Source organism: Hirundo rustica, chromosome 6 (genome assembly GCF_015227805.2).
Source record: "Hirundo rustica isolate bHirRus1 chromosome 6, bHirRus1.pri.v3, whole genome shotgun sequence".
Classification (NCBI taxonomy): Eukaryota; Metazoa; Chordata; class Aves; order Passeriformes; family Hirundinidae; genus Hirundo; species Hirundo rustica.
The window spans coordinates 9,562,276-9,634,194 of NC_053455.1; the positions used below are offsets into that span (position 1 = coordinate 9,562,276).

Below are 71,919 nucleotides of genomic sequence, written 5' to 3' on the forward strand. Positions count from 1 at the left end.
ACGTTTCAGTAATGTTGTGACACTCCCCAGTTTTAGCAATGGACTACAATGAAACATCAGTTTGTGTAAGCAGTCAGGAGAGGTTTGTCTTGACATGGACAACTCAGCACAAGACATTCAGATCTTGTCTTTGTGTAAGCACAACCTCCCCAAAGGTTTGCGTGATTAACAATACACTTAAAAAACCAACACTCTTTCCTTAGCACCTATCAAACAAGTTTCTTCCAAACTTTTTCATGGCACATTGCACTCAGACACAGGAAAAAAAGAACTTGAATCGTTTTGAGCCATACTAAGAAGAGCAAAGAGGATTCCCTCAGAACAGGAAATTCTACTTTGTACAGCTAGTTTTCCTGCTGAAGCCAGTGGACAACTTGGATAGAGCCAGCTGAGAGGATCAGACTTATCAACTGCAGATAGGCAGGAGAGAAAAAAACACTGTGTCGAATTCCAGCAGTGTAAATCAGCGTAACTCCACGGAAGTTAAGAGGGCTGTGCCGATTCAAGCCAGCTGTGGATCTAACTCACAGTGTGTTTTGCAAGTCTATTTTCAACTCTTCAGGGCTCTGCTCTGTTTAAACATCCACAACACCCACTGAAATTAATGAGAACTGTGTGTTCAGAACACTAGTATTACTTTTTAACTGTTTGGGAGGTGCTCAGACACTGTGATAATGAGCACCATATATTAGAACCCAGAGAGTGGTATTGAATCATCAGACCCTTAAGTGGGACAGGTCGTTAATCTTTTCCTTGGGAGAGCATTTCAATTTTTGCCTTGGCAAATGAGGATTCATCATTAATAGATGTGGGGGTTCTACATTTGCCAAGTCCCAGACAAAGTGTGTTTTTCCATTTGCCTTGGGCTTGTGTAAGCTTGCCTAAGGAGGCCAGCCTTGCAGTTTGAGAAACACTGCTAGCAGCCACCATACCCTCATTCCCAGCTAAATTAAACCCTATTATGCTGTAATTAACCTTGCCTAACTTGTTCTGAGTTACAGCAGCAGGTAAAAATCATGCTTTTCCTAGGCTGTACCCAAGAAACATTTTTACGTATCAGACTTGCCTACTCTTCAAATATTTCCAGCTACTCTGGGAAGCTCTTCTCCTGAAGATCGCAGCTCAACTGCAGACATCAGAACTCTTCTTGACTTCAGTGAGGGCAGAATCCCCTGCAAATTTACTCGTGCACCTCATGTTCATGCCAGATGGCACATTTTTGGAGCAAACAGAATTCCACAGAACCGATGGTGAGAGTACACGTATACAAATTGTTAAGTTTAAAGGTTTAAAACATACACATAGGCAGGCCACTAAGTTTTCTTGGTCAATTTTAAAGCAGTAAAATTCAAATTTATCAATTACTCTATTGCCTTTTTTATTTAAACGCAAGTTAAGAAAAATAAAAAGAAAGCTATTACATTTCTAGTTTCAATTTGATACTTGGGATATGGGTCAGAAGAATGAGCACAAGGTAGGAAAAACCTCTCATTTACAAAGCTACACTTCTATAAGAAAAATAATTTTTTGGCAAAATTGCAGTTTTCAGACTTTTTTTCCTCTTTTAAAAATACCAAAATTCTTCAGCTGCATTTTGAAAGATCCAGGATTTTCACTAATGTCCATTTGATCATGTCCACAGACCTTCAAGCCAAGCCATCACTGCCACAGTCCTAAAAGCAGACACCTTCTGAAGTAATTCAACCAAGTTAGGACAGAAAGTCCAGATGTCCTTCAGCTGCCTGCAGGAAGTGTACGCATGGAAAATACAGTATAAAACAGCACAAGACAAAGGTTACACTGCCCTAAGTAAAAAGGCACTCAAAGACAAAAGAAATGCCATCACTGAATACATCTTGCATATTATTACCCGTGGAAAAGTGGGAAGCCTCTGGAGAACGCAGCCTAGAGAGTCATCTGAATTTTTTTTTTTTTTTTTTTTTTTTTTTTTTTTTTTTTTTTTAATCTGTGCATCTGAGTGTATGGTGTGGATAAAGGAGAGAACAGATGGTTTCGCAGTAAGTTTATCAGCCTGCTTCTAGCACAGCCAGATGACAGAAGCTGCAGCTGCAGCAGCAGCAGCAGGATTTACCCTACCTGTTCAAGTTATTAAACTCCTCGGTTCCCGCAGGTCACGCAATAACTTTTTTTTTTTTTTTTCCTTTTTTTTTTCTTTTAAGCACTTGCACTGTCTTTGCTCCTCCCGCCCTCCTCGGAGCGGGACCCGCGGCCGGCGGCGGGCGCTGGGCCCGGCCCTCCCTCGCCGGGCCGCCCGTCCCAGGGGCTGCGGGGCCGGGCCGCTGCCGCCGGCCCCCGGCTCTGGCTCCGGCTCCTCCTCCCGGGGCCGGCCCGGCGGCTCTCCCGCTCCAGCTCGCTCCGCCGCGGGCGCTGCAGGTCTCCGCCGCTGCCGGCCGATGCCCGGGCCTCGCTGGTCAAGTGGTCCTAAACATTTCACAATTATGCTAGAGAACTGTTGAACTGTTAAGAACCACTGCACCAAGGAGGCTGAGGGTCCGCGGGGAGCGCAGCGGGGCGGGAGCGCGCTTTCCGCCCGCTCCTGCCCCGGGCTTGGCTCTTCCTTTCGCCGCGACGGACCTGGGGACGAGACAGAACACACGGGACTGGCGGGCGGGCGGCGACAGCGCCCGGGGACAGCGCCCGGCCCGGCCCCGCACGCCCGCCCCGCACTCCTCGCTCAGCGCCGCCACTTACTGATGGTCCCGCGAGCATCCCCGGCCTTGCGCTGGGGCTGGGAGCGCTTGACGGCAACACGCTCTCTTTACAAAGCGGAAAGAAAAAAAAAAAACCCAAAAACAAACCAACCAACCAACCAAAAAAAAAAAAAAAGTTTAAAAAGAACAAACGAAACAAAACCAGCCGTTCTCCTGAGGGGCCGCAGCTCGGCGGCAGCCCGGGCCGGGCGCCCGCGGTCGCTCCCCTCCACCCTTGTGCCGCGGCCGCCCCTCTGCCGCGCCTGGCCGTGCGGGGCCCTTTTATACCCGCGCGGTACCTCGCGGTGATGAGCCATCCCCTGCGCGGCGGCCAGGAATGCTGCCCTCGCCCCTCACACGACCAGTTTTTCCAGGCTGCCTTCGCACTGACGGGGCGGTTTTGTTTCCAGCCATCATCTGGGGCGGCCGAACGTCAGCAGGTAGAGAAGGACAAACCTGTTCCGAGGCGGCGCGTTTCCTCCCTCCCTCTCTCCTCCCGCCGCCCTCCTTGCCCTCCGCCCTGCCACCGGGGGAAACTGCTCGACAGGTTTCGCCGAAGCTGGAGGTGGCTCCGGGGGGTGAGTAAGAGACTCCACCCTGCGCCCTCCCGACAGGCGCTGCCGCTGACGGGCCGCCTGCCCTCGCACCCTTGCCGGCCCCCCTCGCCTGGCTGGCAGCCCTGAAAAACAAAACAACAAAACAAAACAAAACAAAAAAGCCTTAAATCGGCACGTCACGTTCTCCGGGGGATTTCACCGCCGCAGCGTGAACGCCCGGCCTGGCCCGGGATCCGTGCTTGTGGCGTCGCGCCTGGCAAGCATGGCCGCTGCCCGCCCGGCAGGCCTCGGGTCTGCTCTCCTGCCTGCCCTCCGCGGGATTCTGGGCTGGGATGCTCCTCTTTCCCCACCGGCCAGTATTCTGTGAGATGGAAAGACGATCTGTAAAAGCCCTCTGACATCCCTGGGTGAGCTGGCAGCGTTGCCATGTGCTGCTCATCCCTCCTGAAGGTACCCATCTCTAATCATTGTCAGATTGACTCTCTTGAGTGTAGTTTCAGGGTGTTTTTTTTGTAAATTACACAAGAAACCTGCTATGCATGAGTGACTGGGTTTGCCCTGTCTTCCCCCAGTATCCTCACAGTACTGCTGCTGTTAACTCAGGTGCCCTGGGAAAGCCCCAGACTTTTCTGGAGGTCGCTTTCTGCTCCTGAATGTTCCCGACCTTGGTTTCGGAAAGGGAGGACTAAGAAGCCAGAACTGAAAAACGCAAAGAAGGTTCTGATGATCAGAGGTGTTGGACATCTAAGGGGAGGGAAGACACCCTGGACTTTGCCAGTCTAGCCGTGAGATCTGATTCATGGAGGTTTCCGAGCCGTGTTGTTGGGGTGAGCTGCAAGGTCCTCACGCCCTGTAACCTTAGGGTGGGGATTATGGTAACCCCACAGTCGGCTTCCCCGTGGTGGCAGTGGGGATGCTGGTTGTTGGTGGTGCCAGGCTGCCTGCACTGCCTGACCACACGCTGCTCTCGCCAGCCAGCCCAGGAGACACCATTTCAAAAAGATGTGGATGGTAAACCTTGCTCTGCCAGTGACTCAGCCTCCGGCTTCAGCCAAGTCGCTTTACCACACCTTGAGAGGGAGATAATGCTTACCTACCTCATCTTATGAGGCTTCACTAATGTTTATATAGTGCTTTGAATGTTTAAGGAACTAAGTGCTGTTTATGCATTTGGATGTTCCAGATCTATGATCTTTGGCCCTTTAAAAATATATGGGAGACCCAAGTGGTCCCAGAGGAAATGCCCATACAGGAGGCATCCCAGAGCAGCAGAGCAGGGACAAGGCCTTGTGGCTGTGCACGGCTCGTGTGAACATGGTGCTGCACCAAAAGCTGGAGTGCTGGAACCAGAACAGGTTGCTCTGGGAGCCTATGCAAACCTCATGCTGAGGAAGCTCCCTGGATCTAGGCTGGAGGCGTTTCGGTCTGCTTTGGTAAAGACAGCTCCTGCTCTTCTGCTCTGCCCTCTCACACTCAAACCCAGAGCTTAATTTTGTGCCTCCTTCCAGATAGCCCAAGCCATTGGGGGGTTTCTAGATCTTCTCATTCTCCCAAAAGGATATTTGCTTGCCTTGGATAGAGAGGAGGGGTGCACTGTTTGTGAGTTCACCCAAAGGACACCTCTGTCCTTGGCATCCTTGGAAATCTGTGGAAGCAAGACTGCTCTTTATGCCCTGTAAGAAGGGGCATTTGTGCTACGACACTTTGTTCTAGGTCATCCACTGCTGCCTGTGATGTGTACAGCATGTGCAGCATGACTGCATGGGCTGTATTTTATATATAATCCTTCGCTGACTACACTGGCAGCTCTCACCTGTCTCTGACAAACACAAACTCACACCCACAGCTCCACAATACCACCCAGCTAAATAATAACCTGACTGTCCATACTAACTGGGTTCACGAGTCCTTTCCAGCCAAACCAGTCAGAACCTGCTGCTGCACTGGTGAGATCCCATTGCTGTTCTGGTCCTGGGTCAGACACACATGGCAGATGGCCCCTAAACGACTCTGAACTCTAAGGGGGACCTGCCTAAGGCAGCCAGGGTTCTCTGAGGTACCAGAACCTGTATGGTGTTAGGCAGGATAAACCATCTCCTGCTTTGGACTTCTTTTTAATAAGTGTCAGTGGTTTTACAGTGAATGGGTAAACATACCTTTCATTTAATTATATAAGTATTTAGTAGGTTCAGTTTCTCACCCATGTACCGTCAATTATGAAAGTAAGAAAGTTAACATCCTGTTTCCTCCCTTCACTAGGCAGAGTCTCAAGAGAACAGGCTAAAGGCTTTGAAAGGTGGAAGAGCAGAGGTGCCCAAAAGTGGAAATGGACAGGCAGCACTAGCCAAGGGATGAGCAATGCATTGTCCTTCCTCTGTGAAAGTGTGAAAGTATGAAAGGTGATTGAAGCATTAATATAATAGAATTGGTTCTGAAATTATATAGGGGGAGAAAATGAGTAGTATTAGAAGGAATAGTAATTAGTTCATTGTTTCTGTTGATGGTTAAACTAAGGTTTAATGGTATAAACCATTGTTTATATCAGCAGGACCCAAATGAAAAAGACTGTGGTATCCCCCAGAATGGCCTCGCCATGCTGGATGCTGCGAGCTCTCTGACTGCACCAGCACTCCTGAAACCTGGAGGAGCAGCACACTGTAACCTGGAACATAATGGCTTGAGCCCGTTGTACAGCAGGCAGAGTTTTCTTGGACGGGGAAAGCAAATGCCAGTCGCCTGATAGTGTCAAACAAAGACGGCAGCACAAAAGGAGACATAACGCCAGGGGTGGTTGTAGGAGACAAAGAGCTGGTCTGGGAGGAAGTGAAGATGAAGGGTAAGCTTGTGGGAGGACATAAAAGGCTGTGCTGTTTGCATGGCAGAATATGGAAGATTGTGAGTGCTTGGTAATGAGAGGAGGATTATATTTCAGGGAGGTTCTGCTTTGAAAAAATGAAGTTATGGAAAATAACTGGGAGGTGCTATTATTATTACCAATCAATATCCCCACGCTTCTTTAGCAAAAGCTCCCAATATTTTCCTGCTAGTTCCTTACTCAACAGGTGGCATTATGGGAGGGCATAGGGCAACTAAAAGTACTATTCCTTGTATGACATGGTTTATCTGACAATTTTGGAGTTAAATCCAGCACTCAAACTAAGCATGGACAGGGAACTTACCATTTCTCTGCTTATAGTTCTACATTCCTCATTTTTTCCCTACTGATTTCCTACTCTTGCTCATTAATGCTCACCTAAAATTCGGCTGGAAGTTTCTTAAAGAAAGACCCAGAATCTGACATGTCCTGTAAAGTACTTTTTTTGGGTCTGGTAAACATAAAATAAAATAATAATAATAAAAAAAAATCTCTGCAAGTAGATTTTCTACCTCCCTGGAAAATCAGCATTCCATATGTTCATAGCAAACAGTGATGGGGCAACTTCATGTTTACTTTAGTTGGTTTAAACTCATTTGTCAATACAGCAGCCCACTATGTGTCACATGTGAGCATAATAACAGCTTGATACTAACTTCATTTGCAGTAATCAACACCCTGAGAGATGGCCTAATATTTTCTCATATAAATGGGAAGCCTTTTGAGATTACTGCCTAAATAACAGCAAGTGATTTATAGATAAATGGATGAGGTGGGATGTTTTTCCAACCAAGAACTTTTAGAAAGATTGTGGGTTTGCCATGCAGTAGGTAGATCAGTAAAAAAGTGCTAGAAATTAAAATACGGCTAGCAGCTTCTTATGAAGCCAAGAATTCACATTTTATTGGAAATGCTACTGTTGTGTGCATAAAATTTTGATTAAATCCAAAATTATCAATTTAGCAGGACAGAGATTTGTATCTCAAAGGCTTTATCTAAGCATACAGTTCCATGTCCCTGAGCACTACAGAGTTTACATACCAATTTAATGCGTAATACTGCTTTTCACCCTTTTCCTTGTTCTGACTTAACATCTTGTTCATTCCAGAAGCTAACTGTGTAAATTACATTATACAAATTGATGTAGTTTTTCCCTTTTGGGGAGAATTTTTCAAGCCAAGCTCTCTCTCTATTCAGTAGCACAATAGCAAGCAGCAGATTACAAATTTTCTGGGTTTTATTTCAGATTTTCAGTTTAAGTGTCATACATGTTATTTCTTGCAATAACAAGTCTAGAATAAGGAGACATCAAGGCTTTGCACACTTCCAGGCTGGTTCAGTGGGTACAATTTCCTGTGCAGGAGCAGCTATGAAAGGAAAAATGTGTGAAGAGCAATGCTTGTGCTGCAGAGATGGGTGTGTGAGCTGTCAAGCCGATCCATCCGTCCACCCATCCATCCATCCATCCATCCATCCATCCATCCATCCATCCATCCATCCATCCCTTCATTGAGACCCTGATAGTAAGGAGAAGCTTCAACTCTGGCCTTAGAAAACGTTAGGAGAAGCACACTGCAAACAGCAAGGAGGTACTTCTCCAGCCCTGATGTAGATTTTACTTTGCCATGACTTTCCACTGTAAGTTCAGGAGTCCCAGCAGTGTGTTGAGGTGACAGCTGGAGATCACATAATCACAGAATAGTCAGGGTTGGAAGGGACATCTGGAGATCATCCAGTCCAACCCCCTGCCAAGGTGGGGTCACCTGGAGCAGGTGACCGAGGTACATATCCAGGTGGGTTTGGAATGTCTCCAGAGAGGAAGACCTCTCTGAGCAGCTGTTCCAGTGCTCTGCCACCCTCAAAGTTCTTCCTTGTGTTGAGGTGAAACTTGGTGTTTTAGTTTCTGGCCTTTGCTCCTGTTGCTGGGTCCCACTGAAGAGAGTCTGGCACCATCTTCTGACACCCACCTTTGGGACACTGGTATGGATTAATGAGATCTCTGAGTTTTCTCTAGACTAAACAGCTTCCTCAGTCTCCTCATAAAAGAGATGCTCCAGTCTTCTGATGTGGCCTCTGCTGGACTCTGCGGTACCTCCATGTCTGTCTTGTACTGTGGAGTCCAGAACAGGACAGAGAGATGTGTGCATGAGAAGTGAATCCACTGTGTCCTCCTTTGCAATCAACTCTCCATGTAGTATTTCAAATTTCAGGAAAGCCTGGTCTCATGGTTACTTTTTTGTCTCCTCACAATCAATTCTCCTTTCTCTCTCTCTTGCTCTTTTTCTTTATAATTTGAAATAAAAATAGAAATTAAATAGCCAGTGAACACAATTCTTACATGACCAGTTCTGAATGCCTCACTTCCCAGATGCCTGACCATAGACCATAAGAAGAGCTGACTTTCATTAAATGCCAGCCACCTTTTATTATTTCATGGAGTTTCATGCTAAACCCTGGAAGCTAACACTTGAAATCACTCACTTTTTCTGAACATTTCAGCCAAGCAATTCATATTTAAGTTTAGCTGCTATGCATTAAGTCTGCTTCAATAACTTTATGATTGATTGCAATGCTTAATTGTGATAGCCATCACAAACCTTGTAGCAACTTGATTTTTCATGTTCACCAACCAGCTGCTTTTTCAGAGTTGGCAGGATTACGTGTCCTGTCCCATAAAACCATGAGAAAGGAAATAATTACTAATTAATTTTACCATCTATCAAGATTTCCTAGGCTTTTGCTGGTTCAAGCTGTTGAACATACAGAGTCAGAGTGTGACTTTGCATGACGTAGCATGGTAATTTTTAGCAACATCTCATATTTCTGGTTTTCTGTCCTTGGAATATAGAACTTTCCAAACAACAGTGGGGAATGGTGACATAGTTGTGGGCAGAGATCTTGGTCAAAGTGGTCCAAGTAAATAAACTGACTTATTTCACATCACACTCCTGTCAGACAGTAGAGATAACAGGCCAGTTGTCTTTGCCCTGAAGCCCTGGAGCTCTACAAGATTCAACAAAGATCTGTGCTGGTTGCCTCAAGGGTGCTGGAATCGTGTCATCCCAATCTGACCCTTCAGTAGGAATAAGAAATTCAAATGTGCCACAGAAAGTATTTGATGCATTGAAATCCCAACTTTACTGGGCCCTCCACAAAGATCCACAGCAAAACACACCCAGGAAGGAAGTCACATCCCCTGGAAGATGCAAGTGTAATTATTCATGCACAGACAATCAGCATCAAAGAATCTCCCCAGCACAGCAGCTTCTTGCATGTGACAGGATTAATTGACAACTGTCTGTTCTAATTGTGATAACTTAATATGTCTCAGTAAATGATTGCCATTAAGATTCCTTTTTTTCTCACCCTGAAATTCTTTTCTTTCTACTGAATTGCCAGGATTGTCATTTGCCTTCTATGCTAATAATTAATCATTTCATGTAGAAATAATCAGCTAGTGTAAACAAATATAATTGTCATTCTCTTGCCCCTTTCTTAGCACCTTTTACCGTGTGGATTCTCATCTAATTTCACTTTTAAGCCCTTAAAACCAGGATTTAGGACTGTCGAACACCAAGTATAAGAGCCTAATGGGATCTACAACAGTGGCACTAGAGGACAAACACATTAATTGTGCACATGAACATGTAATAATGAGGCTTATCTGTACTCAGAAGTGCTGCGGAGGATACTTAGCAGGCAGCTTTGGCCAGGCAATATCTCCCCTGGCCACCGTTCTTCTGATCCCGTGTGGAAGCTGAGGAGATGTGAAGGAATACTGTGGCTTGAGAGAGTGGTTACTTGTTGCTGTGGTATTTACTGCTGCTGCAATGATAGGGAATGATATGTCAGCCTTTTCCTGCCTCGTTGTGCAACGTGCCATGCATCAGGTCGCACAATGCCGAGGCCTGGCAGGGCCTGCATACGGAGGAGGCTGCGGAGCAGAGCTGCAGGATGTTGTTGGTTGGCACCTTCCCATGGATTCCCTGTGATGTGCAGCATCTTGGAGTGGGAGGGAGGTGCTGGTGTAAAGCTCAGAACGCCAGTGGGAGTGCGCGAGATATGCAGCGGCTGAGCGTGTCCCAACAGGAGAGCCCTGGCAGGGCAGGCTGAGGGGGAAGGGGGCACAGCCTCTGCCCTGCCAGCCTGTGAGGAGCCTGGGCCCCACTTGGTATAACCTCCTGCTACATCAGTGGTAGATTTGGACGTCAAGGACCAAATCTTTTGACCCTGAGGTTTGAATCAGCTCTTCCCAAATGGAGCCACGTTAAGTTGTGCTCTTCAGTGTGGTTCACGCTAGACATTTTGCTGCCATGATTCAGGATTCTTGTCTTGGCTACACTTTTGAGACACAGGCTGCTGCCTCTTCCTGTTCAGCTGATCACAGGTAAACAAATGTACGTATAATGAAGTCTCTAAAGTAATTTTCAGATAGACACTTTGCAAAATAATAAATCTGGTAGTATGAGATTTTATTCTGACTCATGGACTATCTAAGATGGCAACATTTGAGTCCCACAGATTCATTTGTATGGTTCAGCAGATTACTTTACATATCTTATAAGCTTTCTGTATTAGTAGCTTTTCTAAAAGAGTCACTAAAATTAAAGCGCTGTTAGAAACATGCAATCAAGCACTACATAAAACATTGTTAAAGAATCATGGGAAGACTAGTTTTACTAGTCTAGAAGATGATTATACTGCTGATAGAGTCCACTTGGAAGAGACACAAACATATTAGCTCCTGATAATATATGCTGTGCACATTTGATCAGTTCTTTATAAATTTCTTGTTTTCACCCACCATGCAATTACTTCAGGTTTATCTCAGTGATCTAACAAATTGTGTTGCTGGGAACTAAAAGGGTTTTGTTTCTTAACTGCTGAGCATTGGTATCTGGAGATGGGGATTATCCCTATGGCTGCATTTGATCACTCTTTGGGTCCTTAGTGCTTTGTGTAAGCCAAACTGGGCTCACTTTGTCTTCTATGCACCAGGGACACATTTCCTCCCTACTCATCTCACTACTTAAACAAGCCTTAAAAATGCTGGAATCTTCCAAGTAGATCACAATCCTTTTGGAAGAATTCCAGTTGATCACATTATTCATAAGACAGCAAATAAAGAAAGTCTTGATTCAAGGAGGGGTTTAGTTCCAGATGAGAGATTTTATTGTCACTCACTGCTGAACAGCAAAATCTCTCTATGAGACAATTTGAGACATGCTACATGCTTAGTATAGTAATTCTAAGTTAAGACGTTAAAACTGGAGATATTTAGCTATTTAAGTAGAAGGAGCAGATACCTAAGCCCTGCTGAACATGGTTTAATTCAGCAGGTACTGATCAGACACAGTCAGTCTGTCCAGGGATCAGCCAACCTTGTCGGATATCAACAGTTCACTATGTCAACATTCAACAGAAGAGCAAGCACATGCTGATTTTTCAAATAATTAAGACTGCCCTTCCAAGACAAAAGTTTCATAAGAGAATCTCCAAACAGAAATTTAATATTTTCAGCCATCAATAGAAAAGAAAGTGGTTGCATTCAGGAAAGAAAAGCTGTAGCTCAAATCAGACAGGAATTTGGACATGTTAGTTGTGCAAATCTCGGCTTTCTGCAGTGTTAAGAGAAGTGCTGACATAGGCCAAGTAGTCCCTATCCCTTGGCAGTATTAGCTGGATCATTAGGAAAAAGAAACAAAGTGGAAGCTGGGTGTTGTCTTTCAAGTGAAGAAAGCTGTAGAATTGATGTAATGTTTGACTTTTAGAGGAAGCATTCATAGCATCTCCTCCATGGAAAGGCAGCAGAGGTTCCAGCACCAGCATTCATTCCCAGAACATCACTCGAAACTCGAAACATTCAGCACTGGAAGTAACTCCAGCATTTGTGCAGCAGTTACAAGTGTCATATTATTGATTATGCCTTCATGCTGTTCTGTAGTCATTGCTGGAACTTTGTACAACAGGATGGTCCAGACCCTCAGGAGCCTCTCTGACACACACAGGTGCCAGCTGCGAGCTTGTGCACTTTCCTACTGTGGCATTTGACCCAGAGGTGATTCTGCAGGGAAAGGGAAACTACAGCCTGACCACTTGCAGTATTACACTGAGGCTGGAAAAGAATGGGAGCCACTGCCATTTCCTAGCAGAAACTAAAATACCACTTTATATTCCAATTAAAAACTGATAGTAAATAGTATCGCAGGCTTTTCTGCACAAAACAAAGCCCAACCCAAACCCCAAAAGTAACTTTATCCAGCTTCCACCATGCCGTTTCAATGTGTACTGTGTATAAAGTACCAAACACAGATCTGCAGATGATCCTCACAGTGCTAGATCTCCCAGTAGATCCATCCTACTGCAGCAGGATGTAGCTATGGAAGGGTAGGTGCACATCATGTGTGTCTGGAGCAAAAGCTGTTTGAGGAGTTATGAAATGGACCCAAAGTTAGTCCTGGCAATGGAATGAGTGTGTTTGCAATACCCATAGCACTGTATGGCTTCTTAATCTGCAACTCTTTCCTGAGCAGAGGACTGCTGGAATAAAAGAAGAGTGTATTGAATCTTTTCAGGAATGATCTGAAGGAGAAAAATTAGGATGTTTAATAAAACTAATCTACCTCTGGGATGTCTAGCATACTTTAACTAATGAAAGACACTCTGCTGCTTACAGTAACTGAAACAAATAGGAGCAATTTTCTTCCTCACTAATATTTAGATTTTACTTTTGAGCAATAACTATGCAAAACTTAAGGGTTACACACAAATAGATTCATCATAAGACTGGGACTTATCACAGAGAGTATAATTATGATTATTAAATCACCAGCATGAAGCAAAGGGTGTAGTAGATGAACAAGACAACACAGGATCTCCAAAGTGTTACTGAAGTTCATCACCAATATTGAGTCAAGAGCTGAAATTTCTGCCTTGGTTGGGTGATTCTTGCCACAGCAGCCTGTACGTTAAAGTTTCTCTTAACACTTGTAGACTTTTAACAGTTCCTGAATGAAGTTGTGACATATATAAAAGAGAATCAGTCCTTTCTCAGATAAACATTAAATTTGCGTTCATATGCCTGCCATTAAAACACACTGGTTTATTTATGACACAGGTCACAAATTTTCTAGAAAGTTGCAGGAACACTCTTAGGTAAGATGACATTAATAGGATATGTATTTCTGTAAAGATTTGTCAGAAAGTTCCTAATACTGCTTAATTTTTACTTTAAACCTGGTCCAAACCATTTCATTTTAGCTTTATGAGCTTCTAAGTAAAAGTCTTCTTACTGGGTCACATCTCAAAATGTTGTACTTAGTGTCTTTACCTGGTTTATATGCAGGACCAAAATGGTTGGCTGTTTTCTTCCCTCTCCTTCAGTTCTACTGTTGAGATCTATTATTTCAGTAGTTCACACCAGAATATAATTTTTTATTCAAAGGAAAAATATTTTTTGCACTATAGATGGATATTTTAGAAATATAAGACATTGTTTAGAAAGTTTTCTGTAGATCAGATGAGCCTTTATTGAAAAGTATGAAGAAAATATTGATGCTTCTGTCTATGCTGCAGTCAGTCATTTTGGTACAGAAATAAAGAATGGATGCTGTTGTGAACAAATGATGGCATCTGAGAATAATTTAAAAATCGAAAATATTCTAATGCCAAGAAGGTCACTTGTGGAGAAGTTTATCAAGGGATCGCCTGGTTCAGTGCATCAGCACTTAGACTATTGATGAGGAAAGATAATAGTTCTGAACACCCTAAGAAAAAGAGTCTGTGCATGATTTTACTCCCGATTGTAAAAATTTTCACTAATGTTACTTTGCTACATACATCATCAACTTTATGTATCTACAGATAAGACACCAAAAATATGACAAATTTGATGCCTGATTTTTGATGTTAGGTCTCATTTAATTAATTCTGTATTCATTTTATTCAATCTAAACCATGTTCATTGCTTTGTAAATAACGAGACATCTTAGTTGGGATTTTTGTGACCATAGTGAAGATGGGCACTGCTTTTCACATAATTCAAGTATTTTTACGGTTTTGTTTTTAACTGGAGTGTATACAGCATTTTCTCAGACTGCATGCACAGTTCCCTTGTTTTGGTGTGATCTGACATGCAGTATACCTTGGGAATCTTTTAATACTAGCAGGCTCAGCAAGTAGTCCTTGCAGCTTTTCTCCATGATAAGAATAGCTGTGGGAAGGTTGAGTAGTACAGAGGAAAAAGAAAAAAAAACATCTGCACTTCAAAGATTCCCTTCAGATGCAGCAGATAGAAAATCCACACAGATTACTGCAGAAGCTGTAGGTGAAATTACAAGTTGCCATCTCCAATATATGCATTTGCCTGAAGTATTCCCTACGTTTACATATTCTAGTGCAGACACAGCTGTAAACATACATATCGCCGCCTTTATTTAGTCTGAAAGTGTTGGGACTTTAAACTTGGGGTCTGTTAATACTGAGATCCCATTTACAGTCCAAAGAATTATGTGTCCAGCGTGTAGCAATCTTGATTATATTCCGGTCAGGATGTGGGAAAGATGCTATTAGAAACAAAACAATCAATTCACTCCGGCAGTCCCACAAACATGCTTTATGGCATCTGCCTCCTACTCATTTCAAGTGAGGGTTTATAGTGACACATTGGCGAAGATTAGTACACAACTGCAGGCAGATGCCCATGACTGATTCAATTGTTTGCACTGACACTCACAATTGCTGTAATTGCAGCTGGAGTGATAAAAGTCATTGCAAAAAACCAGACAAAGTGAAATCAACATTGTTCCTCAGCGATTTTATTAGTTGAAACCCAGAAAGGCACAATCCACTGTTTTTCCTTGGTATGAGTTCACCACAGCATTTCCATTTGCTATGCCTGCAATACTGTCCTCAGTGGTTTAACATAAGAACATTCAAAAGGCCTCTTTAAAATCAGAACTTGTAACAGGAACAGCCATGCATTCCAGCTTCGCTTGCTTAATAGAATTTCTTTCCAGAAAAGTGATTAAAAAATAAAGGCAGCAAATGATTTTTAGACAATCAGTGAAATGCTAAATAAAGAATCTTTCTAACTGTAGCTTTCCTGTATGCCCCAGGCAGTGCTACCATTGTTCCTTTCCTCTTTTCCTCCCATAATGGCTTAACAACATTAATGCTTCAAGCTGGTATTCTTGATGAGGAGTGACCATCTTCTACAGCCCCTGGAGAAAGAGAGAATGGATGTTTAGAACTAGGCAGTACCCAAAGCCTTCCTGAGAACAGATTACCCTGCCAAGCCAGTTCTCACGCAGTGCTGAAGACTTCCTTCAGACCGCCTACACTACTGGTGGCTCAGTCCAAAGGAATTATGAGATGATCCATGGAGGAGTTGAGGATTTAACACATTCACTCTCCGCTTACAAAAGGAAAGTGATTTTTGCAGACCTATTTCAATGAAAATGGAAATCCCTTTGCAGCATAACTCATATTCTAAAGGTATTTTAGCATTGCCATCCTGACTGCTGGAAAACTTCCATTTAAATGCTCAAGAGTGTGATTGTATCTAATCCTTCTATATCAGGTAAACCCAAAGAAAATCCAAAAACTTTAAAGTAAAGCAAAAAAATCTGCCTGATTGTGTCCTTCATTAATTTAAACCAGTATAGAGAAAATCAAAAATTCCAGCTGCAGTCCCCACTAACATCTCTCAAACAGGATGCACAAGTGGCCAAATTACCATTGATGCAGCAAAATCTTTAACTACATTTTGTGCTAATTTTAATAAATAAAGATCATCTCCTCCCAAAACTTAAATTGGGATTAGACTTGCCAATATATTGGAGAAATCTGAATCAACAATGTATTGCATCCAAAAGCAGCTCTGAGAAATGAAAGGTGAGTGTTTTAAATGCTTCCAGTTACAGCACAGCACCAGAAAAAGTCAAATGCCCCAACAAGTTCCCTGTAGAGAGACTTGTCAGATCTGATGCTCTGAACACGAGGCAGGCATGCACAGAGCCAGGGAAACACACGTTGGGTGATGGCAGATGATGGCAGAAGGGATTCACGTCAGGCACAACCGGGCAGCTGCCTCTGCGGCCTGGGGAAGAGGGAGGCTGTGGCACTGCCCTGTCCTGTGCCCAGCAGCCCCTGGCACAGCTCTGTGTGACAGAGATGCTGCAATCCACCTGTGGAGTACAATTGACTCCGGTCTGTGACATATCTGGCACGTGTTTCCCATGTGGTGGACGGTGTTACACCAGGAGATTGTCTGGTTTAGGGTGGTCCTTTGAAAGCCAGAAGGAGAGGGCAGGTGGAGATGCTGCAGGTGGCACAGTGGCCACTCCTGTGGCTGTGGTGGCAGTGCAGCTGTCCTGGGGAAGGAAACGCTCCTGTGCTGGGGCACGGCGCTCTGAGAGCCAGGCCTGGCCAACATGCCCTATAAAAGGAGTTTCCTCTCCCATGCAGGCAATACAGAGGAACCTTTTATTGCCACAGGCTGATGGAACCTCACGTTGTTGCCCTCAATGGTTTGAGTGGCTTTTACATTCCCAACCAAGTTCAGAACTACACTGTGAAATACACGAAGCATTTCCAGGTTCAGGCAGAAAGAATAATAAACATTAGCCCCACTCTACAAAGAAGGATTTAAGTACTCAAATCAGTCAAATCAGAAACCAAGACAGGGGTAGCAGATGAACCCAGATGTCCCAGGGTGTTCGAGGGCTTAAATAAAGATCCCTCATCATGCTTATGCTGATTACATTTCACAACTCCAGCACTTGAGAACAAAATCTTACCTTATTGCTTGTGTCTAAGGAAGTCAAGAACCTCCTTCTGTCCTGTAGCCTCTGCCTGTAAGCAGAAACATGAATAAATCCCGTCATCCTGCGCACCAGGACATGCAAATACTCACTTGTGGGAATTAAGACTATATTACCACAAAATAATTAAAATCCAATTTAAATTTTAATTCCTCTGACATAGATGAGAAAATTCTCGTTCCAACTACTTATTACTTCACATCAGCACCAGATTTGAGTTTGTAATGAATTCTAATCCAGTTTATATATTTTTTCCCAATTAATATTATCCATGAGCACCTGTTATTACTCAGCTAGCACACCAAGGGAGCACATGGACACTTACAACTTGTAGGGGATTCCTGCCATCATAACCAGTTTGCTCCAGGTCTGCACCAGCCAGGTACCAGGCATACAGCCCATCCACATCGCCTTTAGCTGTAAGGCTGGAAAAAGAATAATTAATATTGGTTCTAAATCTTTCAGTTAATTTCAGGGAGCTCCTGGGTCCTGTCCATGAGCTCAGCAGGTGAAGGCTGAACCAGGCTCAGCACGGCTGCCAGAGCAGAGAGGTAAGGAACACTATTACAACAGCTTTGAATAGCTGAGCAAGCAACACAGCTTGATGAATCAGTTCCTTAAATTATTAGGGCTGTGCTATAAGTACTTACAACAGGCTAGTTTCACACAGTGGGTGTGACTATGACCAAAGGGGAAAAAAAAGTCAGGCAGTTTCATATTTCACAACACAATATTTATCTCATGAAATGAGTTGGGGGGAGGGCAATGGCTAAATCAGGATGCAGCTGAGTGAGAGCACAAGCAGATGTGCCAGCAGTCCACAGGACTTATTTAAAACCCCTAAGAAAACCCCTTCACAAGTCTGCATAACTATGTTTGCTATCAGTTGTTATGACATTCAGTACATTTATGTGACATTATTTGGACAGTAACACAGCTATATTTGAGTTTCACAAAACAATTGGTAGGATTTAAATGGGCAGCAAAAAAAAAAAGATGAAAGCTTTTCAAAGATGACCTCTGCCTGTCACATATAACAAGCAATAGAAAGGATCAGAATGAATCCTGTACAAATAAGTTAGTTAGAGTTTTCAGAGGAGTGCACATCGGTTATTTCTTTGCAGATCTGCTGGTAGTCCCATCCACAACACTTAAAGTTTATTTTTAACTCTCTTTTTGGTAAAAGGGCTAAGAGCCTGTACATATATAAAATCACGCCAGTCTTTAGCAAGCCTGAAGACAGGCTGAACTGATGGGAAGGTTGGGAGGATGACCTTCAGTCTTTTTAGGATACCAGCATCTGTGACACTTCAGACCTGAGCTTGCCATGAGTGTGCAGATTGTTTCAGCAGAACCCTGCAGATAATCATCAAGTGAGGTTGAATCTCATTAAGAGAGGGGAAACCTCCCCAACATTAAGTTCAGAGTTTGCTGCCTTAACCAGAACTTGCTGTGGGTGACAACCACTGTGCTGGCAGCAGGGATGGAGATGGTGATGAGCTCCTGGGGGTGATGACCCAGCCAGGAAGACCTGGTGAAGAGTAGAGAAGGTTCAAGATGCAAGGGGCAGTCATGGAAGAAACCATGAAAGCAGGGCTCCAACATTCACCTCTCTGCTAGGTTGAAATCACTTCTGTTGTTGATTAAATCACTTAAGTACCTGAAAATATGTTTTCAGGGGAGGACACCTCTGATTGCAGCAGTCCCAGAGGCTGGGCATGAGAAGAGAAAGCAAATGGTCTCTGTCTGCGTTCCTCCACACATCCCCCAGGTGACCTATGGCTGAGGCCTTTGGGGGACAGGGAAGTGGTAGTGGGGTACTAAGAGGTTCAACAGTGCTTCAGCCTGGCATCTTGAAGGAAAGGATCAATAAATCATTAATGAAAACTGCCATCACAAAAGAAAAGGCCCCTCAGAAGCAATAAGGACCCAGAGAAAAGCAAAGGAGGTCCAACAGGAAGCTGAGTGGGAGGTTGGTGAGGAAACTGCAGGAAAGGCAAGCATTAGTAAAGAAAATGTATAACCATTAGTAAAGCAAAGAAATCGCTTAGCAGCCACTTCTGAAATATGTGAATTATCTTTATTTACAAGGACTAGTCTCTTGCTGTTAACACTGTAAAGTCACAGGCTAAGGAAGAAACAAAAAGCCTACCTAGAGAGTTATGAGCATCACCAATACTGGACAGGAAAGCACATTGTATTTGCCAAACAGAATTGTATAGTTCCGCCGTGTGCAAAGCAGAAACCACTTTGGTCAAAGACTTTCAGAAATACTACCAACCTACATACCCAGGGCACCTCAGCTGTATCTCTGTAAGCAACAAACAAGGACAGCTGCACTTACTTGAAAATTCACTGCCTATTAACAGCACCTGTTCAGAAAGAGCCATTTAACCCTTGCTGTGGAGGTCAAAACCGTGATCTCCTTCCGTGACATTGGAGCAATACAAACACACAGAAGTATCTTCAATTTTGCAGCAGCCGTTTACTGATCAAGTGAGAACTTTATTCTATGGGGACTGTGACCAGAGAACAAAAGGTGATGTAGCTTGTGAGAAAATTTAGATACTAGTCTAAATAGAAGATGCCTACTATTTACTAGATTGATTATCATCAGGAGCACCACAAAACATTTTCTCCAAATCCAGATTTCCATAGTCAAGCCATACATATCTGGATTTCCTTTATACACAGTAAGTGTACTTTGTATACTAAAATATATATAGAGGACTTCTCCATTTACATTATAGGAACCCTGGCTCAGTATTTATCTCAAAGATATTTATGCCAGCAATTCCAACTACAAGTGCAACCTCTAAGCAGCAAGTCCATCACTGTTATACAATGAAATGGAATAAAGATATCTTCAATATACCCTTACCTGGATGTTTAAAACCTGCTGTGTTGATAAAAAACTGTCTACCACAGTTTTCTAAACTCTGACTGATACCTTTGACAGCTGATAATCCCAGGCATCCTGCCTATCAGTACTCTTGCATTCAGAAAAAATTATTATATATCCAGTTCACAGTTTCAGCAGGGCTAATGTAGCCATGATGATGACAGAGCTCAGATGCCAAGAATAGTGACAGTGCTCTCTGTGCCTCCAAACACACCAACATCAAGCTGCAATTTAAGGGGTGCTCTGTTACTGCCAGGGGACCAGGAGCAAAGCTTGTCAGGTCTCGGAAGGTTTATAAGGACCAGGGCCAACGCAGCTGTAGATTTGGGAATTAAAAAGTAGAGTGAAATGACACCTTGGGATACCCTCCTGCCTCTTCACGTACTAGGATTTAATCTTTCTGTGGGACACAAAGCTGTGCTTTATCAGCAATTCTCCTTTTTCTGTGTCTGTATAAAGTAATCAGGACAGAATTTCTTTTTTTCAGGTGTGTCATCACCCTGACAGAAGAGAAAAAAAGTTTTCTTCTTATTTTTTTTAACATGAAGATCTGAAGGGAAAAAAAAACAAGAAGTCCAGCACAAGGCATGGATTGCTCTGTCCTGAACACATTTGGGAGTGCTGTGCCTTCCTTCCCCAGCCTTACCCCCTCTTTATGTTAAATTGAAGAGGCATCTTACTCTGAAAGTTGGTGATTTTGAAAGGCTACGTCCTTGTATATATATCATATAATATCATAATCATATTATATCATTTTATAAAATCTAACAATATGAGAAAGCTGATTTGGCTTTATGCCCCTGTTTAATTTTGTGAAGTACCACAATTTTATACAAGGTTTTTTTTTTCTTTAAAAAACAAACACAAGTCAACTGTTCAGCAATTCCAGAAGTTCAGAAGTTTTCAGAATGAGCCTGAGTGTCCCAATTTATCTCATCATGGTTTGGTTTTTCAGACAGATGACAATACTACTGCAATATGAGAAGATATTCTGACATTTTTAACAGATTACTAACACTGAGATCTCATTTCAAAACAAAGCTATGAACCAGATACCAAACATCAACAAAGTGATTCTAAAACCAGACTAACACCTCTCACTTTAAAAAAAAAAAAACCAAACCATCAGCAAATGAAACCATGAAAGATTTAATAACTATGTGCATCTCCACTTCCTACACAAGAGTTCCCAGTGATACTGTCCAACCCTCAGTTCTGGCTGGTACTCCTTTTCCTATCAAACATCACCAATGCCAAAGGAACACATTTATTTTATCTCCATAATCTCCAAGTGAACTCTATTCTATTCTAAAATCATGAGTCTAAACAGAAGGAGGCTGAGGAGACTATTAAAACACAAAAAACACTATTCATGGTCTTTTATAACAGTCTGAGGATTGGTAAGTAGCAAAGAGGGAAAATATGCTTATAGTTTAATTCAGAGAGAACTGTATGGGGGGTGGGGGGAAGTTAAATTAGCTAAGTGCAGAAACACAGAGCTTATCAGAAAGCAAGCAGCTTTAGCCTTTGAAACCCCAAGAACTTGACATATTGCCTTGCTGACAAATTCAGACTGTTAAAAATTGCAGCTTAAAGCACATTACAAGATAGAAGAAATGTAGGAAAATAGTTCAAATTAGACAGAGGAGAGATGTTATAAACAGCTGGTTCAATAAACAGCTTGACCATGTGGCCACATTGACTGCCATGAAGGTGCCAGTGCCTGCAAAGACGGGGCTCAAAATAAGAGAGAGGACAGAGAAGTGAGCCAGAGCATGCTGGAAAAATGAGTGTATCAGTAAGGTCATCTGAGGACACTGTGGAAGTATCAGAGACATTTTGGCAAGAGGACAAACACCAGCACCTCAGATTTAATACCTTATAGATAGCTGAGAAACACTCTGAGAAAAGTCCACTTTGTTAGGAATGAGTATGCCAGGCCCTCTAAAAGAGCAGAACAAATGAAAAACTTCAGCTCTGCAGGAGCAGGGTGGGAGCAGCCACTTCAGCACTGTCTGGAAGCCTGATCACTGCCTGGCTCTGCACCTGGTGCAGACCATACAGCACCAGGTGCACAGTGATCCCCAAAAAGCTGTAACAAACGGCACAAGAACCCCATTTTGTTATTTGTGAGAAGAACCCTTTTCCTCTTCTTGTTTTTTGGGGGGTTTTTGTTTGTTTGTTTGTTTGTTTGTTGGGGGTTGGGGGGGTTGTTGGTTTTTTTGTTTGATTTGGTTTTGGTTTTTGTTTGGGTTTGTGGTTCTTTTTGGGTTCTTTTTGTAGTTGTTGTTTTCGTGGGTTTTTTTTAGGTTGGGGTGGGTTTTTTGTTTTTTTTTTTTTTTGGACATATTACTGCCAGATCAGCTAGCCAAACTTGTTCTGCACCTGCCACAAGGACTAAGCACAGGGCCAACTTATTTGCAGAGGAATGTCATTCCCTAAACCTTCTGGCATGGGCAGACAGCACAAACCAAGGGTTACTTCTGTCCTATCACTTGCAGTGCCCTGGGAAGTGCATATTTTGACTCCATGGTAAAAGCCTTATTAGCCAGTCGCCTCTGAGCATGTTATGACAATGGAAACACTCCAGACAGTGTTCCTTAATTCCAGAATTAATCAAAGGACAGAGTCCAGTCTCCACACAGAGCACACATTAGCTTTACCTTGACCTTGTTTTATAGACATTATACAGCACTGGCTGGTCCCTGCAAGTCTCACGATTTCCTGCCAAGTCCTGATATAAAGGCCAGGGCTCAGGGGTGTTTTTGTTTGTTTTTCAAAAGAAGAGAGAAGAGGAAATTCAAGTAATTTTTGGAAATACATGGAACCTTCTCACAATTTTCAGAGTAATTTAATTCAGGACCAGTACTGGCAAAAATGAAATCTATTTCTTTTTATAACACATATCCACATTGTTATATATTGAAAGTAACTGTATGGAAAGCCACCTCTAAGGGAATTATATCCTCTTATAATTAAATATAGTGATGGTGAGCAGCAGTTCACAAGTTTTGGGGTTAAACCTATTTGTCTACTTGATTTAGTTATTTTTAAGAACAATACTACATATACTAGTTAGAATAGAAGCCATTCCTATATAAGTGAAAAGTGTACTTCAGGACAATAAAAATGATACTTTTTTGCAGCTTTATTTTTAAAGAGAGATGTTACAAAATCACACCTTGAACAGCTGCTTTTCACCATTCCTCAATAAGAGACTTTGGGGGGAAATGGGATATTTATTTCCTTCCAGCTCACTTATCCCCATAATCCTCTCTCCTTTGGAACTCTCTTGCATTATTGGTGCTTTGAAACAGAGTTTATTCTTGATTTCATCACTTCACTTGTTCCCTGATTATTCGCCTATCACAGAAAGAGCCCCTTCATGTGCCAGGGACCCAACTGTTTATTGAAGTGCTCCATTTTCAAGTCTTCTCTGAAAAACCATCCCCCTCCACACCCATTTTAGGGCCACCTCATATATCACATTTACCTGCAGAGTACTGTTCCAACATCCTCCAAGTCATGGCTTGAAAGGTGTGCTCCTGTTTCTCGTAACAAGTTAATCACTGGTATGTGCCTTAATGAGAGGAATAGAAAAAAAAGAGAAAGTGACTTGATCGGGAGGGGCTTTTTTCTGCCAGAATCCAACATTGTCATATCCACAAACAGCCAGTGAAAGTTCTCACATTCTCTTTTCCACAATCACAGAAGCAATGAATCTTTTCCAAGGTGACAGATGCAGTAAAGAGAGTTTCCCTCCCTCTCAAAAACTCATTCACACACTAAGCTCAAGGAAGTGTTAAGATTAGCGCTAAAAAGGATAGGGATGCATACCTTTCTCTTCCAAGAATTCTTAGTATCTTAACCTTAGTGCTAGTTTAATTTAACAGTAGAAATATTAGTAACTGAAATACATGCAAACAGGGAAAATATTTATTACATAGCATCATTGCTGTATTTTAAAGAATACAATGCCCATATATCAGTCTTAAATAAAACATTGTGTCTTGTAGAAAAGCAATAAATCTTTGTGTTAATGAAGACACTAATTGGAGTTTTAGAGCTTCAAAATGATGGTTAAGTATTCTTATGAACCTCTGCCAAAAGCACATCTTTTCCTAACTTCTTCCTTCCAATACCGTTATTATTGATTTCTACCTGGAGACTTTAGGAGGTATTCCTTGTCCTTCCCTTTGAGATAAAGGGATAAATGGCATTACCAGCCAACACCTATACCTTAGTCAGATGCTTAAGAAACTCTGTGGAAAGGCTGCTCTCTAAAGGTACTGTTGTGGGTAGAAAATAACATGACAAGTAAAAAAAAATCTGCAAAATACAGTTTTCATAACTAACCTAGTGGAAGGTTTAGAACAAGGTTTGAAAAGGAGATGACAGAATTCTCCTCTGTTAAACAACTGATCTAGCTTACAAATCAAAACACAGGGTTTTTTTCTCCAGAAAGAGCATGATGACCCAGTAGATCAGGAATAGTTTTCATAGTTCTTATTTTAAGTAAGTTACTATAATATAACACTTCAAAATAGAGAGGTAGGTTTCTCATTTACTAGGAAATACATGGATTTTTACACGCAGTTACCTAAAAGATCATCTGTAGTAATTAAAAATTTAAAAATAAGCTCATGTACATTTTCTGTTTAATCACTTGGTGGTAGCCATGGGCCTTTCCATTTTTGAATTGGACTAAACTACTTAGCTAATCCCTCTGCCTGTGTTTAGGAAACTCCTCTTCAATCACCAGTTACTTTACAGTTATCCATATAAAGGCTATGTAAGCTTTTATGTTTCATGTAAGATCTTTAGTTTCTAAACTAACCAAAGAACTGTGCATGTGCTATAGGAATCATCTTGCTTTTCCCAAACACAGGTTATTGACCCTCAGAGACAGATTTTATTTTTTTTTTAATTGCACTTTGTTCCAATTGACAGCCAAAAAAAAAAAAAAAAAAAAATTCTTCCTTTGCTTCATAGCAAAGCATTGCTGGAACAGCACATGCCTCAAGTTTGTTCAGTTATCTAAAATATTTTCTCAGGTGGGTCCCTTATAGCATGGCTTGTCATCCACAAGCATCTCCTTGAGCCAGCAAATAATGGCATGGTCTCCTACTTTTCAATTCAATTCTACATTTATGAATTTTTTGGGTTTTAGTCTTAATCCAAACAATAATTAGTTGAAATTAAATTTGACCAGAAATAGATTGAAGTAGAACATGTCTGTTCACTCAGGCTCTCACTGGGTACTGAACAGAACATGGGGAGTGTCTGTTTACTCTCCAAGGACTGCTGTGGAGTGTTCCTCATTTCCCACCTTATACAGGAAATCTCAGCATGAAATGAGCATTTTTTAAAACAGAAGCTTTGCTATGGGACAGCACTAAAAGATAAAAGGCTGCAAAGCATGTAATGTTGTGTGGTATCTTCCCTATATGTGCTCCACCTATGAGGTCTGTATCTCTGGATACCAGCAAAAAGACAGGTTTTCTCTTCCTGTTGTAACTATTTACTCCTTACTGGTAGGAAGAATCTCTCCAGAAAGCCCTTCACATCCCACTCACACCACACAGCCATTACTACTCTGAGTGGGACTCTAAATATTCGGTACAGACAGATATGAGATCATTTACCAACCACTCATTTAATACAGCAAATTTAAACAAGGGGAAAAAAAAAAAAAAAAAAAAGGCGGCTTGAAATAAATTAAATTTGTAAGCATTGTAACTGATAGTGTTTACAATAAATGCTTACAATAAAGCATTTCTAAACAGAAGTACAATGTCCTAAGGCGTCATTCAAAGTCACCTTTCTTGGTAAAGTGGGAAGAAGTGCAGCGCACTACTGCTTGTAAAAGACAGGGCAAGGGAGAGGAAGAGTAGGGACAAATAGTAATGCAAAGTTTAAAAGTGTCAGATCTAGTACTGTGGCTGTGAAGTGCAGATCCAGCCAAGAAAGCAACCAGACCACCTCTGACATTCCCACCACTCAACATGAAAACTATGCAGGAGGCAAGGCGCACTGCAGCTTGTTCCTACTTGCACCCGAACGCTATCTACATTCTGAACAAACTTAAGCCCTCTCCAGAGCACCACTTCTGCTGTCTTGTACCTACCACAAGGGCATTAGTCAAATCTCAAGAGGCTGGCTGTGAATTTTCTGATACTGTTATGTCTTAGGCACATGAGAGCTATTTGTCTTTAGAAGTTGTTTCTTTAAGTGCTGCTCTCCTGTGGCTTTACAAAAGCCTCACAAGGGTCACAGCTGAGCTGATCTGAAGTTCGGGTGATGTCATGAGCCACAAACTTCTTGGGAAAGGTTCAGACGCAATTCCTGTTCTAAGGTGACAGTACAAAACCAAGAGCAGAAGAACTGCAGGACAGTCAAAGCTCAAGGTGCAGAAGAATGGCAACATCCCCATATCAGCCTTGGCTTGCACAGCTCCATGCTCATTTAGCTAACTTGATAAGCATTGTTACCTGTGAGCTGTTCCTGACCCTCCCTTTTCCTACTGTGTTCTGTCATCAAACCATGGCTCCTGGTCAGACACAGACTGCAGAAACAACGTAATTCTGCATATCTTACTTGAGAGAGCTTTTTAGTAGTATCAGGTATTCATCCCTCTCTGAAGGAAAAAACAAATAGACAAAAGGTATTTCTAGTGTCTCCTACCTGCTAGGTTCCATTGTTGATAACACTGGACATTAAAACTCGAGTGTATACTAATATTTTAATATAATAATAGCAGAATATCTGATTTGGTGCAGTCTTCAATATTCAGCACTATGAGCAAAGTTTGAGTTCCAGGTAAAGACATCCACACCCTTACCAGTTCATGAGGGCTCTGGATTCACAGGAATCCAGGTTCTGTACAGTGCCTATCATCCCAGGCCCTCACCTGGCAGACACTTATTAAAAGTGAATCAACTTCAAAAGGGATGAATCATACATGTGAAATTAACACACATGTAAGCGTTTGCAGGATTGGGGCCTTAGGGTGCACACCTTCCACCAACTCTCGTTAAAGAAATGCAGGTGTAATGTATATCCAAACTTGACTGGCTTCATTCTTTTTCATGCTTGCTCCCCTAGCAACCAGAATGGTTATGGCAGGATCACCTTAGTTTCACTTGTTCAGTTTTCTGCATGGTATCAGTAGGAATTTTGTGCTCAAACACTATAAGGACAGGCTTCAGTGTGCTTCTTGGAATCAGTGGTGGTTAGATTTTCTCTCTGCCTTATATTTCCTGAAGTAATGTAAATGTAACCTTGCAAAATATCAAGTATTTAAATTCATATTTACGTGGGAGGTAATTTTACTGCCTCTAATCTGATGTTCTCACAGCGCTGTATGAGCAACTCCCCATTTTCAACCTTTTACCACTGCTCTACAAGTAAATGGAAGCACTTTTACTACTTAAAATATACACAATTTTTATTCAAGACATTTTCCTGCTTAGAGAGTTTCTGTTATTAAAAAAATATTATTCTATTGTTTTGAAAATTAATTACCCCTTGAGGGTGCTGTAAGAAATTAAAGGAATGCTGCTTATTTTGATATGTCAAGCAACTGGCCTAAATTAACAGTGGTCTGTTTAGCTTCATGCATAAAGTGAGTGAGACTACAGGCAAATTTTAGTATTACAAATGAAAAAGCGGAAATGCAGTAGTTTATTTCTTATTTAGAAAGAAACAAAGAAAGAGTCACTTAAAGTCAAAAAATTTAAGAGACTGTCATTAACATAAATCAAGTCACTGGTCTATCAGCTGACAGTGCTATGTTAAGAAGCTTTTAAGAAGAGACATAATTCCTGATCATCTTTACAAATTAATAAATGGAAGAGAGAAATCAGTCATCATTATACAGGTTTGAATGCTGGTTAAAAGGCAAGCCACTGAGAAATGTTACATAAAAGACTGGAAGAAAGCTATTTTTAAGATGAGTGGATACTGTATTGCAGTTAAATGCCAATAAAACAAATATTAATTCTCAGAATATGGGATTAAGCTGATGCAATGTTCAGTAAAATTGAGAAAGTTACAATATTAAACAGTTTAAAGCATTGACTACCCATTATCATCAGTTCCCCCACCACCACCCCTTCACTCTCTGCCATTTTCTATCAGGAAAATCTCTACTTTCAGCTTGCAAGTGTTTAATAAATAGAATTTAAATACTTCTGTAGCAGAATTTTTTTTAGTGGGTATCTAATTACACACATATACAGCTGTCTGCTCTTTAGCATTCTCCTTTATATGCTTACCAGTGTGAAATGCAGTGTGAGTACACAGCAGATCATAAATACACATTTATGAGATTAGTTCTAAGTCAACTCTTCCTCTCATTCCAACAGTAGAAACAAAAAGAGAAACTGAAAATGGCTATGGTGCAGCTTCCTTTTACAATTCCCTGCTTCAAAATGGGTGTGCAGTTTTAAAGAGCTTAAAAGTCATAGTAAGAGTCTAATATAGGAGTGGCAATTCTAAGGAATCCAAACAACAAGCTCATGTGAAATTCCTCGGGCGGTAGATGGGTGCGGTGAAAAAAGTAGGTGCCTGATTTGCAGGAACATCTAATGGTATCTAATGCTTTAGCATTTTCTCACATTGGACCAGAGCCACCTCTATTCAACTCCAAGGTGATTTGTTTGATTTGCTGTTGGGCTTGTTTTTGCTTTAAGACTGCAGAGCTTATATATTCATGAGGTAAAGCAACAGCCACAAAGCCGTTCAGGACCATGCAAGAGGAATGGCAATAGCACAGCGCGGCCACGCCGGACTCCAGCTCTCACTGTGTTTTCCACATCTAGTCTTTGAAACAGAAGAAGCCTTCAAGTTATTCCTGCAGCCCATGGTAATCCAGGACTGTCAGACCTCCCAGGGAGCTAACTCCAGCTTGACAGACCAGGTGAACCTGTCAACATTAGAAAGCTGTAGGAATATTTGGGGACATTCACCCATGAAGACCATGGAAATTCAATCACTCTGAGCTCTTCTGCAGGAAAAAATGGCTTTTCTCCTGCCATGATACAGACTGGATATGAGGTAAAGAGCTGAAAATGGATCAAAGACAAGGAGGGATTATGGTATGCAGCTTCTAACGTGGCTCCATGAATCCCCAGGCTATACAAACTAAATCTTAGAAAATCAAATTCTGATGACTGATAACTTTTATATTCTGTGATATGGCCATTCCTTAGGACTATACAACATGGAAGAGACCAGTAAAGTGCAAGTCCGTGACTACCATTCAAGAACTGCTGGCATTCATAACAGCAGGAAGAGGAAATCCACAAAGCAGGCAGAGCCATGCAACCATCCCATATAATTATGAGTGGGTGGAAGGGAAAAATCAAAAAAACCAGTCATCCAGCAAGAGACTCAGGAAAGCACTGGTGGAAGAGGAAGACTAAACCACGTCAACCTACCGGTGTATTTTGTGCCAACTGAAACAGTCTGGTCTTGATGAGAAAGGGAAGGGCAGAAAAAGAACAGACAGCCACGGTCCTGCACTCTCACTTCTGACAATCAAAAGGAGTTTGGCTCTGTTTGATAAGGAAGCTTCAGAATAAAGAGTGGAGCCCTGAAATTATGGACAAAGTCTTGGCAGGAGGACAGCAATAATTACCTTATGCTAAAATTCTGCATGCATACCAAGTTGTTTGCTTTCATTCCACATTAATTTAAAAAATCTTTTCGTTTAGGCTAGTCACATCCTTTGAAAAAGCTGATATGCGTTATTTTAACTGCTGTCATTTACACATGACTGCTGAGACCAGAGAAGACCAGAACACAGGATGGATGGAGTTGAAATCCAAAACGCCAACAGGTTTATAAACTTTATATAGAGCAGCACAGAGATTGTTACCTGAACTTGATCGCATTCATCAGTGGGGTAGATCCATATCTGTCTCTGGCATAAACAGTCGCGCCAGACGTCAACAAATACTCAACTAAGGGCAGATGCCCTTCAGAGGCTGCAATGTGGAGTGGAGTTCGGCCATCGTAGTCTCCACAGCTCAGATTTCCACCCTACAAAAGGACATATCCTTCACATGCCAAAAAAAAAACGTCACGCAGTAGGATGTATGCATCAGATTTTAATCCTGCCACCAAACTGTTAAGCCTGTCAAAGTTTATCTTGCAGCATTGTTTTAGTGCCAATAAAGATATTTATTCCACCTCCTGCATGTTTCCTGTTGAGATATGTTCTTTATGACAGTGCACCATACAGCAGCTTTGTGCCCATAGCCTGCTAATTGTTCTTGTCTTAGTTAACTCTTAACTTTCAAGATATATTTATTGTTTCTTGAGGCCCTTTACCAATATCTCAATAGTAGGGCAAACCAAGGCAAAGAGGGAGGAAAAAAGAAAAGATATGTCAGGGAAATGCCTATTTCTTCTTTGGGTATAACCCAAGTCAGTGCTTTGGGGAGAGCCAGAAATCCTGAATTAGCACTGCACCGTGTTTTGCTTAAATATAATTTTCAAGTTCTTTTTTTTATTCCTGATATATTTACATCCAAAAGGTGGATACTATGAATATGCATAAAGAAAGTTAAGAGAAAAGAAAGCAACACAAATCATTTTAAAATGTTCCAACGTTAGCAGATAAGAACTTGCATTTTAATCTACCTGTATTTTCACAGTTCAAAAGAAAATGTAAGCAGCTGAAAACCAGAGAGGGACAAGAACATACCAGTTCTGAAAAGCAAAGACCAAGAAGTCTAGAAACCACTTGTAACCATCATAGCACCTTGACTCTAAAACTTAGGTTGTCACTTTCCATCAGCATGGTTTCCTATCATCAATTACATTTCTATTTAAAAATTAAGGTTTTGTACACACTGTTCATTTTACATTACCATTTCTGCTATGGCTCTTAGTGCATCTATGTCACCCAGTTTAGCTGCAGCACAAGCCAAAGGTGGAATTAATGCATCTCGCACAGCTTCTAACTCCTGAGAAACAAATAAAATTAAACATTTAATATCAGCCTCACCTCTAATGCGACTGACACCCAAGTCATAAAAACACTGTCCTTACTTTCATGTAAAGTATCCAATTAGTCATTTGGATATTTAGAAACGGTAGCATTTCGTTCTTGGAAGGAAAGAAGTCTCATGTTTATTTTACATATTGTCAGTCTCACATCCATAAGATTTATATTCCTCCCTGGCAATACTACAAGGACCTGATGTCTTTAGAAACCATTTAAGGTGCACACACTAATTGCCATCTCTGTACTGCCACAGCTACACATTAGTACAGTAAGAGAAACAGTGGTGGGAGTTGGAAAAGACCATATCCTCAAGACTGGATCAATTTTATTAATGTTATTCCTCAGATATTTGTGTAACCTGTACTTTCAAATCTACACTGACAAGCCTCCTAGGCCCCCTGAATATTCTCCCATTTCTCATGCTTACTAAAGAGAACTAAAGAATACATTCAGTATTCATTATTTAATAAAAATCCTATCTTCCCTGAACCCAAGTCAAGAGAAAAGTTAGCATTTGTACAACCAGTACTATGTTATCTAATTTATATTTAGATTCTATTTTCTAATTGGGAGGGGCTAAACACCACAAATTACTCTTGTGTAATGCTTCCTTAATATCAGCCTTCTATGACTGCATGTGCAATTAAGCTGTTTTACCCATTATTATTGAGATTGCTCCAAACTGTCAATACATTTGACCAGAAAAATATAAAGCACTTCTTCATATCATTGATACCCAGAATTACAGCGTCTGTCTGAGGCTTGTTATTGCAACAAGACAGCCAAGAAAATAATCCCAAAATGGGGCTACAAAGAGGGGGGAAAATGTTAGTATGTTTTTAATTAAAAACATTTTAGTTATAGAATTGTCATTGTGTCCTTTCTCCCTAACTCCATATTCCAATTTTCTTTCAGCTTTGCTGTTTCTCTTTAATCTAGGCTCATATAACTCAGTTTACAGCTTTACATGATATTAATTTTAAATATTGAAGTATATACCTCCTTGCTGCTGATACTTAGAGATTTGGCAATCACTTGAATAAACTTGCTATCTCTCAAAGAGATCTTGGCTCCTGTGGGTACAACAGTCATTTCTCCTCTTAGATTCTCACTCAGCATCTGAAAAGCAAGCAATCAAACCCTTTGTTAGCAGAGGAAAAATATTGTGGTAGTCTAATAAAAAAACCTTAGAATCAAGTTAGAAAATTGTTTGGAGGAATTATGGAAACTAATTGAATGCAGACAAAAGATTAAAGAAATAGTTACTGTCCCATGCAGACTGCACGTTTAAAAAGACAAAGGAGAAAGAGACACAGGCAAACAAAACTTTCTTCCAAAGCAAAGAAAACCAAAATAAGCACATAACAAAACACCCCAAATTTTAGACTATGCAGACAAAAGTTCCCTAGTGGGGTAAGCTGCAGCCTACTTAAAAACACAAAGATAATGAGTAATGAGCAGAGTGAGGCTTAAGACCTCAGAATATTCTGAAATGCTGCCTCTTGCCAGCATTCACAAACCTCAGGACTCCTACACAGACTGTGTACATAGACCTCAAAACAAAGCCCAGTGCTGCCTGTAGACAGTCATGTATTTCCATGGGTTCTCAAACAGCTCCACTAGCCCTGATTTTGTTAAATTTTGGACATAGATCCAGCTTTGAGTAGTACCAGTCATTCAGTATCCAAACAGGCATGTAACAGTGCAGGATGGGTGCCTCCAATATAAATGGGAAAAAAAACCAAATCAAAATGTAAAAAGGTCAGCCAATTCATGTGTAAAAATTACTTGAATAGGGCAATAAAGTAATGAAAATACTCTAAACAACAGAGACTGAGAAACTTGGGAGAACACAGATAGAAGCCAGTCATCAAGAAAAAGCGACTAGTTTTCTCAATTCTGACAATTCTACACACTGGCACTCTTTCAGGAAAGGTTGCTGATGCAGCTATAAAGCACACAGTTATTTCAATTAGAATTTTAAAAAGCAGGATTGTGAAAGTTTGCAAGAAACAGATGTGATGTTGGCAGGAGGAATGCCCCAGGTTTACTTATGTCTAGGCATGCCCTTTATTAAAAAAAACCCTCTAAGAGCTGACAACACCGTAGCTGTCTGCTGGAAGAGTCCCATAGACATGTAACTCAGAGGATACCAACTACTTTGGCACACTTGTAGAATCTGACAGGTTGAGATCATTCCTTTACACAGGTAACCTTAGCAATTGGCACCTGTGCTAAATGCACCCACTGTAAAACCCAGTGTGCCTCATTCAGTCCTACCAGCTCTTCAGACATTTGGATGTGTCTGGAGGCACATTCCTCACTCTTCATGTTGAAAAAGAATCCTAAAATAACCACGCCAGCTTCAGGAGAGCTTCTGTCTCTTGGGAGACTATTGTTTGGTGATATGTTTAGCTGAAGATATTGCCACAGACAACAAGTTTCCAGGCTTTCTTCTTCTCTTGGTCTCTATAACTCATTCCTGCCCAGGCAATGCAGTGTGCTGGTCCCTTTGTTGTGCCAGCACAATTGTTTGTGGGACTGTACAATGAGTCAAATGAGGAAACCAATCCTGCATAACTCAATGAAATTGCAAAAGTTATTTTGTTTTTCAAATCATATAAGAGAGGTCCAGCACACCATCACACAAAAACTGTGTAGCACAATCCAAAGGGCAGCACATGAAAATGCAGAATGATCATGTGACATGGTACCTAAAACACCTTATCATCAAATCCTCACCTGAGTAAGTCAGCTATCTCACCTCAGCAAACTGGATGTCAAATTAAGTTTTAACTCACACACCCAGGCAAGGTGCCAGCTGGGAAGGTTTCTCCTGTCCCAGGTCAAATAATCCACTGTGCCAGATTAAAGTCTGCATTAAAAAAAACCAAAAACCAAGCTGGTGTGTGTATGTTCCAGGGTCAGTGAGTATGCCAAAGGGGTATTAGTGGAGAGCTGGGGTTTCTGCAGTGGAAATGCACAAACACATCCAATACCCCTGCTCCTCACAGCACTGTGTCACTTGCCAGGCATATCCTTGCACAGAGCATGTTCTGGGCATCCTCACCAAAGACACACACGGCTCTTCCTCCTCCCATTTCTCTGCCTTAGCAAACAACTGCCAGCTCAGAGGCTGAAACTGTGTCTAAGAACAGTAAGTGGTACTTCCAGCCACTACACTTAGCATCACAGATATCCAAATCTGTTTGTCTCAAGAGCTGCTACTGGTTGGAAGATGTGGAGCATGAAAAAATGATCAGGTTTGTTATGGTTTTAATAAAAACAAAGCACCATCATGAGACACACATGGGCTGACAGTGTTAAGTCTGGAGAGTGACTCATCGTGATGTCATCTCCCAAAGTGTCAGGATTAAGATGCCACTACATTCAAGCACAGAACTTCATGCATTCCTGCAGACTGCTGCTCCCTTATCTAATTCATAGCTATATCTTCCTTGTATAAAAGGAACATGTTAAGCAGCTATGTAACCTGCAGGAAAAAAAAAGCCTTGACTAAGCAAACAATGAATAGTAAGAACATTGTTAAAGGGACTCTGATTTTAAAAAGAGTTACAACTGGTTCTAGAATAATCCTCTACTTTTATGTATTATAAAGTGTATCTCCTCTTAGAGAAATAAAATCTAATACTGTTATGAGTAATGCTGTAAAGGAAGAGGCTGTAGGCAATATTTATTTTCAGAATAAGCTTTGTGTGAATGAGTCTGGGATGAAATCTTCACCACACTAAGATCAATGACAAGATCTTTGCTGACTTCAGTAGGGTTGGGATTCTGTCTCCATAAGAATGTCCACATAGAATTTTCAGTACAGAACTGTCCAAGCTAGGCTACTACCATTTAAAGATGGCATTTTTATGGCTCAGTCATGGTCTTCACCTGACTTACGCAGAGAATTCTTTTCTCTCCCTATCTTCATACATTTGTTTGCTTAATAGTATTTTCCGTAAGGAAAAAGACCACGGGCTGTTCACATTATGGATCTGGAATCAACTGCTTTTAAATGCAAGAGAGAAGCTCAAGGCATGGTGCTAAGCAGAAGTTAGCACAGTAGATGCAAAACTTGAAGTCTTTCAAGGTCATGCTGAAATATTTACCTGCCTCTTCTCCTCCCAGCTAAGGTTTCTCTTGCTGAGTGTGTATGACAGTTTCGTTAGGGCTGCCTCTGGTGTCATATCACCTCCAGGAATTACTCCAGCATCAGCGAGAGTCTGAATAAAAAGGAATAATGATTCTAATTAGCATAGTATTCAGAAATACCTGCACATACAGAAAAGGTGTTTGGAGGACGAGTAGCTACACAGAATGCAGTGTGCAGCCAAGCCTCCACTCTCTTGCTCCTCCTACTGCCACTGTAATTTTTGTACTTTAGTCCAAATACCAAGCAAATATTAGAGCAATATGAATAAAGATGACTTTTACTTTAAATTCCTTTTCCTGCAATAACACTGAAGAATTCCACCAAATGCTTGCCACGGTCGCTTACTATGCTAAAAGGGAAAGGTTACAGGTCCGTATCAGCTATCTGCAGAGTTGTCAGATTCCCTTTATTGAAAAGCTGCAGTTACTCTGTTTTAACCCAGTGGCATTTTGAACACTGCCAAGTAGGCTGTTCTCACACAGACATATTTACCATTCTTTTATGGGGCATTGCTTTGGATGAATTCCAGCACTACAGCATGTTCACAGCAGGAGTGCTTTCAAACCCTTGCAGGCTGCACTAGCAGTCTATGATTTAGAAGATACAACTAAAATATGTAATTTGCACAGTTCTGACAAGAACAACTGAAAAAGATGACCTTTTTAACTTATCTTTTTGGTAGCTGAAAAAAAAATCTGAACAAAAGCAAAAAGAAGGATCTTTGCTATGATCAGCAAGCCTTGTAAGTGCACAAGACAGCAAAGACAAAGGAGGTTTCAGATCTCCTGTCATTAAACTGTACCTGGGCAAATCACAGATCACCTTCTTTGCCATAACATGATGCCTCACAGTAAAGCCTCTTGAACTAGGTTCTTTGCACTGCATTTTACTTTTAAATACCTTGTATACAAGCTTCAGCTTCAAAACCGGTTGTGGCTAAACTAATATTTTCAGCATGATACAGAGCCTTAATTAGCTCATTCACCACCTCTGGGAGACCCAGAGTAACATTTTTTAAAGTCCCATGGGAAGCCATATACAGAGAAGGTGAGAAATTCTTTCTGTACTGCAGAGCTAACCAAAGAACTGTTACAGCTTTTTCAGTGGGTTTGTGAAAGAGCAGGAAGAGGAAGGGATTTCCCAGCCTCCTTCCTACACCTAAAGTCCCCTCAATTATAAGTTTCTACTGTGTAGATGGATCAGAGGCCAGACATTCAGTTAATTAAAACAAACACTTCAAGGGAAGCCAGGGACTCAGCTGACCTACCTGACTAGCTCAGAAGAGTAAAAACTGGCCCAGCCATCTGCAAAGACCTTTGAAATATTTCATTTAAAGAAAAATAAAAGTAAAATTAAAATTACAGCAACTTTACAGCATTCGCTCATTATACTTCCTCCACTGAGCAGTTGATCATGAAACGGAGAAGGCGGTGAAAGAACAAGCATGAAGTAATTTTGTAGGACTTGCCTTGGTCAGTGCTCACCTCAAAATATGCCAAGAAAACAGGGCAGCCTCTAACAGCTGGTGCTGAAGCAACATAGTACAGACTCCATACATAAAATGGAAGTCAGAAGGGAACACATTTTCCTGCAGCCTTAAAGTGGTTCAGTCAGACCTGAGCAGAATCTTTCAATTCAACATATCAACAGTCTGGATCAGATTAGGTGTCTACTTTGAGAATCTTTTAATCAGAGCATAGGAAAGGGGTTTTGTTCTTCTTTCCATACATTTTAGCAGTTCATTTCAAGCAGATCACATAAAACCTAGGGTTCATTTTCATGCCATTTTTCGAATATAAATTTGGTATCTTTTATTGGCTTAACTGCTTATTGGCTTTTGAACTGCTTTTATTGGGTTAACCCTTCCGAGTGAGTTGTTCTATATAATCTGTATACTCCTGCAGTATTTGCAACAAAGTATAGGAACTTTGCAAAAGTCACTAAGTCTTAAAACATCTTCATTAAGTTATGCAAAAGTTTTACCAACATTGAAATAATTACCCATATCAGAAACTACCATGTTTGGATACTAAGGAGGTATAAAGAAAATCTTACAATCTCCTTTTCTTTCCTCTCCAAACAGACTTTATGCAAATATTACCCAAAGCTGTGTTAAAACCAAAGCTACAAGAGGCAGGTTTCAGCACCAGAGCAGGGTATTTAGGTTTGCCACGCAGTCAAAGAAGAGGCTGGCTCTGCCAGACGGGTCGTTGCTCCCAACAAAACCAGGTGTCCAAGGCAGAGGGATGAGTCACCCTCCGGTAGTATTTAATGTCTGGTCCTTTTCTAAAGGCCAGTTAAACCAGCTCCCCTCACACTAATACATGCAGCACTTATTCTTATATGGTTTTGTGCTCTTATTAGTCTCAGTGATGTCGTGCTTTGGTACACAGCTGAAATACACACTACGAAATGCCCTGAATATTAACAGTATATACACAAAAATGCTTTAAGCCAACCCTCATGGGTTAAACTAAACTGATTTCCATTCTTCAATACAGAAAATTCCTTAGATACTGTTCTCCAATCTCGCCCTGAATTCAGTTGTACTTCCAGTCAAATAAAGAACTGGGATTTGGAATATTGCTTGCATCTACAGGCTTTCCTCATGCTCCTACACTGTAGCTAAGCAACTGTTATCCTATCAAAATACTACTTTATTTGATCATCTGACCCCTAAGCTAGTTTTTAGCTCAATGGAATCCCTCTGAGAGAGATACTACGGATCTACTGCAAAGTATCCTGGAGTGCTGCACATGACAGGAGTGAGCAATCACTAATTTGGAATTTAAGCTGCCTGCTTTGACCATTCAGACCAGGTGTAACACGATCTTATTTGTAGATACATGTTTAAATGCTTCCAGATTAAGGTTTTTCAGACTGTAGTAATTTTATGAGCAACAACTTTACAGGTTATAAACCTGGTTTTATACACTGGGACCACTGGAGGTTTAAAGCAAGCTGTATCAGTGGGATGATTCTTTTACACAGCAGTGGGGAATGAAGTGGCTGCACACCCCTCACCTGCCCTGTTGCATAGACTGTTTTAACAGCCCCACGTAAGCACTGGGTGCAGTTCAGAATCACCACTTGGCGTTCAGCTGCTTTCCTCAGTTCTTCCAGCAGATCTTCTCTCTTGTCTGGGGCATTGCCACTCCCATAAGTTTCAAGTACTATACCCTCAATTGGAGGCTGAAGAAACGCTTTTACCTGGTTAAAAACAAGACAGGGAACAGACACAAAAGGTATGTTTAAGTCATCCTTAAAATTTTCGTGTATGGCACAGTATTTTCAAAAGTGGTCTATTCCTGCTATAGTCTTACAGTCTTCTTACACCCTTCTGTGCTTCCCTTTTGCAGTAACTGAGACTATAGAATAAGCTTTAAGGAGATGAGACTTTCCCTCTCTGGCTTCCTTAAAATTTCTAGAGGGTTAGATTTTAAAATAAGCTGTTTTGTACAGTCATTAGCTGATGTGAAAAAGGATGCTATTGTTGAAGTGCCATTAACAGGCTGTACTGTTTGCAGCACTGTTTGGTGCAACAAAAAAGTACATTTACACTTATGAAATGAATGTTGAATTATTAACTGAGATTAGAACTCTACACCCCAGCCATATTTTTTTTTGTTTTAGCAAAGAGTTTTGCTAACCAGTGTCTGCCCAAGAGACAGAGTGTTTCACCTTTCAGCAAAGAACATTCTAACAAAAGTATGAAGGTTTTAACCCAAAACCAAATTAATTTAACTCAGAGGCACTTATGTATTCTGGGCTAGTTGATATTGAAGTAAGTATTGTGCCTCAATGTAAGAGATTGCCTAGCAAAGTTCTCTTCCTAGAAAGATGTGTTTTCAATAACCTAGACGTTTCCTTGCTGATCACATATGCAAAATGCAATACACTGTAAACCCCCATGAGGATAACTATGCAGTTGGAGTTTTATTGCAAATATACCACCCCTCTGTCTTTCCATCTGTTCATATTCACCTAAAAAGAATAGTGGTATAATTGAGGAGTGCTGCTTAAACTACTGGATTCAATTTAAGAAGGCAGGAGCCACAAAAGACCTATCAATTTAATAGAACTATTATTAGACAAAAATTTAAAGACGAATTTACCTAAAATCACAGTCTGTAAAATAATTTATAAAGGCAAAAAAATCCCACTTTTCATTTTCAGCAGCTAAATCCCACTTTCCATTTTCAGCTCTGTATGAATGCTGAGGGTCATGTTATCCATCAGTGTGAGACAAAATGAACCTCAAAAAAGAAGCATGAGTTGTAGAAATAATCACATTCCACCCACCATATTGTCTATTCTTTGACAAGATATCTATTAATATGCCTCAATATGCAGCAGGAGAATATTTCCCTAGTCACTGCAGCTTGCACCTGTCCAGAAAGCCACACTTGACGTATTATGAGACCTATTTATGAGTCCTGACACAAAATTAATTCTAAGTTCCAGAGCCCAGGCAGTTTATACAAAAGATATTTGAAAAGCTTTTACCAATCGTTTATGGCATATGGAAATAGTCTTTGAAAGCCCTGATATTTCAAAAAAACACTTATCAGAAGAAGACAGATCCTTTCCCTTCCCTCCAAACCCCAACCCCTGCTCCAAACAATGCAGCTTTCCTACAAGTATTTGAGCATCACTTCACTCATTTCCAAAATGAAGTGGTGACACTTACAGCAGCAGCAGTGATTCCTGGGAAGATCCGTAGAAGTCCAACATTCCTGTTCATGTTGGTGTGAACTCGAAATTTTTTTTTTGTATTGGCTCTCCAAACCGTTTCCCAGTTTACTGTTAAGAGAAATGACCTTTTTCATTTAATATTAACTGTACTTCACTTGCTGTTAAGTACACGTGTAGTACTTCATGCTTACAACTTTGTTTCTAAAATTGTTCTTAGGCAGGGAATTAATGAAAGACAATTCATTTTTTTAAAGAGGAAATGAAGGCCCATTTAAGAGAGAAGAATTAGCAGCTGGTCTGGCGTAGGTGAGATGTTTACTTGTCATACACTGACCTGAACTTCACTGTTATGTAGTTGGCCTGATATTCATGTTCGGAAAACAGACCTTGATCTTCTCAGTCGTAAGAGATGACAAATGCAGTTACTGTTGCTGCTAATCACCTCCAGAGTTTATTAGGTAGTTATTAACGATTAAATAAAATAGCAAGGATTCAATTAACTCCGATTATACATTTAGAGCCAGAAGCCAGCTGTTTAACTAATAGTTTGTTTGTGTTTCATTATTAGAAGCCAAGTCATGCATTATTGATTTCAAAATTTTACTACTTCAGTGTAGGAGTGCAGCATTGGTAACACGGCTCCTACAAGGCAGTGGAAGGGGTTTACCAAACAGCAGCCAACAGCTCAGAGCCTTGTGCCTCCGTGAAAACAGACCATGCTGTAAAGCTGCCTGCTTCCCCTTCATGAGTTAAGCTTTTGAGATTTTGAAGAAACTCCCAAGCTGCAAGACAGATAAAAGATCTGTGAGCATAATACCGACTTTGCTCTCAGCCATGCAGAGAGTTACTCACACCAATTACTGTTGCAATTTCTTGCAATCAGCAGACAGCCACTTGCAAAAAAAGAAAAAAAGAAAAAAAGAAAAAAAGAAAAAAAGAAAAAAAGAAAAAAAGAAAAAAAGAAAAAAAGAAAAAAAGAAAAAAAAAGGAAAATAAATAAATAAATAAATAAAGGAAGAATAAATTTAAAAGCCTCCACTGAAGCCTGCTGTATTGTCACATTACCAGAGACACTAAAAACTACACAACCCATTAAGTCAGGACAGAAAATAGCATTCTCCTATAAGACTCTATGAACTTTCCTTCCCTGTCAGCAACTAGAGCCTCTGTTCTTTCTTAACACTGCCACACACCATTAGCCACGTCACAAGCAGTTGGCTTGGCATTTTTTTGTACATCCAGTCACACTTCAGCACATGGATTTCTACTGCCCTAGGAGAGGGAGAACAGACCATTTCTGCAGCTTCTTTCTTTCTGATAAGCTGATTCTGAAATGATTCCAGCACGATTCTGAAACCACCTGGATGGACTTAGTAGTTATCCAAGTAGCTCTCGAAGGCCTCCAAGAGCTTTCCAGAGAGATATAGAGACCTGCAGGAGGATCCCGGGGAAGTGCAGCGCCTGTGCATTAGTTCTGCGTGAGTTTCACGGGCCTGGCTAACTACATTCAACATGAGCACTGTGCTTTAAGAAGCAACAATGTTTAACAATAAACCCATTTCTCTAAGGCTTCTAAAAAAATAGGTTAACTCTTTAAAAGCAACCTCCTCTGTAAGAAGGGATGGCAGTAAAATTGTATCACAGCTTGCTTTTCCTTTATACTCCATAAGGCAGGAGTCCCTGCCAAAACTTCACAAATGCATTCTACTACGTTTGGCAACTGTGAGCATCCCTGATGCCTGTTAACCAACTTGAAGAATGAATTGAGGAAACCTGCCTTGGCACAGAGCACTAAGACACTGCCAAAAGCAGAAGACCAAGGAAAGAGATCAGAGGACAGGTTCAGAAGTCAGACCTACACCAGGCCTATACCTGTACTCTTGGAGTACGCTCTACCAAATAACATCTCCAAGATAAATTTAATGCATGCAGACATAGTATAGTGATGTAATTCCAAATTATATTAAAAAGTAGATAAAGATTGCCCTGCCCCTGAGTTAACATTCGCTTGGTCATGAACCTCGTTAGCCTACATAACATGTTTGGTGCTGCAGACTCCACAGATGTCAGTTTTCCATTTGCCAAACAAGTCTAAAAGGCAGAACAAAAGGCAGATGTAATGCAAGAGCCAAAGACAAACAAATATACATAGAAGACCAACTTCATCTCAGATTTACTCAGAACTGTTGTAAGTGAGGCAGGACACCACGCAGGGGAAAAAGAAATTAGAACACACCCTTTGCATGCTCCATCTCAAAGTTTACATCCCCAAAAAGGAACAGTATTTATGTCACATAGGTAAGTTCAAGCATCTTCAGTGTACTGAAAAAAGAGCTGCCTTGCTGTGTCATACCACACAGCAATCTTCTTTTTTTGTTAAGTTAAAAAACCCAAGAACATAAGAATAACTAGCTAATAATAACTTCTTAAGTATAGAAACTCATATACAAGCAAGTGAAGTACAAAAAGCTGCATCTTTTGGCGTTCACAACTCTTTTTTAGCTTATGGATAAGAGTGATTAATTAGGGATACTCAGTTTTGGCACAACATGGAAAACAGTAACCTGCTCTGACTTGGGTGGCCTGTGCTTGTGAAGAGTTTAACTGATACAGCACAATGCATCATGTGAATATGGATGCAAAAGTGAGGAACAAACACAAGCTAGCTACTGGTGTGCCACAGCAGAAGGAATGTGTCTAAAGCAGTGTGCATAAAATAAAGAAGTAATAGCTATTTACATGCTGTACTCATAATGGCTTGGGATAGACTGCTCTATTCAAGGACACTGCATAAGATATAGAGGCCTTCTGTCTACTCTTCCAAATCAAACCATCACATAAAAAAAATATAGTCTGATGTTTCCAATCTCCCCCTCCACACCAAACACTACAGCCTCCAAAACTGCTGCCAAAAAAAATTACACCCTTATCTTATGCAGCTTTATTCACACACATACCAAAATATGGTGATTGGTGTAGTGCAAAAAAAAAGAAAAAAAAACAAACCAAACCAAATCAAACCAAACCAACCAACCAACCAAAAAAAAAACCAAACCCCCCCCAAAAAAACCAAACAAAAAACAAAAAAAAACAAAACAAAAAAAACCCCCCCAAAAAAAACAACAACAAAAAAACCCACCCCCAACCTGACTTAAAATAGAAGTAACTCTACACAGATCAGAAAGCAGCAAACACCCCTGCTGTTAAACAGAGCCTATGCCACAGTGCAGGTTTCAACTTATAACAGGAGAGCAGCAACTCAGAGCGACACCTCCCTTAGGAGTGGTGACTGAATTCCGAGTTATGAAATCAAACAAGAAATGCAGCTTTTCTTGATTGCAGGGCTGCAGACAAACAGCAATGCTCTCTTCTCATCTTTCTCTGCAGGGCTACGGGCGAACCCTACCATCATATAAACTGCTCCAGCATTCACTGCGATTCACGGCAGCAGCTGAGGAGTGGGAGCCAACCCATGGCTGCAAACTCCTGCAGGAGGCAGACGAGCACAGACCCCCTTTCTTGGCAGTTTGTATAAAACAATCAACATACATCTTTGGGAATAAATATTTAAACTGACTGGTGTCATTGCAACAACCAAGATGCCTGCTTAGAAGGGAGCGGGGATGGGGACCAAAAGCACTCCAGTGAAGAGAGAAGGTAAATGCCTTCATACATAAATGACCTGGGCTTTCTATGTAAATAACCAACCACGATGCACACTTGGCCAGTGACTAATAGCTTCTCTCTAATGCGATTTGTGAGTAGATGAGCCCAAAAGGGCCTTCTAACTGTCTGTGCTGCTGTGCCACATCTGCACGCACAATCACAGGGGCTCTGTCCCCTGCACAGGTTGTCTCTCATGGTATGGTCCTGTACGTGTGCACCACTCCCGGAAATCACATGCATGTGTGATGAAGAAAGTCCATCCACAGTAATAAAGTAAGTTTTCATGTGTGCTTCATTAGAACAATCAACAATAAAGCAATCAATTACAAAATATACTAAGAATCTTTACAGATTTCAAGAGAAATAGTCTTCCTTATCTCTCCAGTTTTCAAAATATGGGAGAAATCAGGTAATGTATTTTATGTGATAAAATTTGACATTTTAGAGATATTTATTATTATTTCTGTACTCTCCATTTCATACAGAGATTTCCAATTCTGCTGCAAAAGTATTTCCCATCAGCACTGGGTGTCTTAGCTCAGGAGTGGGCTAGAATTTTTTCATTTCTTAACAGGATTTTCTTGTGCTAAGTTGAAAGGCCTAAGGAAGTTGATACACTTGCATATCTAGAACTGGGTAACACAACTCCTAGGCACTGCTAACACAGCTAAGGATCTGGCTGAGAACACAGCCAGTTATGGGATTAGAAATCCACTGGGAGCCTCATCTAAACAGGGAAGAGGATAAAAAATAGATATCATTAATGAAGAAGAGAGCTGGAAGGGTAAAGGAGGAAAGAGAATTAAGATTCTCCCTCTCCTCTCTAGCTCTGAAGTAGACTGTTGCCTTTATATGCTCTGCTGAGCCATGAACAGCACGTCTTTGCATTCCTGTGCACCAACCCGTGATCCTACTATGCTTCCCACTTCCTCCATCCTGCCACCTTCTGCTTCCCTGGAATTTCCATTCCCAGCTTTGTTAGAACCAAAGGACCTGAGGAAGAGTTTCTGCACATGGCCTACTCCTCCTGGCATCCTCAGGCTGCTCTCCATAATGCTGAATCAGCCAGAGTCAGCCCAGTCTACAGGAGGATTAAGACATATTATATAAAGTCATTTGGGGAAAAATAAAAAAAAAAAATCAAAAAAAATAAAAAAAAAAAAAAAAAAAAAAGTTAAACTATGCTAGATTTGTTCAGTTTGTTTTTAAAAGCCCAAGTGGTTCCTTGTATCCATGAAAGCTTCATACAAGGATTGTACAAGCAAACTCAAGAGAGACAGCAATGTTTCAAACAATTACTTTGGACAAAATAAAGCAGCACCAGTAGATTGCCCTTACTATAAACTATGTTCTTTCAAAATGAAGCAATCCTTCAATAGTGACACCGTCATCTTGGATAAATGATGGTACTCTAACTGGGTAATCAACTGAAGCAAATAAAAATAGAACCTATCACACCATCAGTTTTTAAATCAGAAATCCCCACTGATGCCAATGAGGCATTTACTGAAAAGATAATGGGTCCCAATATGGGCCAAGGGAAGTGCTTAATAACTTTCTCAGTTTTCTACTCTAGACAAGGAATCACAAAACAATTCATTCAAATCCAAGAGAGGAATAGCATGCAATTTGCAGCTTGATTTCATTATTGATTGGCCAGTAAACGGAATTTATTTATCTGTTTGATGCAGTTCATAAAAACCCAAGAAAGAAGATTCTCCCCAATTTACTGCAACAATCAACTGACAGCACTTCTGCTGATTTCAGAGATATCCTATTTGACACAGCACAACAGTGGCAGACTCTCTACCTGAGAGATGTCTTACAGACAACCACAGTATTTCACAGGCTTCCTCAGTTTATATCTGGCTGCTGCAAGCTTTGATCCTGAAACTTTGTTGACTCCCACTCATTAGGTGGAAGGGAGACGTTTATTCTTCCAGATTGCAGAACATCTTTCTCTAGCAGCAGAATCTATTCAGAATGGCACATTGCATATGGCACAGGGCTAGGTCTCCTACTGCCATTAATGGCACTTAGCTGAAGAATTCAGGAACACCCTCCTGTTCCATTTTTTTTCTAATAATGGAGATTGTCAACAAGTTCCACTCCTTTTTAATACTTAGTCTATACAAAAGCAGCTCACATACTTTTTAAAATTGTCCTTTAGTATGTTTTCTGGCAGCTCCTCATTTGGCTAGATTTCAAATGTCTCTCTTCTCCCCTCTCCAAAGAAAGGGTGCCATTTATCCAAGAACAGTCATCTAATGACTTTGCAAATGGGTACTGAAACTTTCAGGTAGTTTTCCCCCTCCTTAAGAAACAGCCACAGAAAAATTACAGGGAGCCTGAGTAAGTTTGGAGGAAAAAAATTTCATATATTTTAGGTCTGCTGTTGTCAGTGTGCTTGCAGTTCAGACAGGTCCTAAATATCCAGTAAAACTTCTTACACAATGACATGCAACAGAGAATCTGTTGAAGCTGCAAGTACTCTGCAATGACTTTTTTCCCTGATTTCAGAGCCCAGCATGGTCATTAATGAGATGAAATTCTTTGGTCTTTCAGTCCTAACTCCCTCATTTTATCTTTAGAGCAAGCTTTTTCCTGACACAGGGGCAACACTCCCTCTGGTTAGTCTGGATCTTTAGTCAAAGTCAGTCTAGCTCACATCTATATTCAATAGATAAATGCAGTTGAGTCACAAAGTCTCAGCCTTACTAACATTTAAACAGATTCAGAACAGATGAAGTGAAGTCAAACTACAGGACTTTCAAAGATATTTGACTTTAAAAACAGCATTTCAACTACATAAGCACAGGTTCTTTTCAGCGACAGTTCTATTGCATGCGGCATAAATTACACGGCTTAAGAGATGAAGTTGCTTACTTGTAATATCAACCTCAGCATTTGCAAGTGGAGGCAGGTTAGGTGAGGAAAAGGCATTGAAACTCCCAGCATCCACCTTAGTCACCCTATTTCCCCTGTACAGTTTATTATAAAAATACAGGCACACCTGCAAGACAAGTAAAGAAACAGGTCTATGAATAAGCCAGTAATTAAAAGATGCAGCAGATAAATACCGTAGTCCGTCCTTTATGAAGTGTTTTCTAAATCTTTAAAGCAACTCAGAGGCTAGTAGATGTTTACAGGTCTAACCCTTTCAAAAAGTGTTGGCACATCTGTCACACTTTGGTTTAAGAATTTAAGAACAAAACAAGTTAAGAGCTAACTAGTTTCATAATCCTCTCATGAGGCTTCTGTAGGAGACAGCAAATTTGCCTGAGTCCACTTCAAAGATGGAGGAAAGAAACAGTGTGAACTTTTTAATAAATTCATCAGTTATGTATAAATTAAGAGTCCAAAACAGAAGGCCTGGTGAAAATGAGGATAACTTCCAAGAGTTACCACCCCACCTCATAAATAATTATGTTCCTTCTCAAGTCTATTGAAGTTTGTCAACTTGAAGGAAAAGAGATACCTCAAAGCTGTTATCAGTTATTAAGATCTTGGCCAGTCAGCTGTTGCTATTGTCTTACAAGAATGGGCTTTGGGAGCGTGGCAGAAGTAAAACAAGGTGTAACCTGACCCATTTTCTCTCTGAGTTTTTCGGCTGCACAGCACAAACAGCAGGGTGCTGAGACTATGGAGGTACCTCCATGTTCATTAGGTGTATCACTCTCCACACTTCAGTCTTCAGGAACAGAGCTAGAAAACACTCCCGCCGGTTCTACAGCGACTGTAGAACTTCAAAGTAACATGCAGTTAAAAAACTGACTTAGAAGTGTTTCAGATACCACATATTTGCAAGACAGCTTCTAGTTTCAAGTCTGCTGCAGCATACATTTCAGACTTGAGAGTCTTTCTAGATTGTGCGTGGGCAAATGGAATACGACCAATGTGAGAACGTGCTTTGCCATGCAAGCACTGTTACCTCAGTTGGAATCCATTCATCTTCCTGCTTAAGTGCAATTCCTTACTGCCTACCGGATATTTAGTGACCATTTTTGTCCTGACTAGAGGGAGAAATGCAGCTTCTTAGATGGTCTTGCCAGGCAAACAGACCTCAGGAATCACGAATTGCCCAGCCATCAGCAGTGCCCCCAGAAGGTTGTCTCGGCCGTCATTCTGCAGCTCATAAATGGGCACCTGAAGAGCAGAGACTGGAATTACACCCTGGCCCTTATGTAAAGCCTACACAGCAGAAAAAATGAGTCCAACTTATGCAATACAAATACATGAATAATTTATGTAACAATGATTTATGAGGAAAAAAGTTTTCCTTCTTCACCCAAACTGTTTTAGACTGCAGCAGATGGCAAGGCCTCTCTCTCTGCTTAACAGAATTTTGCAACTGAAGTGCCTAAAAACTAATACAGAGATTTTTCTAATGTGATTAAGAATATTAACACTGGTTCAAGAAAAATTTCAAAACTAGCAAGTTAGAAGGCATAGTTAAAAGTGACTGAGCATAGTAGAAGTGATGATAGACAGAAAAAGCAACACCCCCAGAACATACAGAACTGTCACTATGGGCTTCACAACAGCTCTCTTGCACCATCTTTCCTCATAGCATAGTAAAACTGAGCCAGCAGGTTATTACTGACAGAAAAGGGCAAGATTAAAAACTGAAATTTAGTCTGCTGAGTGATGATTTCCATGCCTTTTCTGAACATCTCTTTATTAAAAGAGAGTGCTTCTTTCAGCAATTATTAAAAAAGAAAATCACATGCTCCCTTGCTGGATCATATGTCAGATAGATCTCCAAGCAATAAAACAAAAAAGAAAGTAAATCCTTGATTGATGCATCACAACTAGGTTGCTCCATGTCAAGACAGCAAGTGGGAGCCTACTCCTTCCTAGACTTTTGTATTTTGACTTCAAATAGACCACATGTGAAAGGGAAGTTATGAGATTGGGGAGGGGAATTTTACAATGTGATGTTTCATCTTTCCTTTGTGATTAGAGCAGTATTTTACACTCAAGCAAGCTATTCTCGTAAGACAACCCCTCCCCCTCAGACAATATGCAAAGGGCTGATTTCCAGCTAAGAGAATGAAAATTAATAAATGTAGTCTTTATAGGAAAGGAAACAGACCATATTAGATGCTTTCTGGAACAGAAATTATCAAAAATGCATCTAATGCTTTAAGTTTATTTTTTAAAATTATAAAGAATGCAACAATGAGTAACATAAGTTGAGATAACAACTGATGAAGTAAAAAATACTAAGCTTCAGGGCTTTTAAAGGAGAGAAGACAGCTGACAACCAGTGGCCACCTGAGGCTGGAAAAATGCTTCTCATATAAACCGATTAATACACAATGGCCTACGACAGGCTCTTGTGTCTTTCTCTGAAGCATCTGGCCCCAGCCATAATAAACTCCTGGTCTGATTTGGTACACAGTTGTGAAGTCATTAATGATAAAATTATGGGGCAGATCCTCAGCTGTTGAGCCCATCATTTCTCACTCATTTCTGTCAGCACTGTGACCATTCACCCTTCCAGGGGCCTGGCCGGCACTGCTCAGCTCTACAGTGATAATCATGATACAGCCAAGTTCTGCATATAGAAAACAAAAATGAGGATTCCCGCTTCACCTTCAAATTAGTTCCATTACCTGTGATCCTGTCAGAACAACAGTTTTGCCCAGGTTCTCACACATGAAGGACAGGGCTGAAGCTGTGTACGCCATAGTATCAGTACCGTGCAGGATCACAAAACCATCGTACTTCTCGTAGTGCTCCTGGAGGTGGAGAGACAGCTTTCACACTGTTGAAGCAATGCCCTGGCACCAGCAGGTGAGGTACACAGGGCATTACTTTCACTGATGCAGGCTACAGCACAGTGCCTTATAGGGTACTGCACACACAACTCCACCTAAACCTACCCTGTTTCCATTTTAAATACAATTAAGGGTTAATCGGACACTAAGCACTAGAGCCAATAATTCTGATTATGGAACAGTCAAAGAGATTCTTCTGTGTATACATATTAATGCAGCATTTTTAAACCAGAAGACCCCTAATTAAGAAAAGCTTAGCAATGGCTTTAAACAGGAATGTTAACATATGCAAATTAGTCGTATAGTCTGATTTCTTGTTGCCGCTTTTACTTGAGGGATTACACCATTTACAGGAACAGATTAGGCAAACCAGGACTATCATAACATAGGGGAAAAAGCAGTCCGTTGAATCCACGGCAGACAGGCAAACTACCAGTGTCAGAGTGCCCTCTTCTGATGGAAAGCCATAGCAGAACCTGGGAGGGAATTAATGGACATTCACCTGCTGGTTTTTGAGAAGGCCTTCATGCTATCAGGCACATGCAATATCAAAATGAATTTTATCATTTTAATCTACATACAATTCCACCCAGGAGGTGGGGCTTTTTGTAATGCAAAACCATGAATCACACTGCTCATTCAGTTAGAATAAAGTAATTTGCTGGCTTTTGGAAGAAAAAGGAATTGGTTCAGCTACTTTAAGAATGATGGACATAGCAAACACTGCATGGAGAGACACTGATGTCTCTGATATAACTCGGGAACATGGAAAGGATTACACAGAACTCTAAGCAGCTATATGAAGTGCCAGCATGGGGAGGAAAAAAAAAGGTTTGAACAAGATTTCTTTTTAATTACACTCCTCATGTTACACTAGGCACACACACTTTGGCACCTCCTGATAATAAGGTCACCTCCAAAGTCATTTGTAGGTTCCTACTTGTCCTTTTCCTATTTTTTCACTTATACTCATGTCTGCCGACCTGTTGCTACCTACTGGAAGTTTCAGGGGATTTCTGCTTATCCCTAACAACTGAGTCAACACAACAACTGCCAGTGCTGCAAGGTCTTTCAGCAGAGCAAACTACAATGTGATGCAAAACACATGCTGCAGCCATTCACCAAGGCAGCAGCAAGGTGAGGAGATCTCAAGAAGGGCCAAGATCACAGAAACAGCCACCTGTCCTCTCTAAGTCAGCACACTCACAAGTACTTTCAGGTTTATAAGATGCAAAAGAACATTATTTGGTTTAAGCTTCATAATGGAAAATATCAGGTTGCCAGTTAAGGAGATATCCCCCAGAAACATCTTGGAATGTTTTAGTTTGGAAAATCATCAGCATGTTACAGCTGTGGCCAGCATGTGTCCAAGATGAACACAAAGTGGCAGTGTCACACACTACACAGTACACAACCTGGAGAGTTGAAAAGGTTTCTTTTTTTGCTTTCTCAGCTCGCTTCATGTGGATTACACAAACTGGGCATACAGAGAACCTGTGTACAAGAAAAAAAAAACCACTTTCTTTTGCAATAAAAACTAATAAGCCAATAAGGAAAAAGGTAAATTCTCTCCTGTTCAGCATGGATTGCTGCCTTCTCTTGGCCCTGGTCTTTTCCCAGCTGCACCCCTGCTCCATCCCAGAGACCTTCCACATACGCACCAGCTTCATCTTTTCTTTGCCTGGGCAAGATGCATTTAATAGGACAAGAAACCTCCCAAGTTTGGTGGTTTCAGGATGAGAGAGCCTGAAGGTGAAAGCCTGTTACCTGAATCTTCAGCACCATTCCCTGCATTACTGAGCTGTTCACATGCATTGCTAGAGCGTGGTGGAAGAAGAGAATTTACACTATAAAGCCCACTATCACAGAGTGGAAGAGCAGTATCTTCCTAGCCCCACAGTTATTTATTTCTGTCAGCTGTGTATGAATTCCTGGTGTGAAGCATTTGAATTGTTTTGCAGTTTTGCACTTTTTAAAAGCACACAGCTAAGTTCAGACAAGGGACAGGAGCACAGAAATGCTGGTTTTTTTTATTCTAGAGAAGGATATAATGAGTTTATCTATATATGCAGAAATAGCTAGGGCTTTAAACATTTTCCACTGTGGGAAACCTAACCATGGTAGCAATTTTTTCTACTGGTTGCAAAGCCAAAGCTAGTCCAGACCATGTGTGCTCAGAGTAAGAAAGGCATAAAGACACCAAATTATTTTCTGTGTTAATAGCCAACTACTAAGCTATTTGAACATTCAAATGATGTATAGCTAAGCAACCTTCAGCTAAGTTACCCACACCTAAGGATTTTATTCAATATTTTTGGACAGTGAATTCAAGTCAATGTTTTAGGACAATCAGCCCACATATTACATACCTTATTCAATCACAGCTGCAATTTTTCTATTTATTTTATTGTATGGGACTATGGCATGGCTCATCCTTGGAAGAACCAGGTAACTTTGAGGAATTCTCAACATTTTCCAATGAAATAAAAGTTCTGCAAACTTTGCAAGCTCTGTACTTCTTACTTTGCAAATCACTAATTAAGGTACTTTACATGTAAAGAAACAAATACATATGTTTAGTGCTACTGAATTGTTTTCTCTTGCTAAGTATACTAGATATATTGGTGGTTTTGCTTAAGTGAAAAATGAATTCTTATCCCACATCACTGTACCTCAAGTTTCTTTGCAATTTTGGCCCAGTCATCTGGTGTCATGTTGGAAGAATCAAGCAGTGGCGAAAGCTCAAGGATTGTGTAAAAAATTCTCTTGTTTTGCTTAGAGAGACTGTGAAGAAAGAGAATTGGAAAAAAAAAATCTTAGTATTAATGTAATTTCACTTCTGTTTTTTTTCTTTAAATCAGTAGTTTTCACACTTTTCCTCCCCATCCCCCAAACCTAGGTGAAAAATGTCTTAGAACCAGAAATTAAATTCCAAGTTTAGAAGTTCATGGCTTGATGTGGTTTAAAGCATAAATACATAAATTTAATTTAATAATAAATACAGCGTGGGAGGCAGACACAGGTGGTTTCTGAGCTGTGAGTGCACATTGCTGGGTCATGTCCAGCCTCTCATCCACCAGCACCTCCAAGTCCTTCTGGGCAGGGCTGCCCTCACTCTGTCCATCCCCAGCCTGGAGGGGTACCAGGGTTGCCCTGACCCAGGTGCAGCACCAGCAATTGGTCTGTTAAACCTCATGAGATTCACATGGGCCCAGTTCTTGAGTTTGTCCAGGTCCAGTTTTGTGGGTCCAGGCATCCCACCCTTCAGGTGTGTCAACAGCACCACTCAGCTTGGTGTCATCCGCAAGTTTGCCTTGAGGCTGCCCTCAATCCCTCCATCCATGTCATTAATGGAGATATTAAATAACACTGGTCCCAGTATAGACCTCTGAGAAATACCACTTGTCACTGATGTCCATCATGACTCTGAGCCATTGACCACCACTTTCTGGCTGTAACCATCCAATCAATTCCTCATCCATGGAACAATTCACCCATCAAATCCATCTCTCTCCAATTTAGAGAGAAGGATGTTGTAGAGGACCACGCCAGAAGTTTTACAGAAGTCCAGGTAAAGCTGTGCTAGCTGAAATTGCTTTCCTGTCCTCCATGTGCCTTAGCAGAGCTTCTAGAAAGATCTGTTTCATGACTTTCCCATGCAGAGAGGGGAGGGGGACAGGTCAGTGGGTCCCATGATTTTCCTTTCTATCCTTTTTGAAGTTGGGGGCAGTATTTCCCTTTTCTGAGTTTTACCTGAGACTTCCAATAAAATCTGCAGACTACTTCCTCCTCTGAAGCCTGTAAGACTGTTGCATACAGCAGAGAGAGCATTTAAACAATGTGTTTAAACTGACATCCTGTACCTAAGAAATCAGACTTCACATGAAAAACTGCCCTGCTGGATATCACATTTACACATCCTAAGAGTAACTTTGGAAGTCAGCTGAAAATCTGTGACAAGAAAGCTCTCCTGAGAATGTGCTTTTTAAATAAAACATGACATCCTGATACCAGAAACCAGCCCTGTCTTCAGCTTCTGATGACTCTCTCTAAAAAGAGATCATGTCATTCCTCTTCTATTGATGTTACACACCAATATAACAAAGTTCACAAAATTTTCTCCCCTCAGGAACTCACAATATTTCTCAACCACCTAGTTAAAATATCACTTGGCTAGCACAAAAGATGGCAAATTGCCACAACTAACCTCCAGAAACAGCACTCAGCAGTGCCAGAAAAACAAGACAAGATTAGTTTTTAAACCTCAGGTTTTTTTGATGTGAATGATTGTTTTAAGCTTTTCTGGTTTTCAGGGAAAGATGTGCCAGGAAAAGTATATTTAGGACTCATACAGGTATATTAGTGTAGTTTCATTATGTTTCAAATCCCTTAAGTATTTTAAAGTTATTCAAGCACAGTGTCATAATAGAGCTCCCTTTTTCTTAGCGTAAGCATCATATTTAATACAAACTGTATATTCATATAAATAGTACTGAACCAGGTGTCCATTAGTCTTCCCTTTACTCCTTTTCCTGCTATCTGCCTTTTAAGTGGTTATTTTTAAACGCTTTGTAGAGAGACCTCAATACAAAGTAGAAAAAAAAAATCATAAACCTTTTAATTTCTTTGAATATCCTGGTTTTCTCCTTAAAGATTACTGAATATCCACTTTCACTCTTATAGAAAACCAGCTATGGTCTCATTTATTTTTGCACAACTGTGTAAAATCATCCTTTGTGCAAAGTTAGCATGTTTACAGGGGTACAGTCATTCATCACAGCTAGGGAATATTTCAAATTAGCATACTGCCCTCTAAATAAAACCCATAAGCTTATTAATCATTGCCCAACAGTTAAGAAGCAATGCAGATTAATTATAAGCCCATCGCTTATTATCATAATGTTGCATAAATTTGGGAAAACAATCAGCTTTCACAGCTTTTAAAAACAGAAGGCCTGCAGAATTAAAGCATGAGGCCTATTCATAGATGCATTAATTACATGCTACTTTTTCAGACATATGCTGAAGATAATTCACATAGAGCTGTATATACAGTTTTCTTAGTTTATGTAGAATACTCATATGTTTGCACATACAAGTGTGCAGCAAATTATTATACCAAGAAAAAAAAAAAAAAAAAAAAGAAGGATTCCAGGAATATACTGCCCAGAACGGTTACTTGTTGCCTAATTTAAAAGTTATTTCTCAGGCAGTTCTAAGGCACTTCACTGCAAATATACCCAAATACATATTTTCTACCACACCAAACATGATGGACTTTTTTCTTTTAAACTAATTCGAAGCACTTTTGCTAATCTCATTATAGATTCTTCATGTCAAATGTCTAGAGATGTAATTACCTGAAAAATAACAAGATGCATCCTAACCCTTCCTCTGCCCAAGGAAGTTGTACTTACGGGAGCACCAGCGTGTTCTCTGGGAATTCATGGGAGTTGCTCAGTTTTGTTTCCCGGGCATACGCCTCATCGTGCAGCATCGGCATCGTTTTCAAGCTGTTTACTAATTTATTGGCCTCAGGAGCAAGCCCTCAAAAACAAGGAATAAAGGAAGTAAATAAAGGAGCAGGGATGGAAGGAAGCAAGTAGCGCGGTAAGGAGGGAAGAAGACAAGTTACAGAGCATTTTGCCCATCCTTCCAAATTTAACAGTCTATTGCCAGCTTAAAACCATGAAAAATGAACATAACATAAATACTCATGCAGTTATTCTTCTCTTGACTTGAAACAGATAAATCCCTTATTTAAGAAAAATAATGTTTCAAATGTCCGCCACATCAAACATTTATGCTTTTACCTCTTTTTCATTGTTGCTTGTGTGCAAATACGTATCAGAAGCAGGGACAGGAAGCCAATTTTGGCAACTGTAGCAGAAAGCTACCATTCTCTTTCACATTTGCCTTAGTTGTAACTACTATTACTACTTCGTAATACTAGTAGAAGACTTTAAAAGCACCCAGCATTGTTCTGTACTATCAAGTTGTGATACACACTAATTACTTCCCACTAGTAGGTGTAGGACTGAACATCTGAACTGACAAAAGGTAAAAAGGTGCATAAATCTGTGAATAGAAAAAGTTGAAAGCCTGAATGCATCTCAAACTCTGCTCTCCCTCTCCCTGCCCGTGATGAGGCCTGTCTGTGGCAGGGACTCTAAAACAGCTGCTGTTTAAACTAGCCTAAGTGTCTGGTGGACCTGTGGGTGTCCTTGTCGCAACCAAGTATTTCAAAGGGAATCTGCACGTTGTTCTCTGTTAGCCAGAAAGGCGCCTAATGTTGTGATGTTACAGTCCTCAGCATCATAGAGCTGTGCACCTAACCTGCAACTCATCTCCCAGTCCCCTGTTTCAGGAGTGACAGCAACAGTCCTGGCATCCAGAATCACAAGCCCCCCTGTTTTTCTGAAGTCTGGTTTTTTGAGACAGTTTTCTTACAAGAAACTTCCAACAGAATTGCTTTTGTCTGGACTTCAAGATTTTACTGTCAAGTTCAGTTTAATCTGTGTTTTATAACACCTGTTTACATGGCAAACAAACTATTAAACCTCATTATTCTACTTCTGTTGGTTCAAGTTATTTCTAATTTGAGGCCAGGGAATTCTCTCCTATTTCCTAGTTCTGTTTATTTAAACATGATACTCGTCCAAGTTAGCACCTCTAATTATTTTTGATTCACCTTCAAACAGCAAGGTTTGTTTCAAATACTCAATCACAGAGAATATTTTCAATAGTATTTTAAGCTTTTTCCATTTACTTTCTGTGGGAGAACAGACAGAGACAGTGCTGAAGGCACTCTTGCCCCTGCTATATTGCAGCTGTGTTAATTACCAAAGAGTGGGGACAGCCTTGCCCCACAGCTGTGGGTGATAAAGGAGTGAGTTAGGTAATGTAGTGGTCAGTCAGTTGGGGTCTGCTGGCCATGCTGTAAAGAGGAAGGGACAGGAAGCAGCGAGCCAGAAATGCAGAAGGAAGAGAGAAAGAGCCAAAACTGTGTAGGGTTTTACATAGGACTGCAACTTGGCAAAGGTATGAAAGACTTTTTAAATCACATGGGACTGCAATGTAGAGAAAGTATTTTAGGTAACAAGGTACTGATGCTTGAGGCCCCCCTGAAGTTTTTAAAGAACCACTCTTGAGTGCTGTGGCCATCTCGACAATGATGACAACAGCTTTCCAAGCTGATGGAAAAACCCTCAAGAACTCCCTGCTCTCCCTCCTGGCTTGCCTTAAATTAAGAAGGAGGCCTCTTCATAGCCAACTTCCTCACAGGACAGCAACAGCATTTGAGTGGATTTGCTTGGATTACTGCCAGAATACTTTGTTGTACAAAATATACTTAAAACACTTTCAAGCCTTGGATGTTTCATTCATTCAGCTATAATCCCTGCTTTTCCTATTAAGGATGTTCCTAGCTTAGTTACAAATGGCCACTTCTGTTGTGCTTGGGCATTGAGTCATTTTGGCTCGGAAATGCAGTTCAGTTTCAAGCATTTCCTGCGTATTTTCTGATTATCCTTCTGTTTGTCCAGTGTTCATCTTGCTCTGAATATTGACAATACATTAGACTGTTTATTTTTTGTATTTGCCACAGGAACTGGAGAGCTGATATATGTTAATATTCTTTAATCTCTTCTCTATAAACAGCAGTTCCTCATCTCTTAATCACAAATCTGTCAGGATTTTTCTGTAATTGCTTGCACTTAATGTAAACCTTTTTTTAAGGCATTCTGCAGATGTATTCAAGATTACCCACTTACAACCTAGACAGCCCCTCACATGCATCCACGTCCAGCAGTTAGTTCTGCTTTACAGCTTCAAGAAGCAAACATGGGGGAACTGAAGTGCAACGGTTTTAAGAACACTTCTACTTTATTATGCATGGAAAACAGCTTTTGTGAGCCAAGTTTGTTGACCAAGTTACTGAAGCAACTTCACCCCTGCAGAGAAGAGACCAGGCTGTGTGACTTGTCCAAATAGCTCTCACCAACTTCTGTCCTGTCCCCTGTTAGCTGGCCAGTCTTGGCATCACAGAGCAGGTGGACAAAGGCAGAATGGCAAACAGGCACCTGTGGCCAAGGAGTACAATCATGGTTCTGTCTCACCTACAGTCCAGGACTCTGCTTTTCACTCTGGTGCTATAGACAATACAGTTATAGCTACCTGCCAAACAAGATATCCTACAACCTGTGCTGCTGCAGAGAACAGGGAACAAAAATATTAATTACAGCAGCTACATTACTTGGAGCTTTCATAAGTGAGGTACACATTTCAAACAGAAAAGGGTTTGGACTGCAGCAGCCAGTCTTTTGGCAATCTAGTATGTTTAAAAAGAATACATAAATAACTAATCTTCTGACATAAACTATTCCAAGATAGGTAATCTTTCTAAAGGTATTTAGCTTAGTTCTACTTGGATTTGTTGGGTTTGTTTTTTTGTTGTGTGTTTGTTTGTTTTATTATTATTATTGGTAAAATCTAGAAAAGAAACCTAGCCCACATGCCCAAGGAAAAGATCTTCCTGAAGGCACCAGCACAAACTTGATGGAAAGATCACTATCACAGTAACATCACTCTGGAGTGCAGTATGGTTCTCTTTCTGAAATGAGCTACTGATAAGCCAAAAGAAACTAATGTAGGAGGAAGTAGGAGTAAGAAACTTTAAAAATGCACTGAAGTGGCTTGACAGCACAAACATGAATGCTGAGAGAGTCTGCACCTGAGTTTGGTTGTCATCCAAGTCACATAAACTGAAACAGACTATTCATCCTCTGAAAATTACTCCTGCACAAGTCAATGTAGGTGTGCAGGAATTCCAACAAGAATTTCCAAGAAGAGCTGGATGACCTACTTCACCATGCTTGAAGTAAAACACTTGTAGTTCTAGGAAGGGTTGTAAACAGGCACTTTCCATCCACTGATAAATAAAAGGAATGGGCATGTATTGTATCTTCCCTTGAAGCATGCTGCCTTTCCCATGCCCTTTCACTAGCTTCTGTCTGAACACTAAAGACTGCCAAATATTCTGAAAGAGGTAGTCGGGCTGCTCTGCAGCTAGATGTGGGTATGAAAAGCAGGTCAAAACCCTCCCCAGGATGCAGCAAGTCAGCATCATTGGATTATAACTGTTAGACTGTTTGCACATGCTTTAATGATTGACACTTGTTAAGCAAAAAAAAAAAAAAACAAAAACAAAAAAAAAAAAAAAAAAAAAAAACCGAAAAAAACAACCACACAAGATGAGAAGAGGTTATAAAGTTCATTCATAAAAGAACGAGACACGTGATTATAATTTATTTGCTTAAAAGAGGCATTTAGAAAGCTAAGGCAGTAAAGTAGGAAATTGCTTTAGCATAAACAATGCAAGCTGAGAAAGGCAAGTCAGCACACAACATTGAAATATGGACTTTTTTTTTACAACTTTGACAGATTAAAAACAAAGATGACAGCCATAAAAAACAAAGAATGCCTTATAGCATCTTTACTACAATAATAAGGATTAGCCAAACACCATGTCCTGAGAAAAAAGGACATGTATTTGAAAAAAAATCAAGTTTAGAAAGCTCCAAGGTAAAGCCCCAAGTGTTTTAATTCTACAGATAAGCAGCAGAAACAGTATTTCAGGCAGGGACACAAAACTCTGTAGTAGGGAACACAATTACCCAACGCTTCTGAATCTAGACAGACAGAAGCTGTGGAAGCCCTGGGATGCTCCACTACCTTCCAAGTAACCGAGGAAAGAAACTAAGTAGATATTCATCAACACTGGACTGTTTCCCTCTCTTTCCCACTTCTTATGTTACCTTGTTTCCCTTTAATCCAACACTGGCAGCACACAGCCCTACAGCAAGTCAGACCTGACTGAAATCCATTTTTTCCCCCCCGACACATTAATGGGTTGATGTTTCTCAGTATCCCTTGGAATCTGTGCCTACTGAGTGATGATCAAGGGGTGCTTAGGTGCCACTCCAACCAGCTGGGGGTCTGTGGAGGTGTCAGGTGAGTTCTGCTGACATTTAGGGGCACTTAAAAACACACAGCATATACCTATAGAAGCCTTCAGATAAAATGCAGGCATTATGCTGACATATCCCAGTGTGCAGTTTTGGATGCAAACATTTTCCAGCTGTTGAGAGAGAGTTTGGCATATCTAGTCTTTTCATCAAAGTCTGCCCCTCCCTTGGTAAGGCAAGGCAGAACTCTTCAGTAATTTCATGAAGGAAGCCAAGAGCTGATGGGAGACCAGCAGAAACCTGTCTCACGGCAGGTGACTCTGACACTGCATCCGATCTCACCCATCCTGATACCTGGCAGCTGCCACACTTGGATCCGCTGCGCCTGCCAGGTCACCACTGGAAAATCCTTGCCACCAGCTCCAGCAGCCCGCGCTCTTCGCAGCAGGAATGCCAGGCACACGCTCTCTGGGTGGCCGGTGACAGCGGCTCATTTAAGGCTAAAAACAGCCTGCATGACTAGTGCGATTACGTTGGTTTCATTTTCAGGGCGCGAGGTAGGGCAGAAAGGACTCACGCTGCAGGAAACGCGTTGTCCTCTGCCAAAAGCCGCGGCTGCTCGCTGTGACGCTCGCAAGGATGCCCATCAGCTGAGCTCCCGGGTGAACCAGCTGACGGGAGCCGGGGATTAGAGGGAGCCTCTCGCAGCAGCGATGCCGCACCGAAAACCGCGCCGGGTCCCCGGGAGCCCTAATCCCAGTGCAGCCCCGACGGCAGCCCCGCTCCCCGCAGCCACCCCCGGCACCCCCGCCGCCGGCCCCTCACCCTTGACGTCCTGCACCATGCCGATGGTGCCGCCCGTGTTGATGACCAGCACCCGCGCCTCGGTCTTGGCGGAGGGGGCCGGGGGGCAGCCGGGGCGCTCCAGGGGCCGGGGCCCGGCCAGGGCTCTGAGCAGGGAGCGCGGCTGTCCCGCCGGTGCCTCCATCCCGCGCCGCAAGGATCCGCTACCTCCCGGCCGCCCGGACAACGAGGAGCTATAAGGCGGGAGGGCGGCGGCGGCGGGGCCGCCCCTTCCCGCTGCCCCGGGGGCGGGGAGAGCCGCCGTGCCCGCCCGCCCCGGCGCGGGCAGAGCCCGTGAGGGGCAGCGCCCGTGAGGGGCAGCCCCGGCACCACCCCCTGCACTTTGCGCTGCGGGCAGCGCCGGGCCGGGCACGCGTCAAAGCTCTTCATGCTTGAGGGAGAAGCCGAGAGCAGCGACGCGTTCTGGGCCCGGGGAGGAGAGAGGGGACGCAGGGCTCGGGGTCAGCCCGGTGTGGGCACCTGCGTCATCGCTTTTCCTTCATGGGGAAGAAAGTGGGAACTGCCCCCGCTTACCTGGCCTCAGAGGAAACTCCTGCCTAGCCAGCGTCTCCCAAAACAGGCAGCGTGGCACGGGCAGCACCCCTGCCGCCTCCATTCCAGCGTCCTAATCTGCACCCTCGGCTTCCATCCAGAGGGATTCTTATGAGGATCGGGTAGGAGATCAGCTGTGTGGAGGCTGAAGTTCTTTTCAAGGAAATCTGATAAATCCTTAGGTCTGTTGTCATGAGGTTTGTTATCACTGGCTAACTATAAAGCAAAATCAGCAAAGCAACTGGCTAAAACCCCATGAAGCCGGTTACAGGGGACAGTAACTGCTGAGAAGCATGACCTGCATGAGCTGAGAAGTAGCTGCTGCACAAGTACCTTGAGGCTAAACGTGTCACTCGAGTGCCTGAGTTACTCAGTACGTCAAAGGAAGAACAAACTTCCTGCAGGAACGTGGTAGGGATTTTTTTGGCTCCTGGTCATATGAACTTAATTTGTACCCTGCACTGCGCCTTCTAAATGAATTGGAATTCAGTTTCAAGGTGAAAATAGGGATTGTGGGACAGTCCAAGCAGTTTCTTCTACTTCCAGTTTCTACGACTTAGTACTCCAACAGAAATAAATTTTATGTTCTCCCCCCAAATTGTCAATCTCTTTCTTAGTCTGAGTGGCCCAAAACGTGGCACAGAATTCCAGATGTGGTTCCCCAAGTGCTGAGGGCAGTAATCATTCCTGGTCTGCTGGCTGTAATTGTCCTGCTAGTGCAGCCTAGCCTTCGCTTTCATTGCTGCAAGGACCCTTTGCTGCCGCATCCATGACTTGTCCATAGGACACCCAAGCCCTTTTTTGCACAGCTGCTACTTACTTTTTTTTTTATCTGTACTGTAGGCTATTGAACAAAACCCAGCAATGTCTGAAGGCAGAAACAAACTGTAGTAACTCCAGCTGCTGGAGAACACTCTGTGTATTGACACATCCACCAAAAAAATTAAGTAAACAAACAAACACTGCGTGTCTGCTGCAGGGAAACACTTTTTTTTCTAAAGAACAAAAAAAATTGCATCTCATTCCTGTTATGTATCAAAGAAATGCATTCCACTTTCTTCATGTATTTCGGGGACACTGCTCAAAGCACCTTTATTCACTGCACTCTTCCCTGTGCTATTCAGAGTAAAAAAAAAGTAATCAAGATCACATGAAAAGAATGGAATGAAATTTTAGACTCTACAGAAAGGTTATTTTAGGTTCTGCAGGACTCCCTCCAGAAAGAACAAAACTGGAGTTCCATTGAACCAGGAATACTAGAGTTGGTCAGAAATTCAACACTTTCTTTCACAGAATAATCAGCTTTTGAAAATGTTTTGGGGGGGGGGGGGTATTTTCCTTTTTTTAATAAAAAGTATTTTTCATTTTAAAAAGTCCAAACTGTATGCTATTAACTGCATACACCTGATAATCACTTTGCGTGTTGGAATACAGAATTCTGAATGGCATCCTTGGATTAGAGAAGTGATCCTAAGTAAATTATACAATGATGTCTAGAAATTACTCATTGCACAAACAGAAGGGTGAAGGACAGAAGACGAAGTGGTACCACTTCCAGAGAAACCAACAACAGAATTCATAGGAATAAACCTAAATAAGAAATATGACAGTAGAAAAAGGAACACAATGGAGATGCTCAAAGAGTTGCAGCACATGCATTTCCCTGGAATTATGCAACAGGCAGCAGATGACCTGAGGGCAGAGAACTCAAGCTTAGAACTTTCAGTTCCAGGGAATAAATGATTGTAGCATTTCTAATAGCTCAACAACAGACCCAGTCTGTGCATCTCAGAACATAAGCTTGGAAGCAACACAAGTACCTCTGAAAACTTAACTGGCAAAGCTATGTCCAAATAAGTGATTTCCTTGCAGGCAGAGAAGAATGATGGTCTTGGATGACTTAATGGACCCGAGTTCTGGATTTGCTGCAATTTTAAAGCAGGGAGTTTTGGAACCAGAATAGCAAAGTGGCATTTAACAGAGGAAGGTGGTATTTTAACATTCTGTACCTCACAGCATCCCATATATGAGAAGGAATATTGATGGCACTTGTTGGAAAGAGCTGCTGCCCTCACAGCCAGTTTGTTCAAGTCTCCAGCAGCTGGATACCAGCCCTACAGTCTGTCAGCAAAACCTTTCTGTATTTAACAGATGTTCATGTATTTAACTGCTGTTCATGAAGGCAATGGACTCTCCCTATCTGCTGAATGAGCTTAGGCCTCCTTTGAAGAATTCCATGTAATTTTCTAGAACAGTGGAAAGAGAAAGCAGCAAGGAAAGGAGCAAGGCAGAAGAAAACCTGTTCCCTCTTTTCCTCTGTGTGCTGCACGTAGAATAATTCTGCTTTAAGCAAAATAAGTCATGCACATGTATCAAGATGGGAGTGAATACCATCCATCTGGGAGGGGATTTGGGAGCTGGAGTGTGTAGATGGTGGCAGAAGATAATCTCTGAATACAGAGGAGTGTTGAAGACAGGGAAAAGGATGAAAAACAAAGAAAGCAGCAAGAAAGTATCACTTTTCTTCCTGAGCTGGTGCTTGAAACAGGTGAAGGGCAGCGGAATGTAAGGATTGGGAAGATACTGATCACATTGCAAAGCTTCAAGGCTCTGCTTAGGGCCTTCATCATTAAGGACCACCCATAAAGCATTTTGGATGAGGCTGAAAGAAGAGCTGGGGAACAGGAATGAAATTGCTGTGATCCCAGGAGAGGAAGACTGTTCCAAGCAGATGATGCCTGGAGTGCCCAGACTCCTTCTGAGCTCCAGCCTCCATCTTTCCTTCTTTTCAAAGTGCCAGTGACCTACACCCTCTGTCTGTGAGCTGTGCCAGCTGCTATCCCCAGTGCACACAGGTTGCCAAAAGATGAGGCAAATGTCACCCTGTGGTTCCTCAACTGATGCTTGATAATGCTGCAGAGCACTTGCTCTGTTCTGTCAGGAGAATCACACTGGCAGGATGAACAGCAAAAGGGAAGAGGATGTAACACAGTTGGGAGTTTCAGTTCCTTGCCCAAAAAGGTGTGTGGAGGGATTAGGGGGCTTTGAATAAACCCAACTGAGTCCTGCTGAGCCTGTGGCCCCTTGCACCATGGCAGCTGTGCTCTCTGCAGGGAGTGCAAGTGGGGAAATCAAGGGGAGAGTGGATGTCAGTGTGAAGTGGTCCATTTCAGGGAAAACAGGACTGTCCATTCTTAGCTGTGTGGAATTTTAGGAGCTACAGGTGAGTGCATGTAGATGCTAGAGAAGCTTTGACCTTTCCTAGCAATGGTGTGCTGCTGTTGGCATCTATTCTGAAAGCCTGTCCACGGATTTTACAAGAGCTTTTGTTTACAGGGCAAAGAGAAAATACCAGGGAAAGGAAGGCCAGAGATGGAATTTGAGTAATGAATGGATGGTGACTTTATGGGCCACAGTGAGTGCAGTCCCAACAGGCTCTGCTTTGCTTGACCCATGGGTAGGTGTGCCAGGTTTATTTACAGTGACCACCTCCTGCTGCAGCACTCTGACATGCCCAGAGCGAGAACTGGGTGAGACAAAGAGCTGTTTAAGAGTCAGAAAGACGATGGCTCAAGTGAACAGAATTGTCTTGGAGAATTGGTCCGTTGCAGCTTGCTGACCAAAGGTGAGATCCTCTTCTCTTAAACCAAGTTTTGTGGAGTTTGTTTGATCTTGAGAAAGGAAAACACCGTTGTGACCAGCTGTGAGATCTCTCACAGCTAACTACTGTCTCAAAATCAAGTCCAGCACAGTGTTCCTGCAGCCATTCTGGAAGCTCTGGTGAACCTTTATTTATGTTGCTTCACAACAGCTGAGGTGACTGCCTACTAGATCATCCATCAAAAATAACGCTCTTGAGAAACCTCCATATATTTTTGACCCGTTTTTGAGGATCGCCTTCTCTGATCTCAAGAACTGTCCCTTTCAAAAAGGAAGGGATCAAACAGAGGTAGAAGCAGGCCTGCATGGACGAACAAGAAACTCCAGGTAAGAATTAACCATAAAAAGTGTTCAAGAGGTGGAAGAAGAGACAGGTGTCCCAGGAGGAATTTAGAGATACTGTCAGAACATGCAGATATGTTATGGAAGGCAAGGCCTACCTGAAATTGAATTTACAGAGGGATATGAAGGTTCAACAAGAAAGGCTTCTAAGGTAAATAAGCAGACAAAGGGTGACTAGGGCAAAGGTGGGGCCAAGGCAGGACACCTGGTGACAAAGGACATGAGAAAGCTGACAATGCCACCTCTGTCTCAATCTCCACTGGATATATTTGCCTTTAGGAATCTCAGGCACTTGAGGCCATCATAAGACGCAGGGCAAGGAAGACTTCCTCTCACTGGAGAACGATCAGGTTAGGGAATATTTAAATAAAGCAAACCCTGACAAATCCCTGGAACCTGATGGGTTGCACTCACAAGAGCTGAGGGAACTGGTTGATGGTATTTTAGGACACTAGATAACCTTTGAAAGGTCATGGCAATCAGGGGAAGGTTCTTGACGAGAGGAAGAAAGCCAACGTCACTTTTAACTTCAAGAATGGGAAGAAGGAAGAGGAGATGGACAACTAGAATCTGGTCAGCCTCGGTGCCTGGAAATGGTGGAGCAAATAGATCTGGAAGCCAGTTCTAGACATATGAAGGTCAAACAGGCAGTCAGGAATAGCCACCACAGATTCATCTCACATGATCAACCTGACAGCCTTCTCTGACTACATGACTGGCTCAGTGATGAGGAGAGAGCAGTGTTAATATCTAATCAAGATATTAGGTCTTTGGACTGGAAAAATACCCAAGCAACATTCTTCTTGTAGTACTCAACTAAATGACTAATTTGTTGTTGTTACACGTTAATTAATATATCTCAGAGGAAAGCTTAATCTTTTCACTGAATTCAGTTATCTAGGAGATAGACATCTAGTTGCAACCAATTAGTTTACTAATCAGTGGTTAATAATAATATAACAACAGTCATTTCCTGAGAGGCATGGTGTATATCCAGCATGAATATTTGATCATGAGCTAAAAAAGCACTTAGATTTTTGTTCAATTTTAGAGGATTTTTTAGTTCTTGTGTTTGATTTGCTAACAAAGGTCAGAGTTCACGCTGTGCCAAAAGTTCTCAGCCTGCAGCCCCATGAGACATGGATTAGAGTGACAAGGGACACGAGGATGGGAAGCAGATGCTGTTAAACTTTTACACTGGGCTGCACAAGTTTAACACTCCTTTCTCTGAGGGGTGGATGAGACCGCAACTCTTCTGTCCAGCCAAGGGCCCACTGAGATGGCAATGGCATGGAGGTATTTCTGTGTTAAAAGGTGGTGAATCCACTGGAACTGCATTTCTGACAGGTGTCAAGTCTCATAGAAACAGTTACTAAAACACCAGTGCAAATGCTGAGACAAATCCTGAAAGGACTTTAAATGGCAGCAGAATTAGGAGATGGACCACTTTGCAAGAGAGGCTGGCCACCCCTGCTTTTCTTCATGCTTCAGATTGTTAATCCTTGCTTTTTTTTAGTTCTGCCAGAAAACTAAGGGTTGGGCTCTGTGCAGCCCTGATGATCATTCTGAAACCAGGGAAATCCCATCTTAAACCTGCCTGGTGTTGGCTGGCGAGGCCTTGTGACCATTTGACCAAGAAATAATCCCATCAGCCTTGTAATTGTAGCTCTAGAAAAACCACCCATGACACAAAACATGCCTGAGATAACACAAAACATGTCACTGCAGATGACACAAGAATAAACTCCAGACCTGGCAAGCCAAGAGCAGCAATGAAGTGACTCAGCAAGGAGAAATTCCCGCAGTTACCTCTCCTTCACCTCTGGGGTGCGAGCTGGAAACAGATCCTGCACCTGGTGCTCAGGAGCAGTCTGGCACCAGGCTGTAGGCACTGGCAAGGGCAGGCTGGAAATGGCCTTAGGCAAAGTAAGAGAAGTGATTTGGCATCAAGAGGGAAAATACCACTGGAAAAAGGCAGGCAGGGTGTGTGAGCACTGAAGTGCAGCATGAGCATCAGGCCACAGAGACTGCAGGCAAGATTAACTTGGAACACTTTTTAAGGCTTTATAAAATAAAACTTTAAAACCCAGCCTGACATAAAAGTATGAAAAGGGAACAAGTGACAGGAGTTTGAATTAATAAAGCATGTGCTGTGATCAGCTTCAGGGAGGACATGAGATTGCCCTAACACACACCAGCTTATCAGCGGGAAGTGGAGGACAGAAACCTGCAGACTGATGAGGTCAGAACAGTCCAGCTGCAGTACTTCTGGCACAGGAGGAAGGTCTGGATGTGTGAAACTTGTAATAGATTTTGAACACCAGGTCAGAAGTATTTTTCTTAGAGTTTTCCTAGTGGTCTCTTTGCCAAGCTGCACTACCAAACGAACCTGCACTGAGATGGTTTGGAGAGGACACTGCTCTCCACAGGAGAGTGTTCCCATCCACTGAGGTCTGTATCACTGGTCCAGTTCTGCTGACACCATATAGATGATTTTTGGGATTGTCTTTTATCCACTACCACCCCTCCCAGAAGGAGAGGGGGGGAAAAAAAAAAAAAAAAAAAAAAAGCGCTGTATCATTGGCTTGTTTCCTTGGTTCTGCAGCCTGTTTAGCTCATGCTTCACTCATCAGCTCCAAAAAGCCTGGCTGCTGTGCCCTTGGGCACAGTGATCTCAACTTTGCTGATGTTCTTCCTCCCTGCTCTGGGGAAATCACTTCCAAGGAACAGACTGGGAGGTAGTGTTACTTTTCTTCTATTTATAGCTGTCTTAATCACACTTTATTTTTCCCTATGTGGTGTTCATTATGCTGGTTCCTGAGTTTCTTTGCTCATCAATTCTGCATTCTATTCAAACTCAGTCAAAATACCAACCCAAATAACTCGATGTACTGGCTGAGCTTAAGTTACAGTAAGAATTATTAGAACGATATGACAGCCATCACACCAAGCTGTTAAGAACTGGGAGTGGGCAGGGAGACAGAAAGCTGCTTTGCTGCTCTAAGATCTTCCTTGTTCAGCAAGTAGTTTTTCAACCATCTTTTATCTCAGAAATTCTCTGAAACGGAAGGGGTGCATTGTCAAATGTGGCTTCTTTGCTATATCCAAGGGAGTAAGATCCTTCCTATGAACTGCAATAAAAGCAGAATTGCTAATTTCAAATTCTCTTCCACCTCTGTAAGGTAGTCCTACACAAATTTCACTCAGCCTGTAACATTCTTTGAATATCTATAAGACCAAACAAATCAAAGGTAATTTTTCTGTAAATGTCTGCTAGTGCCAACAGCCTCCCCAGCCCAAAGCTTCCTTCTTATTCCAATCCCATAAATCACTAATCCACAAAAAGCTAAAATATACAACATATCTCCTTTTAATCTCTAGCACTAAATAAAAAAGAACAAGAGAAATGAAGACCATGTCCAATACATCAAATACTTGGCTATTCTGGCCAAGTCTTCTACTATCACATCCCATTACGTGCATCATGCAGTAATGCATATGATGGGATTGCACAGATAATCCTTTCTGTGTTTAAAGAGACTGTAAAGAAAAAAAATATAGATTAAAAATATTTTGTGGCAAACAACAGACATTTAACTGCTTCTTGGAGCAGAGAATGTGGCCCTAAGTCATTATCTGCCTATGTTTCAGAAAAATTTATGGTAACTTTTTCATCTACTTCAGACAAAACCTAGTTCAGATTATATTGAACTAGTTACTGAAATGATCCTGACCTGGGAAAGCTTTTATCAAAGGCAGCCAAACTCAAGTTGTCACCTCTAGGTCAATACTTACCATGAGATAAATACAGGAGCTGTGTGAAACTGCTCTAGAAGATCTAAATTAAATATAACTGGATTTATAGTTGTCAAACAATCATGACACTCTATTGTCAGAGAAAACAGAGAAAAAAGATTAAGAACTGTCTCAGTTCAAATAAGAGTCACTTGAAACCTGGCAGCAGTAAAATTAAGACAAAAATTTGCATTTTAATATGAAAATAAAAATAATAACATCAGGGAATGCTTTCTCACACATAAGCACAGAGGAATTCTGATTCCAGTCTATGGTACGATGCTTTACAACACTGTTACCGAACATCCATCTCTAGATGGATTGTTCTGCTGTTGTTCCTGTCCTTCAGCTGAAAGCATCCATTTGGGAAGTGTGAAATGATCCTTTCAGAAGCACTCTCATATCCTCTGGAAGCTCCCAAGTTTTCACAGACTGTGCTTCCCTGTGTAGATTCCTCATCCTGCAGCACTGACATCCTGTGGAGCATCACTACAAATTTATTAGCTTCAGAAACTATTCTAATTTTAGGAACTGCCATCAGCAGCAATCACTTTGTGTTTTTCCCAGGGTATTTTCTACCTCCTTCTCCTTTATAAATAAAATTCGGGCAATATCTGTTCCTTAGAGACCATGTAAAATAATCAGATGTAAAGTGTGCCTATTCAATTCCCATCTTACCTGGCAGCTGGGCAGGAGGAGGGTGTTTGCACAACTGCTGTCAAGACCAAGTAAAACTAGTTCAAGACAGAGCTAACATCTTCAGCTAGAGAGGGCTAACATCTTCAACTAGAGAGGAACTCCCTGCAGCTATGTTCTGTGATCTCTTGAAATATGTGCTGTGGAAGATACTGTCTGTATCAAAAGTTTTAATAAAATCTTCCCTACTTTTCCGTCTCTTACATGTGGCCTTTCTGCCCTTATTAAAGACAGATGAAGAAAACCCCGGAGATACATATGCATCTGTGCTGGTCATTTCCTGACTATGCACTCTAGATTTTTCCTATTAATAGACCAAAAAGAGAATGAAGAGCTTTGTAAATATTGAAATAATGCCAACAGCTGTACCCCTCCTTCTTCAAGCATGTGGAGAAAGGTACCCCTGGGATGCTGTATGCTCTGTTTAGGAAAAAAAAAAAGAGGGAAGTGAAATATTTAAAATGCCTCCATGGCTTCCACATGGCATGAAGAACAAACACAGGAAGGGAAAACCATCACACTGGAGTGTTTGTGGAAGACCTAGGGCTCATCATTCTGACAGGCCCAGAGAGAAGACAAGTTTCATAAACATGACATGAAAAAGTCATGAACCCATCTCACCATGAGTGAAGACGTTTTGATCACAATTTTTCAGAGCAAAAAGATGCCTCTGCACTTCTTGGAGCACAGAAGGAAACGAATGCCAGCATTTCAACCAGACTCTTCACCTCCCTCCTTCCACTGAACCATGTGGCAACCCCACTTCCCTCTTTCCCCAGGGTGGCTCCCTGTGAGGGAGGGAACTGCTGGGGTCAAGGAGTGAAGGCCATGACCCCTCGGAATGCTCATGGTGTGTGCAGCTCACTCCTGCCCAGCTCACCTCCACCCACTGCCCTCTCAGCAGCCTGATGGCAAAATCAGCAGTGAGCATCAGTACCCCTCACTGAGCACCTGCACTCAAGCTCAGCCCTCTGGCCCCTTGCCCTGGGATTGAGAAACACCCACAAACTCATCCCTGTGCCAAGAAACATCTGCCAGGATTTCCTCATAACTCACAGTGATGTAAAGGGGGTGAGTCCCTTCCCTTGAAGGAGAGGATCTCTGGGAAGGTCCTGTCCTTGTCTTCCAGGATGGAAGAGCTCTTTCAGCAGAGGGAGCAGCCACCGCTGTTCCCCCAAGGCATTTAAGTCATAGATCTGGCAGATTAGACAGACACTCTTAGAGCTTGAGTGAAAGCTAAATACAGGAGCATCAGACAGGGATGACAAATACACCTACCCATGTAGCTCAGTGACTAAAAAAAGAGCAATTTATCTTCCTACAGATTCACCAGATCAGCTCAGAGCTTGCCTCTTCCCTCAACACTCCTTCAGAGGATTAATATATACCTCAGACATACCATCTTTGCCTCAGGTTTCTTTCATTTATTAAACCTCTCTGGAGTGTCATCTGCTTTTCTCAAGTTTCTTCTAAAGAAAGGAACTCCAAACTATACACTGATGGTGGGTTTTTATTTCTCTGTTCAGTTCTAACCCCTTCTATGAGGTAGACAAACCCTGCTCTGTGTTACTCTGGCCCATTAAAAACATGCTAAATCTTTCCAAGGTCAGTGTAACTCCTGCAGTCTATGCCAACACCTGTATCCTGGTGTTGCTGTGATTCCATAATTTATCCGAATTCATAAGGTCTTTTTCTAACACTCCCATGGAGACTGGCATTAAATTTAACCTGTTGAGACTACTCATTATGCCCTATAAAGTCACCATCCCTTCATTACTCAAATTCCATCTCTGGCCTTCCTTTCCCTGGTAACTCAGTTTCCTCTTTCCACTGTAAAATCCATGGACAGGCTTTCAGAACATGTAGCTCAACAGCAGCACACCATTGCTAGGACATGTCAAAGCTTCTCTAGGATCTACGTGCACTCACCTGTAGCTCCTAAAATTCCACACAGCTAAGAAAGGACATTCCTGTTTTCCCTGAAATGGACCACTTCACACTGACATCCACTCTCCCCTTGATTTCCCCACTTGCACTCCCTGCAGAGAGCACAGCTGCCACGGTGCAAGGGGCCACAGGCTCAACAGGACTCAGGTGGGTTTATTCAAAGCCCCCTAATCCCTCCACACACCTTTTTGGGCAAGGAACTGAAACTCCCAACTGTGTTACATCCTCTTCCCTTTTGCTGTTCATCCTGCCAGTGTGATTCTCCTGACAGAACAGAGCAAGTGCTCTGCAGCATTATCAAGAATCAGTTGAGGAACTACAGGGTGAGTTCTCTGGAAAAGGATTCCTAAACAGTATTTTCCACCTATATACCTGTCATAAGGAAACATTTTGGCAAGTATAAAAATAGACATGCTTTCAGTATATTTTCTGAGGTTCTGGAATTCAGAAAGGTAGGGAATTCAGTTCCTCAAATTTTAACGTGTATTGAACGATCTGCTTTCCGTGCAGTTTCAGTTAATTTTTCTGTTTGTTTATATATTTCATTTCCATCAGAGTCCATGTTGGTAAATTCCAAAATTAATTACATGAAATGGCAAAAAATCTCCTTTTTACTTAAAACTGGTCTCAGGTGTCATTGTATCTATGGCGGAAATGATGAGTAATAGTCAATGCACATTGTTTCAGATTCTAGAAGAACCTATCAGTTTGTCACTTCATCATTACTGCTGGAGGCATTTAAGAGCATTAATCTGATCATTGATAGATTCAAATATTTCCACCTTAAGCTCAATGAAGAAGTACATGAATCATTTATTAATGATAAGTGAAATCTCATTCTGCTCAGTGTTGATGAACATCTGGATATAAAGTGAATCTTGACAAGTAGTCATGGCTTTTTTTTCTGATGGAAGTAGCCCCCAAAAGCCAC

General features: G+C 41.6%; 1 protein-coding gene across 2 annotated transcripts; it reads right to left on the reverse strand.

Moving 5' to 3' along the window:
- Positions 1–14,939: 14,939 nt before the first annotated feature.
- Positions 14,940–60,702, reverse strand: ASPG (asparaginase). Of its 2 annotated transcripts, none has more exons than XM_040067678.2 (16): positions 60,531–60,702; positions 54,606–54,735; positions 51,861–51,972; positions 49,024–49,149; positions 47,468–47,551; positions 46,292–46,418; positions 39,735–39,847; positions 38,069–38,254; positions 35,001–35,114; positions 31,882–32,001; positions 30,746–30,841; positions 29,749–29,912; positions 23,362–23,448; positions 17,292–17,391; positions 16,943–16,997; positions 14,940–15,364 (listed from the first exon to the last, which is right to left on the reverse strand). In XM_040067678.2, the coding sequence occupies exons 1-15, from the start codon at positions 60,610–60,612 to the stop codon at positions 16,944–16,946; spliced, it is 1,695 nt and encodes a 564-aa protein (XP_039923612.1). In that variant the 5' UTR covers positions 60,613–60,702; the 3' UTR covers positions 14,940–15,364; position 16,943. The 2 variants fall into 2 exon arrangements, with proteins under 2 accessions (XP_039923612.1, XP_039923611.1); XM_040067677.2 differs by lacking the exon at positions 60,531–60,702 and adding an exon at positions 59,979–60,141.
- Positions 60,703–71,919: the final 11,217 nt, after the last annotated feature.

Excerpts from the sequence above, each read along its gene's own strand:
- ASPG (XM_040067677.2), bottom strand. The coding sequence starts at position 60,141 with ATGGAGGCACCGGCGGGACAGCCGCGCTCCCTGCTCAGAGCCCTGGCC. Across the intron at positions 46,419-47,467 it reads GGCAATTCGTGATTCCTGAG|GTGTGCCTGTATTTTTATAA; the intron begins GTCTGTTTGCCT and ends CTTGTCTTGCAG. Across the intron at positions 35,115-38,068 it reads CAGTCTATGCAACAGGGCAG|ACTCTCGCTGATGCTGGAGT; the intron begins GTGAGGGGTGTG and ends CTTTTTATTCAG.